The sequence below is a fragment of the Helianthus annuus genome, chromosome 12 (genome assembly GCF_002127325.2).
Source record: "Helianthus annuus cultivar XRQ/B chromosome 12, HanXRQr2.0-SUNRISE, whole genome shotgun sequence".
In the NCBI taxonomy this organism is placed as follows: Eukaryota; Viridiplantae; Streptophyta; class Magnoliopsida; order Asterales; family Asteraceae; genus Helianthus; species Helianthus annuus.
In genome coordinates, this window is record NC_035444.2 from 160,756,698 (window position 1) to 160,828,786 (window position 72,089).

The 72,089-nt window shown below is 38.5% G+C and overlaps 2 protein-coding genes and 1 pseudogene across 9 annotated transcripts; 2 read left to right on the top strand and 1 right to left on the bottom strand.

Annotated features, from left to right (window-relative positions):
- The first annotated feature begins 22,965 nt into the window (after window positions 1-22,965).
- On the top strand, window positions 22,966-28,487 carry LOC110896198 (protein MEI2-like 4). Of its 8 annotated transcripts, none has more exons than XM_022143657.2 (15): window positions 22,966-23,332; window positions 23,408-23,639; window positions 23,717-23,824; window positions 23,896-23,941; window positions 24,173-24,517; window positions 24,614-24,996; window positions 25,077-25,235; window positions 25,648-25,764; window positions 25,847-25,995; window positions 26,065-26,150; window positions 26,236-26,553; window positions 26,650-27,289; window positions 27,384-27,468; window positions 27,554-27,622; window positions 27,695-28,487. In XM_022143657.2, the coding sequence occupies exons 3-15, from the start codon at window positions 23,774-23,776 to the stop codon at window positions 28,022-28,024; spliced, it is 2,778 nt and encodes a 925-aa protein (XP_021999349.1). In that variant the 5' UTR covers window positions 22,966-23,332; window positions 23,408-23,639; window positions 23,717-23,773; the 3' UTR covers window positions 28,025-28,487. The 8 variants fall into 8 exon arrangements, with proteins under 8 accessions (XP_021999349.1, XP_035836415.1, XP_035836414.1 ...); XM_035980522.1 differs by having other exon boundaries at window positions 23,408-23,513; XM_022143658.2 differs by having other exon boundaries at window positions 22,968-23,304.
- A 6,916-nt stretch (window positions 28,488-35,403) lies between these two features.
- LOC110893659 lies at window positions 35,404-36,505 on the bottom strand (annotated as a pseudogene).
- Window positions 36,506-39,403: 2,898 nt separating this feature from the next.
- On the top strand, window positions 39,404-41,743 carry LOC110893658 (protein indeterminate-domain 12). The gene is made up of 3 exons (XM_022140740.2): window positions 39,404-40,412; window positions 40,525-40,924; window positions 41,014-41,743. Exons 1-3 carry the CDS (start codon window positions 40,289-40,291, stop codon window positions 41,588-41,590), a joined length of 1,101 nt encoding a protein of 366 aa, XP_021996432.1. The 5' UTR covers window positions 39,404-40,288; the 3' UTR covers window positions 41,591-41,743.
- The last annotated feature ends 30,346 nt before the right edge of the window (window positions 41,744-72,089 follow it).

Below are 72,089 nucleotides of genomic sequence, written 5' to 3' on the forward strand. Positions count from 1 at the left end.
CCAGCCGATCGGCTGCCACTTTCCTCTTTTGGAAGCCTATAAATAGGGTTGTCATTGTCATACTTTCCATTTTTGGAAAGCTCTGACCGAACCAGCCATCTTCTTCACCTTTTCTCAGATTTCTCTCAATCCCGGTAAGTTTTCACTCTAACTCTTGTACGTTTTCGATCATTACTTGATTCTACACCTTTCTATCTTTCAAAACTTGGACTCTAACCGTGAAATCACTAAGATCTAGGTGTTCTTGGGTGATGTCATCATGGTGTTCTTGAAGAACATCATGTTTTGGCCTCATTCCACTATGATTAGCTTAGATCTAACAGATTTCCACATAAACAAGTTAAGATCTATCCAAGATCTAAACATCCGCATGATGTGAAGGATTGAAAGAAGGATTTCCAACTTTCTTTCAACTCTTTTACACTCAATGTTTTCAAACCAATAGAAACGGAGCTTGAACCGGCTAACCAATCATTCAAATGGTTTAGAAGGTTCAAGATTCTGGTTCTATGAACAAGGTTCACCGATTTCGGGTTAAACTCTAAACCGACCTTCCAAACCGTTCAACCGGCCGGACTTGGGTGATTCCTGTTCGAGCCAAGGGAACAGGTGGGAACGAAGGTTGTCATAGTTCAACACGTTGTCAAGACACCTTGAAAGAATGACAAATAAACAAACAGCCAAGTGTTAGACGAAAGGCCGACCAGGTCAGAAATGCTGGCCGAACGGCTAGGCTGTTCGAACAGCCCAGCCGATCGGACCTGCCAGCCGATCGACCGGGCCAGCCGATCGACCGGGCCAGCCGATCGGTTAGCACATGGTCCCACACTTCCAAACTTTCGAAGTATAGTATTGACGAAGTAATGTTCAATCGAATGGGTCACTCGATGGGAAAACATTACTGTTCAGATTATGAGACACTATGCTTCAACATTTAATCGTTTTCACAACTTGTTCGTAGTAGGGAATGCCAGCCGATCGAACAGACTATTCGATCGAGTGACATTCATGTTGAGGACTAACCCTGAAGCTCCTAGCCGATCGAGTGAGCTAGCCGATCGAGCGAACCGCTCGATCGACCGACTCGAAAGGTAGGAACACTTCAGTGTTCTCAAATACTGCAACAAAAACTTCCAAAGTTCAAATCCTCTAACACAAACACACCAGAGGAAGAAACAATCCACTCGAATGGTCCAGCCGATCGAGCCAACCGGCCGATCGAACAGGACTGTCCAATCGGATATACCAGCCGATCGAACAGGCCGTCCGATCGAACCTGTCGCTCGATCGACCAGCCTATTCGATCCATTCACACTTGTTTACTTTTCCGCGTTACTTATCGTTATGCTATCGAACTATTCAGGCTAATCTTACTCTCAGCGCTCCCTTCAATCCACAATCAATCACTGTGAGTATACTCGATCCCATTTTGCTTTTAGCACTTTTGGGTGTTACATACGTTACCTATCAAATCACAATCAAACGCAAACTATTTGAACGCTGACCATTTGCATGTGCTACTTGACTAAATGAATGCTGTTTATTATGTTTACACGTGGAATGCTATCTACCTGCCTTAGCAACATAGTACTATAGTTTGGACTCAGCACCCGTTCACACGGGGGTTGTTAAGGACAAATACTTGCATGGATTACGGTGGTAATCATGTATTGCGAACCGTCTCGGACGGTCAACCCGCAGTCGTTGGTATCGATGGTCCCATGTCGATAATTAACATGCATCGTTTTCCTCTGTGTACGTGTCTGGTTATGCGTAAACTATTCGAACTCTATATGCTATTACTAAACTTGTGTGCTCACCTTTACATTTTATGTATTGACTTTATTTTAAACGTATGTGACATGTGCTTAAGGTGTTAGCTTGCTAGGAAAGCGAGGCAATAATAAAGCTTTAGAGCCCATCTAGCAGTTGTAGGTCGTAGCCTACCTAGGGGTCTCTAGAAGCGAATAAACTCTAGCCATGGAGCCGTTGGAGTTGTTCGATCAAGCATCTATGGCATTTGTTGTCTGTAGATCTTGTCCGGATGAGTCTTAATGACTCTGGGTAGTACTTTAAAACATTTGGTCTGTAATAAATTGAATCTGAGTTGTCAAAACAGTACTGCTTGTTTAGTTGTATTCTATGATAACTTGTTTATTTATTTGGGATACGGTATGGGACGTATCACTTAACTGAATTTGTAATAATAGTTGTTGTGGAAACTTCTGGACAATCTGTTTCGCTCAGTGCCGCGCCCCGATGATTCCGCCATCGGTTGGGGTGTGACATCAAGATCCAGCGGTTTACAATGGGCTTACATCTTCTTCATCTCACAACGCTTCTAGCGACTCTGCTACTGCGTTTTTATCTTGTGAGAATGAGCAGGTCACAGTGAATGAGGATGGTGATGTTTGTTTTGTAGCTGCTTCAGGAGGATCAACAGGAGCCAAGAGAACATCAGCTTCCAAGCATAGTAGTAGTACAAAGTCAATGCCTATGAGTGTGAAGTCTGCTGAAGAGCATCTGGCTCTACTTACTTCGTTTGTTGCTTCTTATGAGAACTATATTCAGGGGAAGATATCTGATCCTGCTACCTTAGATGAAGATTATGATCAGATTGACCCTGATAATCTTGAAGAGATGGATTTGCAATGGCAAATGGCCATGATTTCTAGGCGAGTGAAGAGATTCATGAACAGAACAGGAAGGAAGTTTGTGGGGCGAAGTGTTGGTTTTGACAAGACCAAAGTGAGGTGCTTCAACTGTCAAAGTTATGGGCATTTTGCTAGGGAATGTAAAAAACAAAAGCAAGATAATTCGAGTTAGAGTTCAAACAACAGGAATGCATCAAACAACTCTAGCTCAAAGGCTTTGATCTCTACAGCACGAGAAGGCTCATATGATTGGAGTATTCATCTAGAAAATGATGAGAATGTCACTCAAGCATTCATGGCAGAGATTACTCCAGTCAATGATGGTGAAGCTAAAGTAGATGATGCTGAAGTGAAAGTGGATGCTGAAGTGAAAGTGGATGCTGAGGTGAAGGTAGAGAATAAAGCTGAAGAAAAGAAGGTTGATCAGACAACAGATGCTGAAGAAGAAAAGCAAAAGTCTGATATGAAAGGGAAGCTGAAGAAAAGGATGCAAAATACAAGAGAATGGAAGCTCAGCTTGCGGCTCTAATGGCCAACCTTCACAAACAAACAGGAGAGGTAAAGTCTAATTCTATGTGTTTGAAATGTTGTGAACTACAGGGTGAAGTTGACAGGTTGTCCACACAAAACAAAAGTTTGGTAAGTGAGATGTCTAACATTAAAGAATCAAACTTTTTTGCTAAAAGAAATGAAACGTCATACTTGAAGAAAATAAAAGGTTATGAAAGTGAAATTGAAGCTGTAACCTGCAAATTAAATGAAAAACTTCAAGTCATAGACTTAGCTCACGAAATGATGGCTGAGAAAACAAAAGAGATTTCTGATAAAAACAAAGAGTTGTCAGATGCTCAACTCAAAATTGTTGAACTTGAAAAGAAACTAGGTCAATTCAGGGACTCTACTTTTATTATGAAACACATGATGGGTGGGTTAAATAAAAGTAATGACAAGAGTAGTTTGGGATTCCAGGGCTTTAATGAAGTCCCACCTCCTCTTAGTCATGATTATTCATTCCTACCTGATGAAGATGAGCTAACAAAGTTTATGTCAACAGCACCAAGTAGTTCCACAGCAAGTCGAGGTGATGAGTCTGCGTGTGATGATGCTAAGAAGAATGATAACAACAAACCAGTTTTGAAAAAGAAAACTTCACATCCTAAGAATAAGAATCCAACTGTTTAAATTAATTTTGTTCAAGGAAGTGACATGAAAAACGAAACAACTGTTATTGAAAACGAATCTAATGTAGAGTTTGCTAAAAACAAGAACAAAGAAAATTCTGAAACTAAGCAAACTGAACCAAATTCTTCTAAGGCATCATCATCACAACCTGAATCTAGTTCAAAGGATTCAGATAAGAAGTCTTCGAAAAAGATGTCGTGCTTCAAATGTCACACCAAAGGACATGTAGCTAGCTGCTGTCCTAGCAAAAAGAGTGAAGCACAAGTGAGTGAAAGGAAGAGAGAAGTCACCAGAGAAGAGTGGTGATAAAAAGGAGAGAGAGTCAAACTCTCCAAAGAAACCAAAGAATGTTGCTGCTGGTGAAGATAAGGCTGAAAAAGGAACTCCACAAGTTCCTCGTTTTCAAAGAAATCAACCAAGATTTCAGCCTAGATCTCCACCAGGCAGAAATGCGAGACCTAGAAGCAGTTCACCAAGAATGTACAATAATAATTCAAATAATTTCAGAAGTCAAGGTCAATATCAAAATCGATACCAAAATAATGGTGGTCGAACTTTATATAACAATGGCTTTAGAAATTATAATAATCAAGCTTCTTGGAATCAAAATCAAAATTTTCAAAGGTCAAATAGTCCAAACACATATAGGAACCCTCAGGACCAAAGACCTAGTGGAAATCAAAATCAAATTCCATCAACGGGTCTAAGATCCAAGACTCTAGTTAGGAGTAATGGATATTGGATGGATGTTCCAGTAGTTGGTGAATTTGGACGACCCAAGACCATTAAGGCTTGGGTCCCCCAATCTAACTAATTTTTGGTTGGTGTGTGCAGGAGCTGCTAAGGAGGATTATCAACTTGTGGTATGTTGATAGTGGCTGCTCCAGGCACATGACGGGGGATGCAAGGTTGTTGACTGAATTTGAAGATTATGATGGAGGACATGTGAATTTTGCGGGTGCTAAAGGTGGTAGAATTACAGGACGAGGAAAAGTGACCAATGGGAAGATCACACTGGATAAAGTGAACTATGTGGAGCAGCTTAAACACAATCTGATGAGCTTGTCACAAGTCTGCGACAAGGGTCACTCGGTCCATTTTACCAAGAATGAAGCATTAGTGTTGAAACCAGGTTTGGAGATTCCGGACGATTGGATAGTGATGCGAGCGCCAAGGAGAAATGACACTTATGTCATGGACATGGGTGCTAAGGATCCAACTGCAGTGGTGGCGTGTTTACTATCAAAAGCATCTGAAGCTGAATCGATGTTGTGGCACAGACGCATGGCCCATATTCACTATCGAAAAATGAATTACCTTGTTAAACATGAGCTAGTGAAAGGGGTTCCAATGCAGAGGTTTCAAGTGGAAGACAAATGTCTTCCTTGTCAAAAGGGAAAACAACACAAGAAACCTCATAAGTCTAAAACAGTAAATTCCATGGATGCCCCTTATGAATTACTTCACATGGATTTATTCGGTCCAGTGAACGTCAGGAGCATAGGTGGAAAGTACTATTGTCTTGTTGTCACTGATGATTACTCACGTTATTCATGGGTTTTCTTTTTAGGTACAAAAGATGAGACAGCAGAGATGTTGATAGATCTTTTTACAAAATTGGAAAACGTCCATGATGCAAAGATCAAGAGGATAAGGAGTGAAAATGGCACGGAGTTCAAGAATCGTATTCTGGATCTCTATTGTCTTCGCAAGGGAATTGAACATCAATATTCTGCTCCTTATACGCCTCAACAAAATGGAGTCGCTGAGAGGAAAAACAGGACGTTGATTGAAGCCGCTAGGATGATGCTTTCAGATTCAAAGCTACCAGTTCTTTTCTGGGGAGAAGATGTGAATACAGCTTGCTACGTCCTAAACAAAGTTTTGACTGTTAAACGTTTTAACAAAACTTGTCATGAGTTGATGTTTAACAAGAAACCAAACTTAGAAGGCTTTGAACCATTTGGATTACCCTGCACCATTCTGCGTAATAAAGATAAACAAAAATTCGGTGAGGTGGCTGACGATGGCTACTTTCTAGGTTACGTGCCTGGCACACCGAATAAGAGGGTTTTTAATCTAAAAACTGGTAAAATTGAGGTTGTGTTTAATGTGGAAAATACTTCATACAAACCTCAACAATCAACGAGTGGACCTGCTATATTATATGATTATGAAAGTGTTTTTAAATCATTTAATATTCCTGAGTTTTCCAATGCAGATGAGTCTCAGCTGATTCAAATAGTGATAAATGGAGATGATGAAGGCGAGTTCATGCCTAGATCAAATGTTGATATGGCAGACGCTCCGGATACTTCCCAAGGTGATGCTGATACTAATTCAAGTGATAGTGAACCCGAACCCAATCAGGGGGAGGATTTCATTAATCCGTTTGCAAATCAGAACATTCAGGGGGAGGTTGGATCAAACCTGGGTGATAATCTTGAAGTTGATGCTGTTGCTACTACACGAGCAAATAGAGATCATCCAGTTGACATGATACTTGGAGATCCTACTGCAGGTGTTCAGACGAGAAGAAGCACAGCAGCGAATACAGGGTTATTTGTGTCAATTGAGAAGACTGAGATTATGAACGAGTGCTTGTATAGTTGCTTTATTTCCCAAGAGGAGCCGAAAAACATTCATATGGCTCTTAAAGACAATTCATGGGTTGAAGCTATGCAAGAGGAATTGGCCCAGTTTGCGAAGTTGAAGGTTTGGGAGTTGGTTGATCTTCCTAAAGGTGAAAGAGAGATTGGCACTAAATGGGTGTTTAGGTGCAAGAAGGATGAAAGAGGTATAGTTACGCGAAACAAGCCTCGATTGGTTGTCAAAGGTTTCAATCAGCAAGAAGGGATAGATTACAATGAAGTGTTTGCACCAGTGGCAAGGTTGGAGGCAATTCGTTTGTTTCTGGCTTTCGCAACTTTCAAGGGCTTCAATGTTTACCAACTAGACGTGAAGAGTGCGTTTTTTTACGAGAAAGTCCAAGAAGTGGTGTATGTCTCACAACCAGATGGGTTCGTTGATCCAGATTATCCAGATCGGGTGTACAAACTTGATAAGGCTTTGTATGGGTTACATCAAGCTCACAGGGCGTGGTACGAGACACTGTCTACACATCTGATAAAGAATGGTTTTGAAAGAGGTCAGATTGACAGTACACTGTTCATCAAGAGGAAGAAGGAAGATTTTCTGCTGGTACAGGTGTACGTGGATGACATCATCTTTGGGTCATCTGATGAAAGCATGTGTAAAGAGTTCGAGCAGGTGATGAAGAGCAAGTTTGAAATGAGTGCTATGGGTGAGCTGTCTTACTTTCTGGGATTACAAGTTGAACAGAAGGAGGATGGGATGTTTATTCATCAAACAAAGTATGTGTATGGCATTTTGAGTCGGTTCAAAATGAATGATTGCTCTACTTTCAACACACCCATATGTGAAAATCACAATCTTGGCCCAGATCACGAAAGCACTGAAGATGTTGATCCTACTCAATACAGGGCAATGATTGGTTCTCTAATGTACTTGACTGCTTCAAGACCCGACATCATGTTTGCCGTATGCTTGTGTGCCAGATATCAGGCTAATCCAAAAGAGTCACACATGAAAGCAGTGAAGCGGATTCTTCGTTACTTGAAGGGGAAACCTAAACTTGGGTTGTGGTATCCAGCTGATAGTGATTTGACGTTTGTTGCTTACACTGACTCAGACTTTGGAGGATGCAAGTCAAACAGAAAGTCTACAACAGGTGGTTGTCAGTTCTTAGGAGGCAGGATTGTGTCTTGGCAATGCAAGAAACAATCTTGTGTGTCTACCTCTACGTGTGAAGCTGAATATATTGCTGCGGGTAGCTGCTGCTCTCAGGTTCTCTGGATTCAACAGCAGATGCGCGATTACGGTTTGGATTTCACTCGTACTCCTATTATGATAGACAATAATGCCACAATTTCAATAACTAATAATCCCGTGAAACACAGTCGCACAAAACACATTGACATTCGTCATCACTTTATACGGGATTGTGCTGAAAAGAGGCTAATTGAATTACATCGAGTCGACACAGAAGATAACCTGGCAGATCTTTATACTAAAGCTTTTGACAGGGCTCGCTTTGAACATTTAGTTGAACTCAACGGGATGAGGAATCCTGAATAACTGGTTTTTCATAAGAATTTTGTAAATAGTTTACTGCTTTTCTTAAAAATCAAAAATACAAAAAAAAATTGAAAAAAAAACATAAAAAAACAATTAGAAAAAATCAAAAATGAGTTATCACTGTGTGAAAAAGGAGAAATGATAGTACATTAGCAAGTTAGATTGTCACACTGAAAATGAATTAAATGCTTAAGTGTGATAGCAGATTCATCATACGATGTACCAGTAGGCAAAAGCATGAAATAATCAACTTACCAATGTGATATAAACTTAAATGAACTGAATATGAGTGGGGAACACATTAGTGGTGTATGGTTTAATGACCTTAATTCTTGCGTTGATAGATTGCCAAAATCTGAAGTTTTGGGTCTTTATACTGTTATTTCATCTGGGGATATCTTGATTGTCCTTCTGTTCAGAACTAAAATTGTACATGACCCCAAGAAAGAAGTCACTTGGAATTAGCTCATTTCTATTTGAATGTCTGTATGTTGTCCCGATAGACACAATTTTGATCTGATTCTGAAATCTTCTCTGAAAAAAGTCGTGTATCTCCTCTGCTGCATCTAGATATATGCTGACCTGGAGGTGCTAGGCAACGACAGCTTCTGCTGCCTCCAGATACATGCTGACCTAGCTGTACGTTGTCGCGCTATAGATCTAATACACCCGAAAGAGGCCCTCAAGTGCCCAAAAGAAACCCAAGAAACCTATATCAAACTGAGAAAAACTCATTTGATCTGTATATTATACCATCTCTGCTAAAGATCTATTCTGTTCTTTTCTCAACCTATTCCCAGTTAAGATTTCAGAAATTTGGATTGGACTTGTGAAATATGTGGTAGGGAAGATACTTGCATGATAGAGTGTGTTGTTTATATTTCCAGGATTTGATTAGTATTTATTTGGGTGTTCATAGTTAAGCAATCAAAACATGATAAAACAGATTATATGCAGACCTAGACACAGACAGGATATCTTAAAGGATGACATCAGTATACTCACCTACTACGATGAATCTTTGTGCATACCTTGATCGCGGGGGTATATCCTAAAGTGGGACACACTAGTATATCAGTAATAATATTACCTTAACGTATCATACGGTAATGGTACTTGAAATGTTCATGCCTTTTGTTTAAGTGGACAAACATACTGGTAATCGTCTTGGACTGCTTTTCATGAAAAATTAAATATAGAATTATATAATAGTGTGAAAACAGTTTGATTGTGCTGATATGATCTTCTTACTAGTGATTCTCACAAAAATAGAGTGTTTATTGCTTTTGTTATTTACTTGCTTTCAGAAAAATATAAAAATCCAAAAATAGTGTCATTTTCTGTTTAAAATTCTTAACGTACGGAAAACTGTTATTCGTGGAGGAATTGTTACTGATAGGGGGAGACGGTGTTAGAAAGTGAGTTCAAAATTTTCAATCAGGCAGGTTCTTGTGTGTTGAACAAAAAGTTTTGCGTGTTGGTAATCAGTTGAAAAAGCTTAATCTGTGATACAGTTTAACTATCTCTTGAAAAATAATAATTTATTTAACTTTGTTGAAAAATTCTTATGGTTTCTCGAGATGTTTGTTTTATAGTATACAGATTGAAGCGGTTTGTTGCTAAGAGGTTGCTGAGAATATGAGAGTTTGATTGGATGCATGGTAGAACCTCCTTTCTATATTGCAGACAAAGTTGAAGAGTTTGAAGATTGTTATGCAAATGCTAAACTGGAGTTTACTCAAGTGCTAACGTGTTGAAGATTTGGTGATTGGATGCATCAGCTTAGGGGGAGTCTGTTGCTGACAGAAGCTATTGAAGCTGAAGCTATCCAAAGACCAAAGACAGTGCAAGACTACATGAAGATTGCAAGAAGACTGAAGACAAAGTTTTTATGAAGCTATTGTCAAGGGGGAGTTTGTTGGTGCATATTTGTGACAACAGCTTAGATTTGGTCTTTGGATATCTTGTAATTAGTTAAACGATAAACAGTTAGCGGGTTTAGCTTTGTATTAGTGAGATAATTTAGTTTGGGCTAAACTAAACGCAGTTTGGGTCAAAGGGGACGAAATGGGCTTGTCCATGTAGGAAACCCTAGTCCAAGTTGTAAACCTTGTGTTATATAAACAAGGTTAGGCTTTAGGGTTTAGGTTAATCAGCCAAAATAGTGTTTGTGAGAGAGGAATTTCGTGAGAGCATAGCTTGGACGAAATTAGGGTTGTTAGGGTTTGGATTGATTGTAATTCCTTGTGATTGATAATCAATAGAAACCCAGTTTGAAAAAGAATTGCTGATTTCTGTATAACAACCCTCGGTAAAACCGACACCCTCATAATAGTTCTGACACCCTAATATATCTTGAAATGTCTCAATATGTCTTTGTATGCACCCCATATATGAAAACCGAGCCCAAAATAGATTATAATATATAAAATAAATTAAAAACAATAAATAATAAGTTGAGGCGGGCCGCGTATGACCCCACCTCAACTTAACGCGGGCCGCATTAGAGTATAACCGGACTCCGCTGAAATCCTTAGTTCATGCGGGCCACGTATGAGTTCGTCTAAGTTCATGCGGGCCGCGAGCGTCCTAAAATCTAGTACGGCCCTGGGCCGCCACGTGGCCCAACACCCGGACAAGCTAGTGATGACCCAGCCAAGCTACGCGTTGACCCAGCGTTGACGCGGGCCGCGTAAGCTTGGCCTAAACTTAACGCGGGCCGCGTGAAGACGCGATTACAGCCCTATAAATAGAAGGCAACGGGCCTTCAGTCCGATCGTTCATTTCTTTCTTTCTTTCTAAATTTCTGTAGTGGCGTTATTATACCCGGGTGTTATACCCCCTAAAATAGCGAGGTTCTGCTACGATGTAAGTATTATAACCCCTGGAGACGTATTAGATACTCTGCCCGATTGATCTAGGGTTCCGTAACGGCTGTCGGGGTTCTACCCGACGTAGTCGTTGGAATGCCGTCTCGGGGAGGGTATTACTAATGTTAAAATGGGTTATTATACTAACACACGTGCATTTGTGTAATTTATAGATTATTCCCAGGAAATCCTTACGAAAAACCTAAAACAACAATGTGAGTTGATCCACTTTTTGTAAACCTTTTGTTAATTATTTTTACAAAACCTTACATACTTTTCCATGCGAATAACAGTTATTGAGTATTTGTAAGAATACAATTATCGTGGGTATGTTGGGGTTTTGTATACAAAATTTGTTACAACCTGGTTAAGGAGTAACATTTCCACAAGTCGGGTTCGACAGTACCAATGGGTGATAATTGATATAACTTGGAAACAAATGTAATTGCGGGATCGCCCTCAATACTGTTCACTGTGAAATGATATTATTTAAACCCGATTAAAATGGGATTCACTCACCAGTATTTCCCACTGACAAAATGTTTTTAAAACGCGTTTCAGGTAACAAAATGTGAAAGCCAAATAGAAGCCAGCTGGACAGCACTGAAGGCTTGGAAAAGTGGCAATAAAGTTACCTAAGAATAAAATGGATGTTTTTATTAAATAAATAGGATTTATTCCTATAAAATGTGTGTACTGAAAACTTGGGTTTTACCCATATGTTTAATATTAGCAAACATGGTGGTTACTCTGATTAAATATTTCCTAACTACGGTCCTAATGAAAATTTCCGCTGCCAAATTGGATAAATAAACGTGATACCACCGAAACTGGCTCACGGCCGCCCGTTCCCGGGAACTAGGATCGGGGGTTGTGATAGAAGGTGGTATCAGAGCTATGCCACTGATTCAGCCACAGAAGTGTTCCGCTGACATCAAAAATTCAAAGTGTTAGGAAATAAGTTATGGGAATACGTGCATAATTGTATTTTCTTGCTATGTGTTATCTGACTATTTGTTAGTTTACATTATGAGCGACCAAGGACCCTCTGACGCGTGTCGTCGATTGTCTGGTTCGCCTAGGAGCGAAGACACCTCCTCTTCTCAGCCTGCCCTCTCAGGGTACTCTGCTGACACGGAAGAAGGAATCTTTGTGTTTAAGGCTCAATCTGAAGAGCCAATTCCTCAGAAAAAGAGGGGATGGTTCAGTAGGGGAGCACACGAGCGTAGGAAACGAATGAAAAAGATGCAGGAACAGCGAGTGTTAGTCGCAGCAAAAAGAGAGACTGATGCCTATAATCAGGATATGCTCAATAGGGGTATAGCTAATATCCATATTTTAGCAACCACTGCTGCTGATCCAAACCTGGAACAAATGCTAGCACCCCAACCACAACCACAAAATCCTGACCAACCCATGGAAGTAGAAAATCAAATAGAAATGCCTGATTACAACCCGGAGGAGATACCTAGGATACCTGCACCAAATCCCCTAGACCCAAATAACTACGACCCCTGGTGGGACGATGTTAGGGACTACGTGCAACAAAACCCAATACAGGAAAATGTGCCAATGCCCAACTTAGGAGCTTATCCAGGGTTAGATCCTCAAGATCCCTACAACATTAGTGATGCATATGTTAGGGAAATTTTAGAGAATCCATACCCGTACCAGGCCCCTATGCCTCCATATCAGGAACCCGCACCCCAGATTCCAAACCCAGTCCTAGAACCTGCACCCCCAATGAGTGCAGAAAATGTCCAAGAACTTAGGACCTTCAGTGAGGAAATTTTAGAAAGCAGTGAGAGAATGCGACAGGTGGGAGAACGCCTCATATGGAAATACGACGAGCGTAATATGGATTTTTGGATGAATCCATATCAGTGAATGTGATGGCAGGAACGGTAGTAGTAATAATAATATGATATAATATAATAATATGTGTGTGTATGTGTTAGAAAAAAAACACTACGGATGCCTACTATTAGTATTGTAGCTTTACATTTCAGTCGGTATTGTAATTTAAATTTCAGTACTGGTGTGTAATGATGCATACTATATAAATAGAGTAAAAGTCGCAATGCTCGACGCTTTTGACCAAAAAGTGCTTGTCATGTGATTGGCTATATTCAAATATTATTTGTGATATTAATATTTGGTAAATGTTTAAAATTCAGATGGCCGATGAGGGAAATCAAGATAATCTGAATAACGATAACCAGAGTAACATTAACGTGGTTAATGAGAATCCGGACAACAATAACAATGGAAACCAAATGGATAATAGTGCCGTACAACACATAGTGGCACAAGGAATTATAGATGCAATGCCATTTATTATTCAAACGGTTCAAGAAGCGAATAATAAAAGTAAGCATAGCAGTAAGCGACCAAGTGAACCGGAACATAGCGTGAACAATGGACCCATACTTCAAGCGCCCATTCCCAAAAGAAGAAGAACCATGCCACATGGTTGTTCTTACAAGGAATTCTGGTCCTGCAAACCAATAGAATTCTCGGGCAATGAAGGACCCATTGCAGCCCTACGCTGGATAGAGAAAACTGAGGCTGTTCTGAAAATAAGCAAGTGTGCTGAAAAAGATAAGATAATGTTTGCTTCAAATCTGTTTAAAAACGCAGCCTTAGAATGGTGGAACACTATCCTCCAGTCAAGAGGAAGTGATAGAATTTATAGCATGGAATGGGAGGAATTCAAAAATATGGTAGACAGGAAATTCTGCCCTCCCAATGAAAAGGAACAAATAGCCAATAAGTTTCTGAATCTTAGAATGGTCGGGGTAGACAGTAAGGGTTACACTACCACATTCTTTGAATATGCTAGGATAGTACCAACCCTTGCATCACCTGAACCAGTGTTAATCTCCCGTTATATCTGGGGATTAATTGGAGAGATTAGACATGTAGTCAAGGCAGCTAGACCCCAAACCATAGAGGAAGCTGTAGAACTAGCCAATACCTTGACTGATGAACTAGTGAGAACTAGAGAAGAAGACCAGAGGAGAAACCTAACCCAAAGGCTTACTCAAGAATTCTGTTCTGGGAATTCCAACCGTAGAAATGTAGGTTCTACCTCAGCACCATACTGCAAAGCCTGCAAAAAGAAGCATTCTGGAAGATGCTCTACTTACTGCAATTACTGTAAGGCACCAGGACACAAGGAAGAAAATTGCAGGAGAAAAACCAGTAATGGAATGTGCTACAACAGTGGAGAAAAAGGTCATATTAAGACAAACTGTCCAAAATTGGCTCCAGCTGCAAACAACAAGAATACTAAAAATGCTAGAGCATTCGTTCTAACTGCAGACGAAGCTAGGATGATTCCAGACGTCATTGCTGGTACGTTTTTAGTTAATGATATTTTTGCTAAAGTATTATTTGACTCTGGTGCAAACCAAAGTTTTATTAATACTTCATTTTGCAAACTCTTAAATCAATCATTAACTAAACTACCACAAGAATGTCTAGTAGAGACTGCAAATGGAGAAACCGTTAAGATTTCTGAAATCTTGCAAGGAGCAAGAATAGAAATTTTTAATCAAAGATTTATTGCAAACCTTTACCCAATGAATCTGGTAGGATTTGATGTCGTGTTAGGAATGGATTGGTTAATAGCCAATAAAGCCAATATCTTATGTGATCAAAAGTCAATTCAGGTAAAATCACCAAGAGGTGAAAAGATCACAATTAAAGGAGATAAACCATCTAGATCCATTAAATTCATCTCTGTGATGAAAACTGCGAGTTATATAAGGAAAGGATCTATAGTGTATTTGATTTCTATAATCACTAACACTAAAGAAAAAGAATTAAAAGACATTCCAGTAGTGTCTCAGTTTTCAGATGTCTTTCCAGAAGAATTGCCAGGACTACCGCCAGACAGAGAAGTTGAATTCAGAATTCACCTGTTACCAGGAACAGCACCAATTGCCAAAGCACCTTACCGTTTGGCACCCGCCGAAATGCAAGAATTGAAGAAACAACTAGACGAATTGTTGAAGAAAGGATTCATACAGCCAAGTTCATTGCCATGGGGAGCGCCGATTTTATTTGTTAAAAAGAATGACGGATCAATGCGTATGTGCATTGACTACCATGAATTGAACAAAGTCACGATTAAGAATCGGTATCCATTACCGAGGATCGATGATTTGTTTGATCAACTTCAAGGAGCTCGATTTTTCTCTAAAATTGATTTAAGATCAGGATACCATCAATTAAAGGTACAGGAAGAGGATATTCCTAAAACCGCATTCAGAACAAGGTATGGTCATTATGAATTTACTGTCATGCCATTTGGTTTAACCAATGCCCCAGCCGCATTTATGGACATGATGAACCAAATATGTAAGCCATATTTGGATAAATTCATAATTGTCTTCATAGATGATATTCTAATTTACTCTAAAAGTAAAGAGGAGCATGCAAAGCACTTGCACTTACTTTTAAGTTTATTGAGAAAGGAAAAGCTTTATGCTAAATTTTCAAAGTGCAAGTTTTGGTTAGAACATGTACAATTTCTCGGACATTTAGTTAACCATGAAGGAATTCATGTAGATCCAACAAAGATCGAGGCAATTACCAAATGGAAAACCCCTGAGTCACCAACCGAGGTTAGAAGTTTCTTAGGATTGGCCGGTTATTATAGAAGATTTATTCGAGATTTTTCTAGAATAGCCATTCCTTTAACTAAGTTAACCTGTAAATCTGTTAAATTTGAATGGGGACCAAAACAAGAAGAAGCTTTTAGAATCCTTAAGCAAAGATTAACCCATACACCCATACTAGCGTTACCAGAAGGAACTGAAAACTTTGTAGTCTTTTGTGATGCTTCGAAGTTAGGTTATGGATGTGTATTAATGCAACGTCAAAAGGTTATAGCTTATGCCTCTAGACAGCTTAAGAGTCATGAAGAAAATTATTCAACCCATGATTTGGAATTAGGAGCTATAATTTTTGCCCTTAAGATTTGGAGACATTATCTTTATGGTAGTAAGTTTACCGTTTTTACAGATCATAAGAGTTTAAGGTATGTCTTCGGGCAAAAAGAGTTGAATATGAGACAGAGACGCTGGATGGAATTACTTAGTGATTATGATTGTGATATCCAGTATCATGCAGGAAAAGCAAATGTAGTGGCAGATGCTTTAAGTCGAAAGTATCATGAAAAGCCAAAAAGGGTACGTTCTCTTAAATTAAATCTTCAAGTAGATTTAAACGATCAGATTAGGAAAGTTCAAGAATCAGTAATCAAGGAAGATACTGAAAAATTAAAAGGAATGATTAAGGAATTAGAACAAGGAACAAATGGAATTTGGAGGTTCCATAAAAAGAGAATGTGGATACCTAAATTAGGAAATTTACGTCACCGTATATTAGAAGAAGCCCATAAATCTAAATATACGATGCATCCAGGAAGTGATAAAATGTACCAGGATTTAAGGAAAAATTTCTGGTGGATAAGAATGAAAAAGGACATAGCAGCTTATATTTCTAAATGTTTAACTTGCTCACAAGTAAAAGCTGAACATCAGAAACCCTCAGGTTTATTGTAAAAGCTGAACATCAGAAACCCTCAGGTTTATTGCAACAATTAGAAATGCCAGTCTGGAAATGGGAATTGATAACAATGGATTTTGTTACCAAATTACCCAAAACAAGAAAAGGTAATGATACAATCTGGGTGATTGTAGATAGGCTAACCAAGTTAGCTCATTTCCTACCAATGAAGGAAACCTTTAGTATGGAACAATTAGCCAAATTGTATGTAAATGAAATCGTTTCTTTACATGGCATTCCTTTATCAATTGTTTCTGATAGAGATAGCCGTTTTACTTCTCATTTTTGGTCAAGTTTCCAAAAAGCAATGGGAACCAGATTAAATCTAAGCACAACTTATCATCCTCAAACGGATGGACAAAGCGAAAGGACAATCCAGACAATGGAAGACATGCTTAGAGCTTGTGTAATTGATTTCGGAGGTAATTGGGACGAACACTTACCTTTAATAGAATTTTCTTATAATAACAGTTATCACACAAGTATCAATGTTGCACCATTCGAAGCACTTTATGGACGAAAGTGCAGAACCCTAGTCTGTTGGGCAGAAATTGGGGAAAAACAACTATCTGGACCCGAGATAGTACAAGAAACAACTGATAAAATCATTCAAGTCAAGGAACGACTGAAAGCAGCGCGCGATCGACAAAAGAGCTACGCTGATAACAGACGCAAACCATTGGAATTTCAAGTAGGAGATAAAGTATTATTAAAAGTCTCTCCTTGGAAAGGAGTGGTAAGATTCATCAAAAGAGGAAAGTTAAGTCCCAGGTATATTGGACCTTTCAAGATTCTTAAAAGAGTAGGACCTGTAGCCTATCAGCTACAACTGCCAGAGGAAATGACAGGAATACATGATGTATTTCATGTATCTAATCTCAAAAAGTGTCTAGCCGATGAATCACTCGTGATACCTCTTAAAGATATATAGGTAAATGAACAACTCAAATTTGTAGAAAAACCTCTACAGATTGAAGATAGGAAAATTAAAAATCTCAAGCATAAGAGATTAGTTCTGGTCAAAGTAAAGTGGGACTCCAAAAGAGGACCTGAATACACATAGGAGCTTGAATCAGAAATGCAAAAGAAATATCCACACTTGTTCCAGTACATCTCGAGGACGAGCTCTAAAAACAAGGTGAGGAGGATATAACAACCCTCGGTAAAACCGACACCCTCATAATAGTTCTGACACCCTAATATATCTTGAAATGTCTCAATATGTCTTTGTATGCACCCCGTATATGAAACCGAGCCCAAAATAGATTATAATATATAAAATAAATTAAAAACAATAAATAATAAGTTGAGGCGGGCCGCGTATGACCCCACCTCAACTTAACGCGGGCCGCATTAGAGTATAACCGGACTCCGCTGAAATCCTTAGTTCATGCGGGCCGCGTATGAGTTCGTCTAAGTTCATGCGGGCCGCGAGCGTCCTAAAATCTGGCACGGCCCTGGGCCGCCACGTGGCCCAACACCCGGACAAGCTAGTGATGACCCAGCCAAGCTACGCGTTGACCCAGCGTTGACGCGGGCCACGTAAGCTTGGCCTAAACTTAACGCGGGCCGCGTGAAGACGCGATTACAGCCCTATAAATAGAAGGCAACGGGCCTTCAGTCCGATCGTTCATTTCTTTCTTTCTTTCTAAATTTCTGTAGTGGCGTTATTATACCCGGGTGTTATACCCCCTAAAATAGCGAGGTTCTGCTACGATGTAAGTATTATAACCCCTGGAAACGTATTAGATACTCTGCCCGATTGATCTAGGGTTCCGTAACGGCTGTCGGGGTTCTGCCTGACGTAGTCGTTGGAATGCCGTCTCGGGGAGGGTATTACTAATGTTAAAATGGGTTATTATACTAACACACATGCATTTGTGTAATTTATAGATTATTCCCAGGAAATCCTTACGAAAAACCTAAAACAGCAATGTGAGTTGATCCACTTTTTATAAACCTTTTGTTAATTATTTTTACTAAACCTTACATACTTTTCCATGCGAATAACAGTTATTGAGTATTTGTAAGAATACAATTATCGTGGGTATGTTGGGGTTTTGTATACAAAATTTGTTACAACCTGGTTAAGGAGTAACATTTCCACAAGTCGGGTTCCACAGTACCAATGGGTGATAATTGATATAACTTGGAAACAAATGTAATTGCGGGATCGCCCTCAATACTGTTCACTGTGAAATGATTTTATTTAAACCTGATTAAAATGGGATTCACTCACCAGTATTTCCCACTGACAAAATGTTTTTAAAACGCGTTTCAGGTAACAAAATGTGAAAGCCAAATAGAAGCCAGCTGGACAGCACTGAAGGCTTGGAAAAGTGGCAATAAAGTTACCTAAGAATAAAATGGATGTTTTTATTAAATAAATAGGATTTATTCCTACAAAATGTGTGTACTGAAAACTTGGGTTTTACCCATATGTTTAATATTAGCAAACATGGTGGTTTACTCTGATTAAATATTTCCTAACTACGGTCCTGATGAAAATTTCCGCTGCCAAATTGGATAAATAAACGTGATACCACCGAAACTGGCTCACGGCCGCCCGTTCCCGGGAACTAGGATCGGGGGTTGTGACATTCTGTTTCTACTTATTCTGCTATATTCCGATCAAGAGGATTCCACACTCTTGATCGGATTGACAATTCTGTGAAGATCCATACGACTCAAGGGGACCTACAGACTCGTTCCTTCGTCGAAAGCCAGTTTGAAAACTGATTTCCACCAAAGAGATGGATCGATTAACGGGTCAAACATGAATCCTCATCAAGAACAACATGTTTGTTCGAATGGGCAGGGCCCATTCGGCCGAATGAACTGGACTTGGTATTTTTCCGTTGTTTGACACGTCGTCGCACCATCTCCGTTAACTAAAACCGTTGTTTAAAGAAAAGTTTTACAAAACTTCAACTACAGATCATTCGCCCGAATGGCCATCCGTCCGGATGACCATCCGTCCGAATGACCTGACCCACACATTTCCCATTGTTTAAATGCTTTTAACTAAACTTCAAATTTTTCGCAAACAACCGCAGCCTATTCGAATGGCCATCCGTCTGAATGGCCACCCACCCGGATGACCATCCGTCCGGATGAGACCCATCTATCCGGATGAGACCCATCCGTTCGGATAGACTGTTGAACACTTATCTCGTCCGACATTCTGTTTACGACCATTCAGCCCTGAGGAAGACTTATACTTCTGTTTCCGTGCACAGGCTGACCCGACACGCTCCCTTCAATCCAGTCCAGCTTGTGTTTACTTGCTAAACACACACTATGAGTATACTCGAACCCATTTTCGTTTAATGCACTTTTGGATGTTACATACGTTCTATATCAAAACACAACACACAACGCATACTCTTTAAACGCTAACCACTCCCGCATGTTATACGTGATTTGTTGAATGCTTGTTACTATGCTTATACAGTGTTACACTAGACGGCCTCTACCAACGATAGTACTATAGTTTGGACTTAGCACCTGTGTGACAGGGGTTGCTAGGGATCACATTACTTTACTTCACATGTTCGCTTCGGTGAACATGTGTCGCACATACTCTACAACACAGTCTCGTGGTTAGGTTGTATCATTGTTGGTAGTTACATGCTTCGCCCGTTACGTGTTACATGATGGTTATTCGTAAACGCTTTTTATACTATTATTATGGAAACTTGTGTACTCACCTTTACTTTATGTATTGACTTTTATTTTAACGTATGTGACAGGTTGATGGAATGTTATGCTGAAATCAAGATAGGCAGTCTAGAAACTCATCTAACAGAAATCTAGGTTGTCGGACTTGTTTTGTTTAAGAGATGTGAATCTGTGATAATTGTTTGTGGAATGTTTGTTTATTGGTATGGGACAATGAACCTTTTAAATATTGCCATTTAATAGTTGTTAGGGATTCTCTTGAGCAATTTAGTTCGCCTAGTGCCGCGCCCCGATGTTTCCGCCATCGGTTGGGGTGTGACACCCAGGAACCCGTTCGGTTTGTAATTTATAGTGTAAAGCCATATAGAAAATAGCGAAGGAACCCTTTAGTATTTTTTAGAGGAACCCTTAACAAAACATGTATAGTGGTTTACTGGTAAAGCGTGTTGTTGTTAAGGTTGAAGTCCCGAGTTCGATTCCCTTAAGCGCGTGCAGTCATCCCCTTCGGCCCTTCATCTCCCTACCAGCCCCTTCCTCTCCCTTATTCCCCAGGTAAAGAGGAGAAACAGTCAATTTGTTTAATTGATTAAATCATTTAGTAATTTTGTTTAATTTATTAAATCATTTAGGTTGAAAGTGATGATCATGGGGTATAGATCAGGTTGGGCTAACCAATACACTTTCTCTTCAAACTTTTAAGTTTTGTATAGATATTCCAAATATATTTTATTTTTTTCAAAGATATTTTACAAAGTTGTATTAGATCGATGATAGTTTAATTTTTGAATAAAATTATTTTAAAGATCTTATGTATAAACAATGAAAGGTGATTTATATACAACACAACTTATTATGCACACAGGAAAAGGTTCGATTTGTTGCTTTTACCCTCTCATTGCCACTTCAATAAATGACTAGTAGTAGAGCAAATTATGTTGGTATACATATCACTAGCTATTAACAATATACATTGAGCGACTTTCGACTAATTTGACTCATTCTCTTTTAAGTTGATTATCTAACTTGTTAGAGAGAAACCATAACCTGAATCAATCAGACCTTCAAATTGGCCACCATGGTTTCTCAACAAGGAGAGCTTGCAATTAGGTTAGTCCCAAAATTAAAAGTTACTACTTAATCAAATGCATAAGACAGTCACTAGGGGCTAAATTATGTGAATTAATTGAATATATAAGTTGTTATTTGATTGAATGCATAACACTAAGTTGTTACTTAATTGTAATAAAGGACTAAATGCCATAGATGAACTTACCCGACCCGAACCATCGAATCGACCTGAATTTTTTTATATTCGGACATATGAAATTGGAACATTTAAAAAAGTGAACCCCTTGGAAAATAATCCTGGATCCGCCACTGGTCATTTTGTATGTGTTAATAACACAACTAGTAATAAAATACAAGCAAAAGACATGTGTTTATTTTGTGAGATATGTATTATTTATAAAAATGAAAAATTTGATGAAAATATTGATAATGAAACTTTGAAAAATCGTATTAAACATTTTAGAATTGATTACTCGTTATACATTGTAGATGAAACTAGTATAAGGTATGGTGTTATGATGCATAAAAGGGTTGCTAATATGCAAATAGTTTTTAAATATTTCTAAATAAAAAAGGTTACTTTAATTGAGATTAATTGTTAAAATTATATATATATATATATATATATATATATATATATTAAAAATAGAAGACAATAAATAGTGTTTTAAACATTATAATAATGTGTATAATTTTTTTAATACTTTTATTATCTTCTTTACTTTTTAAGTTGGATAAGTTTGTGGTAGCCGGTACGGGTATCGAAAATACCGATACGGTTATCGGTGCATGAAGGTAAAAACCAACATCAACTTGGTACAGAAAACGACAAAAGTCGGTATCGAATTGATTTTGAAAATCTTTTAGTTAATACTTTTATTATCTTCTTTACTTTTTAAATTGGATAAGCTTGTGGTAACCGGTACGGGTATCGAAAATACCGGTACGGTTATCGGTGCCTGAAGGTAAAAACCGACACCAACTTGGTACAGAAAACGCCAAAAGTCGGTATCGAATTGATTTTGAAAATCTTTTAGTTCGGGAAATTCGGTACTGCTACCCGGTACCATTTGCTTATCTCTGATCACGGGTACTGTACGAACAACAACGATGTCGTGCAACTTTTTTTGTTGATTTTCTTCAACTTTTAATGATTTCTTTTTTTAGTTTCAAGGGTAGGGATGAGCTCGGTGCAAACCAATATCAAATCAGTACTTGTACCAAAAATACCAGTTACGGTACCGGTATATGAAGGTAAAAATAGGTAGCGAACCGATACCAGGAACGCCAAAAGTCGTACCGAATTAGTACTTAAGATTTTTCGGTTCGAGAAATTCGGTACCGGTACCCAGTATCATTTGCTCATCTCTAACCACAGGTTTCATACGAACAAACATCATTACCATACAACTTTTTTTGTTGATTTTCTTTTGGTTATCTATTAGTGTTTTTTATGTATATTTTTTTATTCTTGTTAGTGGTTTCGTGTGCAACCCGCTTGCAGTGATTTCAAAACACATGTAAACACAGACTAAAAAACAAAATAAGTTCGCCGCAAGACGGTGATGATAAAAACTAGTTTGTTTTATAAAACATTTGAGTGAAGGAATTTAGTGTGTAAAGCCTAGGTTTGAGTTGCATTAATTGGAAAGCACTTTGATTGTCAGTTGTTGTTGGGTGGATGGAGGATGTAGTTGGGATTGGGGGGAGGGGTTGAAGTTGTAAATTATAAGAGATAGATAGATAGATGTCCCAACCCAACAAACCGGCGTGGGTAACGGCGTTGAATGTAAATAACGGCAACCTGCCCAAACCCAACCCAACCCAACCCGATCTATCTCCTGTTTTCTCTCTCTCTCTCTCTCTCTTCACACAGATGGCATGATCACCACCAGCTCCTTAATCTTCTTCTTCTCTTCGTCAATTTAGTCTTCTACTTCTTCCTGTTTGCTATTCGATTTCAATTTCAGTCTTCTGTTTTCTGAATTGCTTAATTTTATTTATTTATTTATTTTTTTAAGAAGAAAGGAAGTACTTCTTTCTTTCGGCAAATTATTCTTCTCTCTCTCTCTCACTCCGGGGGGTGGGGAGCGGGGAATCTCGGCGTTAGGTTGGTACGTTTTCAGGCAGGGGAGGTTTCTTGTGAGTAAGAATTGTAAAAAAAAAGTAATAATAAATATTGATTGAGCTAATTCATGTGGTTAACGTGCAATGTAGGAAAAAAAAGTAGAGAGAGAAAGACAGAAGAGAAGAAGGAGGTTCTTGCACGGCACAGAAACCCAGATCCCTTCTCCAAATCTCCTTTCTCCCCTTGCCTTATGCCGTAATCTATTCTCTCTTCCTTCCTTCCTCACCATCTTGTTTGTTTGTTCAACTATATATGCAATTCACCTCCAGATCGGCTCTTCTGACCTGACCCCTGACTTTTCTCCTCCATTCCATTCTACCTGTTAGATCTACTTCCTTTTATGTCTTATCACACCTCAATTTAGTTATCTCTCTCTCAATTTTATGTTTTTCTTTCAGAATTCCCCAAAACTTCTAGTCAAACCAGCCTAGCCTAGGGTTGGTTAAGCAAGCAGCATGCCATCTGAACTCATGGACTCACCGCCTTCTGAACTTCCTCCTAATGAGGTACGTAGCAGCCAGCTACCTTTCAATTTCATATATGCTTCCCTAATTCTCTGATTTACTTCATTTTCCAGAGACAGGTTGGCTTCTGGAAGACAGATGCTGACAACAACAACTATGGTAGTATGCTTTTACCAATTATTTACCTTGCGTTTTTCTGCAATTGCCATCTTTTTTCATAAATCAACCCAAGACAGACATCTCTCTTTTCCAGTCATTAGGATCTGTATGTATGTATGTATGTATGTTTGTCTCATGCCAAATAAAGGTTTTGTATCCATGACAACTAAATACAGCCTATGGCAACTTGTATATGATTTATCATTAATTGAGTTTATGATCTATGTTCAGGTGTAAAAGATGGTCAAGTATATGTAGTTGGTGGCACCTCACTTGCGTCATTGCCCCTGGAGAAACACAAGATGTCATCTGATTCTCATAAATTGAACCACTTTGATGCCCCTAATCTTTACTTGAACCAAGACCATCTTAGCTCAGAGAATAACTCTGTGGGATCCATTGGCCATCCTCTGCAGAGACCTCTTGATAATAATAATAATAATAAGGGAAATAGACCAATTTTTGGTACGGATCATAAATCTTATCTTACAGCAGGGAACAAGTATAATGTCATGGGTGATCACTATGAGAATGGCCTCTTTTCAAGTTCATTATCTGATCTTTTCAGTAGAAAATGCAAGTTCTATTCCTCCATCTTTCTTTCCAGAGGTGCATAATTGTCACTTTGTTCAATTTACTGTTTCTGATCTTGTCTGAATTACGATTGTGCAGTGAGATTATCAGCAAACAACAACAGTATGTATGGTCATTCTGTTGGTGCCTCCCAGTATGCAGAAGAGGAACCCTTTGAATCCCTTGAAGAGATTGAGGCCCAAACTATTGGGAATCTTCTTCCTGATGATGATGATTTGCTGTCCGGAGTGACAGATGGGCTTGACTGTAATAAGGTACAACCAGGCAGTGGTGATGATGTGGAAGAATTGGACTTTTTTAGCAGTGTGGGGGGGATGGAATTGGGAGAAGATGGCGCAGGACAAAGAAATTATGAAATTTCTGCGGAACAACACCCCCATGGACAACACCCATCAAGAACACTTTTTGTGAGAAATATAAATAGCAATGTGGAAGATTCCGAATTAAGAATCCTGTTTGAGGTATGCTTCTCTTTCTTTCTTTTGCTTTCGTATTTTTAGTAACCAAATGTGTGTAATGGAAACAATAAATGACGATGCAGCAATACGGGGAAATCCACACTCTTTACACAGCCTGCAAGCATCGTGGGTTTGTGATGATATCATACTATGATATAAGAGCAGCCAGACGTGCCATGCAAGCTCTTCAGAACAAACCATTGAGGCGTAGAAAGCTTGATATTCATTATTCAATTCCAAAGGTTGTTTTTTCATTCATTTTCCAATCTTTTTTTACATGTATGATTTATTGCATAATGAGTGCCAGGGTGTGGATGTTTGATAACTATTATTGACCATGAAATCTTCTTAGGACATGTAAAAATGCCTGTGATTCATCTATAATCCTAATTAAGCCATTATATGTCGTCTGTGTGTCAACACTCCCAAAATGTTGAAATTAGCGGGACTGATCCTGACATTCCCAACCAATTCAATTTTAATGAAGTTGACAAGTACACTAGAACAGAGGATTTTGTCATCAATGAGTAAACTTAATATACCAAAATGTTATTATCTTGTTAGACACTGTTTTCCTTTCCCCTTTTTCTGTTAAAATGCTATTTGCAGGGCTGCTCACTCTAATTAATCATAATAATATTTAATGTTTTTTAGGATAACCATTCAGACAAAGATATTAATCAAGGCACTGTTGTGATTTATAACCTTGATTCTACTATTTCAAATGATGAACTTCGCCATGTTTTTGGCGTGTATGGTGAGGTTAAGGAGGTAAGATTGATTCTACATTTTGATGTTTTGACCTTGACTTGAGTATGTTATTTAGTTGGGTAATCATGGTTCTGGAATGCAGATTCGTGAAACTCCACAAGGAAGTCGTCATAAGTCCATAGAATTCTATGATATAAGAGCTGCAGAAACTGCTTTGCGTGAATTAAACAAGAATGACATGGCAGGGAAACAGATGAAGCTTGAACCCGGACATCCTGGTGCATCTAAACGGTAGTAACTTATAAAAAAATGTTTCATATCTTGGAATCCATTAGGTTCTTATAGTGTTTGCTTGAACAGTCCATTTCCAGAGCTGGATCTTGATGAAACCAGTGCCTTGTTGCAAATGTGTAGCCCACCTACTGATTTCACTAGAGACATTTCTGGTATGACTCCTACTGGTCAATATCAGAAATTCTAATATGAATGAATTAATAATTAATATAGCCGGGTGATGTGAATTATTTCCAGGAGCAGTTCCAAATATCCGTGGTGGCATGGAACATGGGAGTCTATTGAGTGTGGCTGGCAGTCAATTATTAGACACGGGCATCCCAGCTAGCGTATCAAAAAGTTTTTCGTCCATAATTGGGGTGGAATCAGGTGGTGGCATGCCATCCAGTTTGCATAACCAACTGAAATATGATTTCAGGAGCTCGCCAAATTACCACCCTCATTCACTTCCAGATGGCTTAACCAACAGCAGCACCATGGCTGCTGGTAGAATGTCTGAAAGGGTGGGAAATATGCAGTTCAACAGACGCTCACTTGAACTTAGTAATGACAATGGTAAGGGATGTTTTAACTTTTAACCATCATGTACTTCATTATCTTAAAAAATAGAGGTTTGATGATTGACTAACCGGCTATGTATCCATTTATCAGTGTTTGGTCCCTCTAGTTGCTCCCCTGCTGGCAATCATCATTATATGTGGAATCATCCTTCTCATCAGCCTCAGCCTCAGCCTCATAACATGATGTGGCCACCCAATTCACCATCACTGATGAATGGAGTGGGGGGAAATGCTGCTCCTAGAGCACCGTCTCATATGGCAAACACTTTTCTGCACATTAACAACCACCATGTGGGGTCTGCACCATCTGTGAATCCTTCTATCTGGGATAGACGACACTCTTATGCAGCAGGGGAATCCCCTGCTGACACAGCATCAGTTTTCCATCCAGGTTCTCTCGGGAATATGAGGGGGGTCCCTCTGGATTTCGTTTCTCATAATATGTTTCCTCCTCGTATGGGTGGAAACTCAATGGAGTTACCGATTCCATCAAAAAGTATTGGGCTGGTTTCCCATCATCAGAATAGTGTAATGTTTCCTAGTAGAGGAGGGCAACTGATTCCTATGATGACTTCATTTGATTCTCCAAGTGACCGCACTAGAAACAACCGTAGAAATGAGGGTAGCTCAAATCAAGCTGACAACAAGAAACAATTTGAACTTGATCTGGACCGTATCATGCGAGGCGATGACAGAAGAACTACTCTAATGATCAAGAACATCCCTAACAAGTATGTATAAGCTAGATATGTTTTGATTTTTATATCTAAACACCATACTCTAGTGAAATCTGATCATTGATCGAGTTAAGAATTTGAACCGCAGGTACACTTCTAAGATGCTGTTGGCTGCAATTGATGAACGTCATCGTGGAACATATGATTTTATCTACTTACCCATAGATTTCAAGGCTAGTGAATTTCCTGTGTTTGATATTATGTGTATGCAAATGGAAGGAACTATGATTTTAAGAGTGGTATATTTTTTGTTGGCAGAACAAATGCAACGTGGGTTACGCGTTCATCAACATGACTGAGCCTTCTCTTATTATTCCATTCTATCAGGTTTGTATATCTTTTATTATTTATTCTCTTTCAAGGTAGTTTGGGTTTTAGATATTAACAAGTATGAAACAGGCATTTAACGGGAAGAAGTGGGAGAAGTTCAACAGTGAAAAAGTAGCATCCATTGCATATGCTCGCATACAGGGAAAAGCTGCACTGATTGCCCACTTTCAGAATTCAAGTTTGATGAATGAAGATAAGCGTTGTCGTCCCATCCTTTTCCACACCGACGGTCCAAATGCAGGTGATCAGGTACCTTTTCCTATGGGTGTTAATGTTCGATCAAGAGTGAACAAAAACCGGACCAACACAAATGAGGAAGGCTCGCAAGATGCGGCGAATGGTGAGGCATCTTCAAACGGTGGGGACTCATCATCAGGTTCCACAAAGGATTTTGAATGAGGGCCCCACCCCCACCCCACTCCTTTTTGTTCGTGCTAACCTTACCACCGTTCTAGATACCAGGTAATCCCACCTCAAATTTTCTAATGTACATTGAGGGATGGGTGAGGTTAAAACAAAAAAATGACTTTTAAGACTTTGTGTACGTACTACTATGTGCTCCTGAGGAGGAATGCTTCTAGTGGACATGGGGAAGTTTCAAAACAACGTGGAGCTTCTAAATTTTGATGAATTAAGAGGATACTACTACTGATTTAAATAGCAGTTGTTGTTGTTGATGTGCTTGTGATTTCTGCTGCCTGCTTTTTCTCCATTTTGTATGTGGAAATCCTTTTCCTTTAGTTTTTGAACAATTTGTAGTAGCGTGCTTGATTTTCTTTGCTCTTTAGAAGATGAAGAGATACATACGATCATGTAATCAATGTAGGTTTTCATTCATATCACATGCATTACGTTCTGACAACCAAAACTTGACATTACAAGAAAAAGAAAACAACCACTCAAGTATCTTTATGTTTTTTTTTTTCTTTCAACATAACTTATTTACACACTTTCCAAACTAGTTTGAAAACCATAAATTAACCAAATTATTCATTATATCTCTTTATACAAAAAGCAACATGCACCCCTTTGTTTAACACACATACCCCTTTGTTTAACACACACACCCCTTTGATTAACACATACCCCTTTGTTTAACACACACCCCTTTGATCAACACATACCCCTTTGTTTAACACACATACTCCTTTGATTAACACATACCCTTTTGTTTAACACATATACTCCTTTATTTAAGACACATGCCCCTTCCTTTTAATTGATCTTTTGTTTAACACACCCCTTCCTTCTGGTTGATATGACCAAGCTTTCGTCCCACAGAGAAAAAACTTCATTCTAAACCATTACAATGTTTCACAAAGTGGTATACAACCTTTCGGTATCTTATACACATACATATATATATATATATATATATATATAATATAATATAATATAAGACATGTATCTCTTTAAATTATCTTATTATTAGAACTCTCACTTTCTGATATTATAACTGAAAGCATCGATGAACAAATCGGAAGTTCCCACGAAAATGGTAATTGCCTCCAAGAAGCCCTCATGTTTACAAACCTTCTGTTTGTTTGCATTTGTTTTCATTCACAACTTGATAATTGCATCTTCTCTCTCTAATATCTATCCATAACATCATTAATCCCCTGTTTTGCGATTCATTTTCTAACACAAATTCCGTAAAACAACGATACATATATGTTTATTCATACTCGAACACCATCATCAATATATTCTAAATAACCCATAACCTTTTCTTAGCCAAATCGGAGACAACCGATTCCCTCAGATACGCACCGATTCCGTGGAAGATTTCTATATTTAAAGTATGAAAAGTGAATTGCCGAAAAAAACCTACTAGCGTTTAAAATTTGAATCCCTCGGATACGCACGGATAAAATACAAGAAAATTGTTGTTCAAAATAAAAACCCAAATTACTAAGTCTTTGTTTTTGTTTTTGTTTGGAAGTCAACGAAAGAAATCAAAATACATAAAAATCTCATTCATGTTTTGGGTTCCTATCATAAATAGTAATATAAAACTTATGTTTCAAAATTGTACAATGATTCAAAAGAATCATGAACAACAGATCTGATCCTCAAATTTTGAATAAAACCAGATTTTTTTTTCAAACGTATTCGATTTTAAAGAAAACTGAATTTACATACAGATTTGATTAAAGAACCAGACTTAACAATTCATTCAAGATCAAAAGGAAACTTAGGGTAAGATTATTTGGGAGGTTGAGTCTAGAAAACTCAAAATTTATGGAAAATCATTCATCACCTTTTTAAGGAATAAGAGGGTTTTAAGTAACAAGAGGGTAAGGTCAAAATTGATTTTGACTTTACATATTTTGGAAGAAATTGATTTTAGGAACCATTAAATAAGTTTTGATTATTACTATTAAAAAATCCAGAATTTAGTATCTTTTATTTATTTGGAAATTCTATAGATATCCAGAAATTATAATTATTTTGATATATGTATTTATTCTTGATCATATATGTTTATCTTTTTTTTGGTATTTTGTGTTAAGTTGATCATTTATGTTGGCGTTGGTTGTACAAAAATAATTATTTACCGTCATCTAACTTAATTCTGGCTTTTAAAATCATGTTATCTTATGTGTATGTTTATTATTTATGGGTGTATTTGTTCATTCGAAGGACAGTCATGTTTATGTGCTAGATCTTATGGAAGTACCACTCAATTGCTGATTTATTTTATTGCCATTCGTTAATTTTTTTTTTTTTTTGTGTTTACGTAGACATTGCATTGGTCTGTATTTACTTTTTTCATTGATTGGATAGAGTTTTCAGTTTTTCTAATTTAGATAATGTGCAACTTAATTTATGTTAATGATTATATTTCAAGACATTAAATTATTGTGGGTTTATCATCCTTTAATAACTTTGGGGTATTGCGATAAACTATTAATTTTTTGTTTTGTTTAAAGACATGTTGTTTCTCTTACATAAAAAATAATATTCTTAAACTTTCTTCAAGAGATTCAAGCGTTCATTACTAATCCAACATTCAGCCGCAACGCGCGGGTTAACGTCAACTCGTTTACGCATACAAATGTAATTCAGCTTCAAAACGTGTGTACGTCTTTCGTCCCGAGTAATCTACCACAGTACCACTAATCTGTGGGTTTACCTATGGCATAACGACATTAAAGATTAATTATATTGTAATACCATGTATATATTATCTACGGATTTAAATTAGAAGATTAATTCCTGGTCTTCAATTTCAACATCATGGTTTGAATCGAATCACGGGTATCGGTTGCTTTTCTATTTTGTTGTAGATTCTTTGATGTTCAGTTGCAGAAAAAAATGATTTTAGAGGTTCATATTTTATCCGCTAATGGTGTATTCTGCTGTATATGTACGTGTGGTTTTGTACTTAAGGATTTAGGGATATATTTTATTATTCATTTTGGATGCGTGAATTGTTACTAGAGCTCACTGAGCAGCAGCAACCATCTTTTCCTGTTCCCTATAACCTTTACCACTTTCATCACGGTTCATTTCGGTTTCCTTGTATCCAGGGCCGGCCCTGAGAATTTAGGTGCCCTGTCCGAGCTTGAAAAAATGTGCCCTTTAGTCCTAACCAATAGACAAATTTTCTAACAAATTAACGCATAAATAATCGACAATTAATGGCAAATAACACCTAAATAATTGATAATTAACGCCGAATAACACCTATGTCCTATCTAATTGACGTCGAAACAAGTTAATTAGGACAAAATAATATGGGTTAGGTAAAACCAATTCAATAAAATCTAAATAGGCCCTAATATAAAGTTTTTGATATATTTATTGAGCTAAAAAATAAAGGAAAAGAAATAGCAAAAGTTAGCTAAATTAAGTATACTAAGAAATACATATATAAATAATAAATAGATAATTAGTAAAATTATAGCTAGCTTTAGTTTGCCATTTATTACTGTTATTATAATTTTTGAATTTTTAAGTTGATAGAGAAAAAAACAAAAAAAAGAAAAGAAAAGGTTTAAGATGACTAGAAAGGAATGCACAACTTTTGAGGGGAAGGTAAGTCAAACTATAGGTTAGCCTAAAAAACAATACACACTCTTTTCTCTTCCCTCTCAACTATCTGCCGCTGCAACTATTTAATAGGCCGGAAAAAAAATTCCGGTGACAAGTTTTTATAATTCTTCTTTTTTAACTATTCTTCACTTCAATTACTCCTTGATTAGTAAGTTTCTAGCAAAAGTTTTTCCTATTATCTGTTTCAAATTTGAAGGCACCAAATTATGAACGTGCCCCTCGGGATCACGGGCCCTGGCCGGTGGTCCTCCCCGCACACCCTCAGGGCCGCCCCTGCTTGTATCTGTCTTCCCTTTTGCATGCTGATTTGTAAGAGAGGTGGGGTCTTCGCTTCCTTGTGGGGTTTGTGACCACAAGGTGCTCGATGAAAATGTTCGGAGTAAGTTTTCAATGAGCTCGGGTTTAAAAAACCTTTGAACCGTCGGGTGTTAGCTCTAGTTCCGTTTTTCCTTCTTGTTTTGGGGCGGAGACGTTGCCTAAGTGTCTTGGCTAAAGTTGTTTTCATTTCGGTTTTTTAGGCCATGTCGAATGGTTTTTGGCCTTGCCCCTTCAAGGGGTTCCATTGTTGCCCCGAAGGGGTTGCTGGGTCTAAGGGGATCCTAAGGCTTATGACTCATATTAAACGTCACCATTTTGGTTCGGATGATAGAAGAGATTCTTTGAGGCGTGCCATTGCTGAAGACCTCATTCTTTTTACCTCTGTTTGTGAAGTCCTTAGGTTGTCTGAACAATGGTTGTGTTGTGAGTGCATGTGCCTTCATTCTTTCCAGCGAGTGTGTCACCATAAAGATCGGGTTGTTTGGTTTGTGCCAACGTAAGTGAGTGAAGTGGGTTTTATTATGGGGGTCCCTAGACCATGTGTCGCAACGGAGGCTTCCCCGTATGAAGAGGTATGTGTTGATGTTGCTCTCTTTAACCGAGTTTTCTCTCTTCCTATTAAAACTGTTAAGAGCATCCCCTTTAGTTGTCGCATGGCGTTTGCCCAAGCCTTAACCACAACTCTGGATAATGTGGTGGCTATGCTTGATTCAATTGATGCATGGATTCGACTTCTACTAATAACTCGGTGTACCTTGCGTGTATTTACGCCGGTCAGCCACTAGGATAAAAGGTCGGGCAACAGGAAAAATGGTCAATGTCTCAGTATACAGCGAGTGTTGGCCCAATGGGATGACCGTCAGGGGTTTGGCATTCTCATTCAGTCTTTGTTTGCTCAACCAGTGAAGGAGGGTCCGGAGGATTTTAAGAAAATGTCTGACAAAAAAAGCGAGAATGCGAGTTCTAATGTCAAGCAGTGTTTACGTAAGGTTGCCGGTGGTCATTTTACCGCTCCGGTTAAGGTCCTTTGTTCTTCTAGGGTTTCACCACTTGATAAGAAAACTATGAAGGCTCTCGTGGATAAACACTCGTGCATGCCCCCTACTATGCCCGCTTTCTTACCGTCAGAGCCTCACCTTGTAGCGGAGACCGACAATGTTATAGGGTGTATCAAATCCTTCCCTAAAGGGACGTCATGCGGGAGAGATGGTTTGAGGGCTCAACACCTTTTGGACGCCCTTTGTGGGGAAGGGTCCGTGATTGCGGTTAGTCTGCTCAGGGCGATTTCAGCTATGATTAACTTATGTTTGCGGGGGAGATGTCCGAGGAGTTTGGCGAAGTTTGTTGCATCTGCTCCCCTTACGCCCCTTCTCAAGCCCGATAATAGGATTAGGCCTATTGTAGTGGGTTCGATCTGGAGGAGAGTGATCTTCAAGGTAGCGATAAAGGGGGTGGGGAAGGATATGGCCAAATATCTTGGCGACTTTCAGTTTGGGGTCGGGGTTCCAAACAGGGCTGAGGCGGTTCTCCATAGTGCGAACATGTTCTTAAATGCGTACCACCGAGACGGGTCGTTGGCTGTGCTTACCGTCGATTTCTCGAATGCCTTTAACCTTGTGGATAGAACTTCTCTTTTAAATGAGGTAAGGAAAATGTGTCTATCCATCTCTGCTTGGGTTGATTTTTTATACGGGCAATCAGCTAGGCTTTATGTGGGGAGTGATAATATTTGGTCTTCCACGGGGTTCAGCAGGGGGATCCCTTAGGGCCTCTCCTTTTTGCCCTTTTTTACACCCTTTCTATTTCGAATCAGAGATCGTTGTAAGCTTCTTTTTCACGCCTGGAACTTGGATGATGGGACCCTTATTGGAGATGCTACTCAAGTTGCCAAGGCTTTAAACATCATTAGAGTGGAGGGCCCCTTCTTGGGCCTCCTTCTCAACATAAAAAAAAAAAATTGAAGTTTTTTGGCCTCCATGTGAGGGTTAAGACTTAAGAGGGTTTATTTTCGTGGGAGATTAGTAGGCCGGTGCATGGTGTGAAACTCTTGGGTGGTGCTGTCAGTAGAGATGAGGCGTTTATTAGTGGTTTGGCCCTCAAAAGAGCCAAATGTGCGGTTGAGCTGATGGGATGCCTCAAACGTCTTCGGGACCCTCAGAGTGAAGTCATCCTGCTTCATTCGTGCATGGGGGTTGCTAAACTGCTATTTGGGCTCAGGACGTGTCAGCCTTCCTATGTCAGGGTAGTCGCCTCTGTTTTTGACAAGGGGCTTCGGAATGCGATTGAGGACATTGTTGTTTGTGGGTGTGCCTTTTTCGGGGACCTTCAATAGAGGTTAGCTTCCCTCCCGACCCGTTTTGGGGGTCTTGGGATTTGCTCAGCTGAGGATACCTCTTCCTACGCTTTTGTGGCTTCAAGGGCCCAATCTTGGGTTCTTCAAGACCACATTCTTCGTGAATGTGGTGGTGGGTTGTTTGAATCTGATTACAGGGGTGCGTCGGACACTCTACGTAATTCTCTTCCCGATCTTGATGTTGGCGGTTTCTACATTAAAGACACCGCACCCCTTAAAGCCCAGAAAATTATGGCGAATGCCTTATATGGTGAAATTGTCAAGACAGTTGAAGAGTAGCTTTGCGCTGTAAATCTGCCGTTGAACTTACCTTTGAATTGACAAAAATGCCCTCATGTGCAAAGCACATGACCAAATTTAACTAAAAAAACTAACTGAGTTAGGCCTAAAGGACAAAACGTGTATGATATGAAAACATAAAGGACAAAACTCGTCAATTTTGAACATAATGGATAACGCCTGAAAATGGGTATAAAGATAAATGACAATCCTTGAAATTCACTCCAAAATTTATATTAGAATATTGAGAGAAAATAATTAATAATAAATGTATATATAACTTTATTAGTGCAATATTATCAAAAGTTTCGTTTATTAAATAAATATAAAATTTATATTTTAAAAATAATATATAACAATTATTAGATTTAGTAGTTATTATTAATATGTATAAAATTAATCATAATAATATTAATTAATCATAGCTCATGAATAGAGAAAAATGTAATTTGCGTTCCTGTGGTATGTCCCAAACATCAATCTGAGCCCCTAAATTAAATTTTTGGTATTTTGAGCCCCTGACTTTATAAATTCACAACAGTATGAGTCCTTCTGTCACACTGCCGTTTGTTTGACTGTTTGACCCAGGGGTAAGACCGTCTTTTGGCATATATTCATAACACTTTGCGTCCCTGTGGTATGAGTGAAACATCAACCTGAGCCCCTAAATTCTTTTCTTGCTTTTTTGTTAAGAAATCATTGATTTAATAATTCAAATTAACTCTTTTTAAATAAATGCAATCTAATAATTAAATGGTTTCATTTTGGATCACATAAATGGAATATATAATTGCTTAGAATCCAGACAACATAGTACTTTCACTACACTAAATTGCCATTTAACATATACAATGATCATGAAAAGCAGATCTACAAACTTTAAAAAAGAAATGCATCACACATAGGTAAGAAATATAATAAGGTACCTCATAATTCAAACAACTAACACCTTCACATTGAAATGCTCGTATGAGTCTTTGATTATGAGGCACATATTAACAGATTTCAAGTGTCATTACCAGAATAAGATATTAAGTAAATGATTGTTGATGCCATTATTCCCAATAACCCACCAGCAATAACCTGCAAATAAACAATGATCACTACATTATTCAAGAATTTTTGTAATGTGCTCAACCGCTCCTTCCTCCAATCAGTTTGTAAATCAAAGAGCAATCAGAAAAAAATATTAATTCAATAAAAGTTTAATCATTGAATGAAACAAACAAGAGCTTGTATTCACTCTGTACCTTTTTAACTGTATTCAACCCATATGACATGTTCCCCTTGTAGCTAGGTTTCTTTTGTAAGATTCATTTGTGATGTTTAACATAAATAACCACTCAAATCGACACAATAATGAAAACAGACCTGAGGAGGGGTGTGGCCGAGAAGTTCACGTAATGGACTGCTTTCAGCTAAGGGATGTTCAGCAGGAAGTCCATACACAATTTAATTCAGAACCTGCAAAATTTTACAAATTTTAGACATAACAATGACATATTTACCCATGTCTATAACCATTTATCAACATGTTTCAATCTATGCTAGTAAAATGTAAGAAATTTATTAATTTCAGTACACACTAACATAAACGAACCTCTGCTTGGCGCCCAGCTTGCAATCGTACACCGGTTGCATCATACATCACCTGCCAAAAATTTCACTTTTAGGTAGTTGCAGTGTTGCACTTTAACCAATGGCAAATGATAAAGGGAAAATACTCATACGATAGTAGCTAAAATGAGGGCAGTTGCAAAGGTTGAGCCCCCAATGCCATCTTGTAAACCAACAGCAACGACAAGAGCAGTGACTGTTGCGGAATGTGATGATGGCATGCCACCAGACCCAATAAGTTTGTTTTGGTGAAATTAGGGCTAATGACAGGGGTGAATGTGTTTGGAAGATGTTTTGATATGGATTTTGGATTGTGGGGAGGGGGCGATTTGGGTTTTAAGTTTTTTAGGTATTTGTTGGAAGATGAAGATGATGAAGATGAAGATCTGGGGTTTGGGATTTGAGAGAAGATTTTAATGATTTTATTGAGAATATATGCCAAAAGACGGTCTTACCCCTGGGTCAAACAGTCAAACAAACGGCAGTGTGACAGAAGGACTCAAAGTGTTATGAATTTATAAGTTCAGGGGCTCAAAAAACCAAAAAAATAATTTAGGGGCTCAGGTTGATGTTTAGGACATACCACAGGGACGCAAATTGCATTTTTCTCTCATGAATATGTATAATATGTATAATATAATGTATAATAACTAGGTGGATTTGCCTGCGCGATGCGGCATGAATTCGGTTTAGCTTGTTACCGTACGTATCTTTATAGTACCGACGCTCAGTTTAAAGTCATGATATGTCCAAAAGAGTGTGGTTTACATTGAAAATCATAAAGAAACGAATACCGGTGTGGGTTCCAATAATAACTATAGCAGTACTAATGCCTGTATTGGTTGGCTGGCTAGATTTAAAAAAAAAAAAGAAAGTCACGTATTCTACTTTATAAAAACTATATTGAACGCGAGATATCGGATGAAAATCAAATAAAATAAAACTAAATGGGTTAAAAGCGTATATTTTTGTAAGTATATATCGATACCGATTCTGAGAATACCAATACGGGTATCGACGTGGCTTGGTTGGTGTCGTTTTCGTTCGCCATGGTACCGCTATGACACCGACACTTGATATAGACTATATTTCGAATACAACCGCGTTTTTAATAAAATTTATACAAGAACGTTGAAAAAAAGGATATAGCCTAGAAAGTAGCTTTTCTTCTTTTTTAGAATTATGCTCAAACAATATTTGCTTGAACACTCAACTTTAATTTATTTAACATTCTTTTAAACAAAAGAATGAAAGTAATTGAAGAAAAATCAAATATTAAAACTTTAAACGGACTAAAAACGTATAATATATATATAGTATAGGGGTATAATATATAGTTATTATTTACTACAGAGTTAAATGCCATTTTAGTCCCCGTGGTTTGGGTCATTTTGCCAGTTTAGTTGAAAGATTTTATTTTTCGTCTATGGGTCCAAAATGATTTTACTGTTGCCATTTTAGTCCACTGGGTTAACTTCATCCATTTTTTTTTTGTTAATGAGAAAGGGCAATTCGATCATTTTATATGTAATTCTATTAACTAGAAGGACAATTCGGCCATATAAAATGACCGAATTGCCATTCTCGTTAACAAAAATAATGGATGAAGTTAACCCAATGGACTAAAATGTCAACGGTGAAACCTTTTTGGACCCACAGACAAAAAATGGAACCTTTGGACTATACTGACAAAATGACCTAAACCACAGGGACTAAAATGACATTTAACTCTTTATTATAACATAATAATAAATTAATAACATATGTTCATTGTTCATGACTTCCAATTAATATAGATATAGATAAATATAAATATAATTGAAGAAAAATCAAATTATTAAAAATTTAAATGGGCTAAAAATGTATAATATATATAGTATAGGGCTATAATATATATAGTTATTAATTATTATGATATACTAATAAATGTAATAATATAAATTAATAAAATATGTTTAGTGTTCATGATCACTTCCAGTTAATAATATATATATATATATATAAAATTATTAATTATTATAATATACTAATAAAATGTAATAATTATAATAAATTAGTAAAATATGTTTACTGTTCATGATAACTTCATCCATTTTTTTGTTAATGAGAAAGGGCAATTCGGTCATTTTATATGTAATTCTGTTAACTAGAAGGACAATTCAGCCATATAAAATGACCGAATTGCCCTACTCGTTAACAAAAATAACGGATGAAGTTAACCCAATTGACTAAAATGGCAACGGTGAAACCTTTTTGAACCCACAGACAAAAAATGAAACCTTTGGACTATAATAACAAAATGACCCAAAACCACAGGGACTAAAATGACATTTAACTCTTTATTATAACATAATAATAATAATAATAATAAATTAATAACATATGTTCATTGATCATGACTTCCAATTAGTATAGATATAGACAAATATAAATATAATTGAAGAAAAATCAAATTATTAAAAATTTAAATGGGCTAAAAACGTATAATATATATAGTATAGGGCTATAATATACTCCTTCCGTCCCATTAAAAGTGTCCTATTTTGAATTTTCAAAGTCTTTATTTATAAACTTTGACCTTAAATAATTTTGTTTGTGTTAGATAATACTTGATGAAAGTTATATGATTTGAGTGTGTTTTTCAAGTGTTTTTATCGGGTTAATTTTCATCAAGTTTATATAACCCAAAAGATATATAATTAAAGTCAAAGTTTATAAATAAATACTTTGAAAATTCAAAATATGACACTTTTAATGGGACGGAGGAAGTATATAGTTATTAATTATCATGATATACTAATAAATGTAATAATATAAATTAATAAAATATGTTTAGTGTTCATGATCACTTCCAATTAATATAAATATAATATATATATATATATAAATAAAATTATTAATTATTATAATATACTAATAAAATGTAATAATAATAATGATTTAGATTAACTTCATTTTAATACAAAATCACATCTTTTTAGCTCATGTTTTTTGAAACCATTAAAATTCAACTATGAACTAGTCATGTGTAGAATTTTATAAAAAAAATAACCCTAAAATTACTCAAAAATGTAGAGATATTGACATAAAAATATGTATATTTTAAAGCATATCAATATATCTTTTACAAAAATATTTAAATAAAATATTGATGATCAAATTCCTTAAGATACTAATTAAAGTAATGTTAAATTCATTATTTTTTACACAACTTAATATATAAATAAATAAATAAGTACAAAATAATTATTACCTAATCACAAACTAAGCCCTGAATCATACAACTCCCATTACGCCCATTTTAGGTATTTCTGAGTGAGAAAAAAGTGTGCCTACGTATGAGCTACGTGACAACACTTTTTTCTCAACAATGCCCCCAACCAAGCCCAAAAACACATAACCTTTCGTATTTTAGGTTCCAATACAACACAAAGCTAATGTATCTTCATTCAGCATTTGAGAAGCTTATTACAAAACTGATGCATTGTATTCTCGAGTTAAGAAAATGATGAGATACGGCAAAAACAAGGGAGAAGAGTAAAAGATGAGGACATTGATATGACATTTTACTATTTATTTAACATTTTACTTGGTAGACCAGTAAGCTTGCTATGAAGTGTTGTGCAATCTTCTATTCAAGGTCCATAGATTCGAAGCATCAAGTATTAATATAAACAAACAAAGAAAAGAGTGCAAACGGAACGACAAGTAATCAGGCATACACTGACAAAAGATATGCATTTTTAATTAAACGATAATCGTGATTGGAAGAAGGCCAAGTTGTCTTTTCACACAGATCTCTCGTTTGGAGTCTGATTGCTTGTCACTTCATCGTTTGTCTTCACCCATGGGAGATTGATCAACCGGTAGACAAGAACATAAACCCAAAGCTTCTACTAGTCAGCTGGTATTGTAATTTAAGTATATGATTAAGGACGGTATGCTTAATTTTGTCTGCTACTGTGCTCGGGACCCCATATAAATATATATATTAGTGGTTCCCTTCTTCCCAACAGTAGTATATCTTCCTAGCTAGCATGTCCAACGATTTCGAAGAAGATGACGAGCAGTTCCACCACCATCCTAGACTCAACCAATCACATGATGCCCCTACAACAACCTTGAAACTAAAGAAGAAACGCAATCTCCCTGGGAATCCAGGCATGCATGTTAATTACACAACCTAGCTAGCTAGCTAGCTAGTTTAATTAAATTGATTAATAATTATTTGTAGTGGTTTGATATATAGTAAACAATTACATGTTCATTTCAGACCCTGATGCGGAAGTTGTGGCCTTGTCTCCAAGGACTCTAATGGCTACAAATCGGTATATATGTGAAGTGTGTCACAAAGGATTCCAGAGGGATCAGAACCTTCAACTCCACAGGAGGGGCCACAATTTGCCATGGAAGCTAAAGCAAAGGCCAGTCAACATTCAAGTGAAAAAGAGGGTGTATATTTGTCCAGAGCCAAACTGCGTGCACCATGAACCTACTCGGGCTCTAGGTGACTTGACTGGCATAAAGAAGCATTTCTGTAGGAAGCATGGAGAGAAGAAATGGAAGTGTGACAAGTGCTCCAAGCGTTATGCTGTACAGTCTGACTGGAAAGCTCATGCCAAGATTTGCGGCACACGTGAATATCATTGTGATTGTGGAACCATCTTTTCAAGGTCTTCTTCACTTTACTTTACTTTACTTACTGATTGTATTAATTGTCTCTAATTTACACCATTTTACTACTATACCTTCACGCATGCAGGAAGGACAGCTTCGTGACCCACAGAGCCTTTTGTGATGCACTAACTGAGGAAGCTGGAGGACCAAATATCATGATGAGAGACACCAACCATGATAAATCATTACAGTCTACGGATTTTGATCCCATGTTTAATCTGCGGCCATGCTTCGGGGAACCCAATAACTCTCCCATGGCTGCTGCTTATACCTCAGCCACTGCCTTGCTACAGAAAGCAGCAGAGATGGGTGCAAAGGTAAGTGACAGCACCGTCACCCCAATTCTCTTGAGGGGATTCACTGGCTACTCCACCACCCCCATGGATACCACTGCCGGTGGCTTACATGCTAGTATAAGCCCAGAAATGTTTGCTGGTTATGGTATCAGTACTACTACTGATAAAAGTGGGTTATACGATTCTTCTCTTCTCATGCATTCATCAAAAGGCAACCTCTTTGAAAGGCAAGAATTCATGGGAGGCAGTGAGAAAATTATGACAGTTGATTTCTTGGGAGGTGGTCTTTGTGGGAAGAGAGACTATAACGGGAACTTGGTGGGAATGCCTTATTCAAATAGTCTACACCAGCAACAATTAGACTAGTGAACTGATCAATCATTGACCTGGCTTTTGCTAATTCAGATACACTTGATTACCTCATCAACTTTTATTTATTTGCTACTTTTAAGTGGTGAACACCATTGATGGTTTTGTTTGAGGTCCTAAAGATAATAAAATTTCAAGTTTTTCAAGTTTCAAGTATTTCCCCTTCCCCTAATAGTCATGACCACCAACACTAGCATCTATCGAGTTAAGATTAAAGATTGGTATCAATTATATTGATTGTAATTGTAATTGTGTGAATGATACAATGTAGGACAAGATATATATAGATATTCTAGACCTAATCTAATTAAGGTAATACAATTAGCCAGCTGTATTAATATTCAGTCTAATATTCCCCCGCAAGCTAAGGCCGGGGACCTACTCTTAGCTTGGACTTCAGAAAGAGAAAGCGATCTGATGGCAGCGGCTTTGTGAAGGCGTCAGCGATTTGATCATTTGTAGAGATATGTTGAACACACAGTTTTCCTTGAGCAACCTTTTCACGAACGAAGTGAAAGTCAACTTCAACGTGCTTTGTTCTAGCATGAAAGACAGGATTAGCGGATAAGTATGTTGCCCCCAAATTGTCACACCATAAGTTTGGAACAGAATGCATGGGAACTCGAAGTTCTGCCAGTAATGTTTCAAGCCACGTTAATTCTGCCACCGTATCAGCCATAGCTTTGTACTCCGATTCTGTAGATGACCTCGAGACAGTCTTTTGTTTTCTTGCAGACCAGGAGATGAGATTTGATCCAAGATAGATAGCATAGCCCCCTGTGGAACGACGGTCATCAGGGCAACCTGCCCAATCAGTATCTGAGTAGGCACTTAAGGTATTGAAATGAACATCCGTGTAGGCATGCAAAATAGAGGTTGCAGATCGGGTAATGACAAGACCCTGATCGGTAGTTCCATGAAGATATCTCAAAATACGTTTAACTGCGGACCAATGATTTCCAGTGGGAGCGTGCATAAATTGGCAGACCTTGTTAACTGCAAAAGTAATATCAGGACGTGACAAAGTAACATACTGTAGTGCCCCCACCATTTGTCTGTATCTAACCGGATCATCAAAAGGAGAGCTGTCACCAAGATAGAGAGGAGCAGTAGTGGTGCATGGCGAAGGAACTGGTTTCGCCTTGGAAAGAGATGCCCTGACCAATAGATCATTAATGTATTTTCTCTGAGATAGGATAATATCAGAACCTCGACGAGCCACTTCAATGCCTAAAAAGTAGGATAAGGGCCCCATATCTTGTATTGCAAATGTATGGCTCAGACTGTTGACCACTTTATTGATGGCGGCATTGTTATTCCCTGTCAAGATAATATCATCAACATATACCAACATATACATGAGAGTCCCGTGAGAGGAATAAATAAACAGAGAGGGGTCCGTCTTAGACCCTTTGAAGCCAAGAGATAGCAATGCGGAAGATAGCCGCTCAAACCAAGCACGGGGTGCTTGTTTCAGACCATACAAAGCCTTATGAAGGAGGCACACGTGGGCTGGTCTAAGTGGGTCAACGAACCCTTGGGGTTGTTTTAAATAGACCTTTTCTTTCAAGACTCCATGTAAAAAGGCGTTTTGCACGTCTAGTTGTCGGAGCGGCCATTGTTTGGTAACCGCTAGAGAAAGGACAACTCGAATGGTGGTAGATTTGACCACGGGACTAAAGGTTTCTGTGTAGTCAATACCAGGTTGCTGATTGAAGCCCTTAGCCACCAGGCGCGCTTTGTAGCGCGTAATTGTTCCATGTTGATCACGCTTGACTTTGTAAACCCATTTGCAGTCAACAATATTAGCATTAGGTGGAGCTGGTACCAGTGTCCAAGTGCCATTCCGTATAAGGGCCGAATATTCATCTGCCATAGCCTTACGCCAATGAGAATCTGTGTTGGCAGTGGCGAAGGTGGTGGGTTCGGTGGTGGAGGGAGATGGAGTGGTATGAAAGGATGAGGGATTGTATGGCTTGGATTGTTTAGGGTTTTGTCGTAAGTTAGATGGACGAGAGCGGTGGGTGGGTTGAGATGGTTCAGTAGTGGTGTTATGTCACACCCCCAATTTCCACGTGTCACCGGTGGGCCCGGTGGAGGGTATGGTGACGTAGTTGGCATCATCATAGACAAACAACACAATATAATAATGCACAGCGGAAGCAGAAATAGATTCATTTCAACTTTAAATAAAATGTAATATTAAATATCACGAGTAGTTGAAACGGATCCACAGGCGGATCAAATAAAATAAGATAATTGTTCAACAGTTTTATTGTCGTCCGAGCTTGCGAGACTATTGTGGACGCTCTAGGAGACAGCCAGCCTAGTACGTGTAGTACCTGCACTTAACCTTTTGGGAAAAATACGTCAGTTTACACTGGTAAATACAATTAACTGACTCATTTTGAAAATGATTGAAAATTGATTTAAATGCACATGGCATAAAAATATTTTTATAACTTGGGCTAATTATGCAATATAATCTTGTGAACGAATTACATGTTACTCGTGCGTTCAGTAGCCCGGGATCTTGTCCGGGTTAAAGATTAATAGACAGACCACATTAAAGAGTTATACACGACGGGTGTACGCCTACACCCCGTGCTCTGGTCATGGCCATCTCGTAAGATAATGCCAAGGATATCCGGGACATGGTCATTAACCCCCCAAAGGCTTAAAGTAAAACAAGACTGTTTAAACGAGCCGATCAAAATTATTCAATTGAACACCCAAGGGTGCAAGATTTTGTACGCTCGATCAAGCGGTATTCTATATACCGTAACCCAAGCCCGTATAGGGAAAATAAGTTAAAAGTATTTACCTGAGCTAAATATAAATTCAATCTCAGCCGTATACCACCAAGCAAGTACAGATAGCTTTTACTGGGTCTCCTATTCTGGAACAAAGGTTTATAATAACCTATTAGATTCCTAACGGGTCTTTATTTAAGCCTAAGCCTAGACCGGTTAGTTTTAAGGACGATACGGTTCAAGCGCACGATTAAGCGAAGACCGGATAGAATGTGATTTAGACCCGACAAGTTTGAATACTTGTATAATATGGGTATGCTAAACACATTCTGGATTTTGAGACAAAAATGATAACGTTTGACCCGTTTCGGTCAATTTATGCAAACTAGTTACATAAACCGAACCGATCGCGAAAAGAGCGTTACGGGTAACCATAAGAGTCATATGCAAGTTCCCTGGGATAATATGTTTTAAATATGTTATAATATCAGCAAGTTATGTTCTATTATGCCCCGAATGAATTTAAACTCCATTTACGCCTCATAAGGGCATTTTGGTCATTTAAAAGATTATAAAAGAGTTAAATTGGAAATCTGAGTTACAGGTCTGATTTATACAGTAAACATACTTACTTTGACATATTATAACAGTAGGGTATGACCCATATACAAAACTTATCATTTAAAATCAAACTATGCACCGTAGGGGTATTTTAGTAATTTCACAAGGGCTCAAAATGTCAAAACTGGAAACCTGCGTTCAAAATCTTATACTTACTGTTATTTTACAAAAATATGCTAAATACTTCAGTAGGTATAATCCTTATATGTTTAATATGGGTATAACGCATACTATGCGTTAAAAACGCTTAAAAGTGCGATTTAGAGCCGTTTCCGGGTTTTTAAAAGAAAGCTGAGATTTTTATATTTCCAGAATGCTCAAAATAATTTATTTAACAAATAAAATCAGTAGAAAAAGGTTTGGGGTCAAAAGGATGCATAAAACTCATTTTATGGCTTAAAAGGTCAAAACCGGCATTAACCGAATCAACTTAGCGACCTATGATACGATCAGCCAAAAATTAAGTAAAATTCATCAAAAATCCCAAAATATTATATAACATCAGTGGGTAAAAAGTTTTATATCAAAAAGTGGCCTTAAATAGGTTATACACTAAATGCGCCGTTGATTTAACATAAAGCTATAGTTTTACGATATCGGCCATAACTCAAAATCCGGACCTCCAACTGATATGAAATTTTCGGTGCAAGTTTATAAATCAGTAATAAAGATTTCTACTCTTTCACTTTTCCAAAAATCACGTTTTATATCAAAAGGGCAAAATAGTCAACTTTAAGCATAAATCGGAAACATGCATATGAATCGGTTAAACATAGACTCAAGTTGTAAAAATTCCAGAGAGTTAAACATAAATATAAATGGTTCAAAATAAGCTCTAATGCAGATCTCAAACATGCATGCACGGATCCGAATCGAGAGTCAAAGAAAAAGTCGTTTTGTAAGACTTTCGGTTCCAATCCGAGTTTATACCAAAGATTGTCGAGCTAATCATGATAAAACATATTCTTACATTTATTATAAAGTTATTTTGATGATCAAACTGATTGCATGTCATCTACATTACCATATATGCTATATTTCGCAAAAACAATTTCTGTTGACTTTTTAAGAACAACTTTGACTCGACAAATAGCATGCTTAGAGTGGGAATCAGAGAATACCCTTTTGAGGGTTTGTTTCCCACATAAATACCAACTTATAGGTACTTTCAATTTGAGAAATGACTGAGCCTTTTTCGTTTAATCGAAAAGTCAAACTATAACTATGACGGATTGACTTTTGGCTAATAATCTATGATAGAACGAATTAGAGGAAGTTATGGATGCTTACAAGAGTCCTAATGAAGCTTAGGAATCACTATGAGGCTGCCTTGTCGATCAGAATGCCCCTGGAGATGCCTTGTGAGTTCTTGCAAGTTGTGGTGTTCTTGTTCTCTAACTCAAGTCCTCAAGAATGATGAATTGATCTGATTATATGGGTGTTTCAGATGTTTGGAGAGGCTCCCAGGTGTCCTTACATGCATGGCATTCGATTGGTGCAAATGGGAGGTGTTGAAAGCTGTCAAGCACTCACAAAACTGACCCAAAAACAACAATTCACGATTTTCTGTTACTGGCAGGGGCACGCGGCCCGCTTAAGGCAGCCCAGGCGGGCCGCCTGAGGTCTGCAGCTCCCAAACTTTTGTCCAATGTTGCAGTTTTGGTCCCTGTTCTTCGTAAACGAGATTTCGGCCAATTATCTTGACCCGTAAACCCTCAAACTTGATTTTTAGGAACCTTGGGACATTTACCAACATGGTAATGTCCTCGGTTAACTTTGCGCTCACCCGAAAAGTCCTGAAATTCGACGTTGACGCTTTTAACCCCTCAAGTACGGTTTTGGCGATAACTTTCTCATACGATAACGAAACTTCATGAAATTTTTACCACATATTCTAGTGAGTATATTTTATCATTACAAAGCTTCGGGGCTGCTAAAAGATCACTCAGAGGTATAAATTCAACATGTTGACACTTTTAGTCCCTGTAGTTTGTAATTCCTCACTTTCGTGCGTTTTCCGCTTCGTATGATCCATGATCTGTCCGTTTAGGGTTATAAACACCATGTAGGGTTATTATAGAGTCTACTTATCCATTGTTGACACTTTGGACCCTTACGTTCCATGGTTTTCACTGTTTGTCAACTTTAGTCCCTTTAAAGTATGTTTTCGCATATGCAAAGCCTATGACACGTGTCAATGCTTTATTGGACGTAAATTTTCGAGGTGTTACATCCTCACCCCCTTAAAAGAAATCTCGACCTCGAGATTTACTGGAACAATTGAGGATATTTTTCCTTCATCGTGGATTCCACTTCCCACGTATATTTGGGACCTCTACGGGCATCCCATTTGACCTTAACAATAGGTATGTACTTTCTTCGGAGCTTCTTAACCTGCCGATCCTCAATCGACAATGGTTTTTCCACGAACTTCAAACTCTCATCAATGTGTATGTCTGTATGCGGTATAACCAGTGATTCGTCAGCGAAACACTTCTTCAGATTACAGATGTGGAACACATTGTGTATAGCGCTGAGTTCTTCAGGCAAGTTTAACTTATAAGCAACTGACCCGACACGTTCGACAATCTCGAAGGGTCCTATGTATCTCGGGCTTAGCTTGCCTTTCTTACCAAATCGCATCACCCCCTTCCAGGGCGATACCTTAAATAACACTTTATCACCTACTTCGAAGTGAAAATCTTTGCGCCTTGGATCCGCATTCGATACGGGTTTATCATTATATCACAAGTCTTCCAACCGTTATGTGATAGTGCTTCTTGACTTATTGGCGAAACATATCCCTTAATCCTTAGGGTGTAATACACTGCGAGCTCCACCAAGCTCCTTATATAGGTTTTAGCTCATAAGTTATATGATCTATGATACATTCGATTCCTTCGAATGATTTTATATATTCAGAGCTTACCTAGTCTTGGTAATTAACAAATTGGCACACCCTTCCAGAGTGATATCTTTGTTGAACCTTATTCCTTATCAAGGACTTAGGAGGGTTGCTATTTTCATTAATCTTTGATTTTTTCTGCCAAGACTGGCAATCTTACAGATGATCAAGGATTTGTAGGATCCTATTCGTTGTTTCCAAGGCAATTATCAGACCTGATGATTGGACGTACCAATCTTCTATTTAACAATAGGTAATCAACATTTCATCTAAGCAAGGTCTCCAAAGGAGCAGCCTTGATACTTATACATCAACTATTATAGAAAAGCTTATCTTAATGTGAAATGGTTATTCCAACCATTACTTAAAACTAATCTTAAGGGATAGTTAATCCTCACAGTTAGTCGAACAAATCAACGATCCTGGGCGCCTGATGGAAATTCTTAATTGTTGCCTAATTAGGGTTGCGATAATCAATGCATAAGCAAAATGAACCGCCTTTCTTAATTAACTATATCGGATCCTCATATTATTGAGTTAGGCTATATGAATCCTCTATTTTAAAACTTACTTAATCGGGGTTTCGATTCTTCCAATGATGGTACTAGCTACCTTGAAGGTTTCATAATAGAATAACCCTAAATGGGATAAAATCTTAACTCTACTTGCCTCTCAAGAGGTGAATAGGGTAATCACGATACAATGAGGTTACAGAGATTTTCCAAATCTCAGACTCTAGTTCATCTGTCGTATTCTGTGTCAGATAAGTGACACATTTATGTCACAAGTCCATGAATTCCTCAATCTGGAACATTTACTTTGGCAAATTCCATTCTGGATATCATCCTTGAATACCATTAGTTGACTTTAGTACCATATGACCATCGGAATATCTTTGTGGTCCCATGCATTAAACCTCCATACTGATCAGGCATGGAGGTAATCTATGGAACATATTAAGATACATCAATCCTCATATGGCGCTTTTATCATACCGTCTGGTTTTCGCAATCGATCGAGTTCAAGGGGATGTCAACTATATATGCTGACGTACTGCTTCTAGAGAGAGGATACTTCTAGAATTCCATAATTAGAGATTTCTAACAGGAACAGAATAATTGGTTCTCATAACTTCGCCTGTAAGTTTTTCCTTATACTTAATATCTGGGGTTCTTACGGTAAAATTTTTAAAAGTTTGCTAGGCTTAGAATCTTATGAGAGACTTAGCAGTTCCTGAATTCAAACGTAACCCTTAACCAAAAGAGTCACAATAAGGGTTTATCTAGAGTCATTATTAATGTGAACTGCCTCTAATTATTCATCAGGAAGGTTAAACGCCTCCATTCTTAATCCTTTTAAACTTAGCTATAGGATCTTTGACAATTTGTAGGGCAGTCTAAGCTTGACTGGTTATTTCTTAATTTATATAATCATAAGTAGCGGAGGTGGATCCATAATGGATTCATAGTAAGCAGGCTTTGAACCTTAATGTGCCCTCTTATCGCCGGTGCTAACCACAAATAACTATTGCATTAAGCTTAGGCTTTGGGTAATTGGAATAGGATACTATCTCAGCCAATGAATTAAAATCTACGACATACTGTCGACAGTCTAAACTTTTGTGGTGAGAGTCAAAAAAATTCTTATTCCATCTTTTTCCATTTCGATGCGATTAATAGATATTTCTAATAAGGTCCTTAACACTTGGTCCATCCCATAGTGTATAAGAGAATCTTTCTTGCGGACTTCATTAATGTCCTTATTAATTAAGGATATTACCATCGAATGGCCGTGGTGCATACCTCACAGTGTTCTTTTCAACGTAACCACTGATACACCTAATGGTTTCTACTTCATCAATTAATTTCCTGCAATTGATGGCCCCTTTTTACTCATTGAAGTCTCTGGACTTCCCCGAGACGAAGTACTTTTTAAGTACATCCAAAAAGAATGGGCTCCTTGCCATTTATGGTTTTGCTGGGTTTATTCTTCGCATTTGAAGTGCGAATAAAGTTCTTCTCATGAGCAGCGACATGTGTTTTAGAGCAAACAGCAAACAACATTCAGCTTCTCGATCCTTTTCATGGCTCTTCTCCCAGCCTTTCTAATGGCTGCGTTAATTACCGATTTGGAGATTAACTCCATTAATATTGAGGTTTACTTTTGATGCACCGTTAACATTTGTCGCATCTCTAGCATTGCGACTGTTGTTTGTCTTATATGAGTTTTCCATACTCGAATCCTTTGGTATTAAATACCAAATGTAACAATTTGTGTGCATTTCAACAGCTAGTCATCGCTCTGATGACTTATCATACATTAATCATGGTATTATTAAACCATATAAGCATTCCTAAGGAGTGTTATTTGAGTGTACATCAATCATATTCGGCCTAAGACACAAAAGGATCATTAATGGCCTTTAGGGTTTTGACCGAGTCCGCTACCCTTTTAACAGGGGATCAAAATGTCCCAGCTGTCTTTGGCATATAGTTGATTTTAGATAGCTCGAAGGCTTGCCATAATGGCTTTCTAAAATATGAAACATTAGTCCGTCAGGGAGGACATAAATAATCATATGGCACGAAGGCCTTGTTGTATACGACGTTATAAGATATGGCAACAAATGCCTGTCATAGAGGACATTAATTTATAATCCGCAATCTTATTAGATTAGGGGTTTTAAGATTTGAATCTAGTTCTTCACCATTGGACAGGGAGTCATAGGCTACCCTTTTCATCGTCTTGAAAGGCGATTTATTTTTATTTGGCACATAGGCAAATCCTAGGTCATCATTAATGGATGTTTACATATATACATATATGTATATATAATTATCATCATTGAGTATATCAGTCATGATCTTATCGATCTCATAGACTTTAAGGCTTGGGCATTGCCCATCACCTTCGACGATGTACCACAATGGTCATATCTGACAATGTCTCTAATGGACAATATAACATATAACCCGTGGGTGATATAGATCTTATCGGTGATTCAGGATAACACCACGAAGGGTAGTACAATAAACACACTTATATATAGGAAGTACCAGCATCGTATCCACCATGTGTTTATTGTATTACTCTAGTTTTGTTATCTAATTCACCGTCAAGATGCATACAATCATAACCCTTGAGTCGGAAAGTACTTCTTGAAATCTCCTTTGAAGATAGGAAGGCCCAAGATTGTACTTCAAATATTCTATAAAATAATAGGATCATCGTATCAGATGATATTAGTCATGATCGCACTGATCATATAGACTGTTAGGGTTGGGTATAATCCACTACTTTGAACAGGGGGTCATAAAGTCCACCATCAGCTTTGTCCTATCTTCAAATAGAACAAAGCATAGCCCATAGGCTTTTCATCACTAGGGATGTTAATATTATGGTGACCATACTGATGATACTGGTCAGGATCGCGTTGATCATACAGACTATGGGATTTGAGCATAGCTCACCCCCTTGGGCAAAGAATTATAAAAATTACAATTGTCTTGTCACTATTGGACAATATATTATATCCCGTAGGCAAAGTATCACTAAGGGATGTTAAATAACATGATCATCATATTAGATGATATTAGTCATGATCGCATTGATCTTATAGACTATTATGTTTGGACCTAGTCCAATATTTTTAGACAGGGAGTCGTAGACCACCACCGTCGTGTTGTCTTATTGGACAACAGGTTTAGCCCGCAGGCACTTTATCACTAACGAATGTTTATAATACGCTCATCTTATTGGATGACTTAAGCCATGATTTCTAATTACTAGGCCAGACAAGAGAATTGGAAGAGTCCAATTTAAGGATGACTGTTGTGATTTTTCGAATCACATTTGTCAAGAGTGCTAACACGTTCTTAGGTGTTAACAAGGATCTGAATCCCTTGAGTAGGTTTCACCATCTTGGCCGTGTAGGCTAGGTCTCACCTTTAAGATTCTTTTTAAACCGCATACTGGCAGAGAAGGAAAGATATTAAATTTATTCAGGATTTTTTTTTTCATAATCCTAATTTAAAAGTTAATACTAGCACAAATGGCCTAGTCGCGCAGACAAGTTTAATTTATAAGCCATGATCTCAAAGAATCGCGGTAGTAAGGTTTGAATCAAAGTTCATTACCTTTTCCTAACAGGGAGCTATAGACTACCACTGTCTTTAGTCTCAGAGGACATCAACTATAGCCCGCAGGCACTTCCCTTCTAAGGAATGTTTATTACGGAATTGCCCCTTAGGGAAATTTATTAACCATGGTAAGCAGAGACCATAACTGGTTAATTTATTAATCATATTTATTTAGGATTTCTATTATAATTTATCCTAATTACAAAACATTAACAGTTTTATTTGATAGCACAAAAGGCCAAGTCACAAGGACAAATTTTTACATCATAAGTCATGATTTCAGAGAATCAAGGTCTTTAAATATATTAGCACAACAGGCTTAGTCACACGGACATATATAAGTTATATACTATGATTTCAGAGAATCAAAGCATTTGAGGTTTGAACCTAGTTCATCACCTTTTTCTGACAGGGAGTCATCGCTACCACTGTCTTTTGGCTCATATGGAAATAAGCAGGGCCCTTAAGCACTATATTACCACGTATGGTAAAAATATGATCATCTTAATTGATGACCTAAACCCATGATTCAGAGGTCATAAGATTGGGTTAGGAATCTTCAGAAAGATCCTTTTATATAAAAGTGACGTGTGTGATTTTAATGTATCATGTCTGCCAAGAATGTTAACATGTTTTCAGACGTTAACAGGGATTCTGAATCTTTTAATCAGGCCTTACCATCTTGGCCGGGTCTAAAAAGACACCTGGCTAGGTTTCGCTCTTAAGACTCTTAGTTAATGATTTGAATCTTTTTAACAGGTCTTACCATCTTGGCCGGGTCTAAAAAGACACTGGGCTAGGTTTCACTCTCAAGATTCTTTTTAATATTTATCGCAGAGCAGTTTCTGAATTGAGGTGTTAAATACGGATCTGAATCTAATTATGGAACTACCATCTTGGCCCGATCTTAAAATGACACGTGGCTAGGTCTTGTCCTTTTTAGATTTTGCCATTTTATTATAATGGTAGATCTTGCAAAGGAAATGTTATTTTCCGTTTATTTAATGTTTCTTATTTAGAATGAAAGTCTAAACTTAATCATTCCATTATATAAAAGTAAAAAGTATAAAGTTTCCCTAAGCGGGACTTGAAAGGGATAATGTTGTCCTCGTAGGGACTGCAGGATAATTATGTCCTTATAAGGACTAATAAGGAGACGATCTTCAGTAAAAGGAGTCTCTTCTTCATTCTGAATGCTTTCTCCTTGGATGTTCATTTCATTTTAGCCGTGGTACGAAGCTCAGCATCTCGGGGCTCCGGGTGTGGAGAACTCCTATTACGGCTCCTTCGTTTGGCGACGTATCCAATATATAAAATAATTGGAAGCAATAAATTCCAGACTAGAATCGGGAGTATTCCTATGTTAAGTCTAGACTCAAGTATGTGCAATTGTGTCACTGAGATTAAACACATTAGGATAGTGTTTAATTCACTCAATGTTGGCTCTGATACCAACCTGTCACACCCCCAATTTCCACGTGTCACCGGTGGGCCCGGTGGAGGGTATGGTGACGTAGTTGGCATCATCATAGACAAACAACACAATATAATAATGCACAGCGGAAGCAGAAATAGATTCATTTCAACTTTAAATAAAATGTAATATTAAATATCACGAGTAGTTGAAACGGATCCACAGGCGGATCAAATAAAATAAGATAATTGTTCAACAGTTTTATTGTCGTCCGAGCTTGCGAGACTATTGTGGACGCTCTAGGAGACAGCCAGCCTAGTACGTGTAGTACCTGCACTTAACCTTTTGGGAAAAATACGTCAGTTTACACTGGTAAATACAATTAACTGACTCATTTTGAAAATGATTGAAAATTGATTTAAATGCACATGGCATAAAAATATTTTTATAACTTGGGCTAATTATGCAATATAATCTTGTGAACGAATTACATGTTACTCGTGCGTTCAGTAGCCCGGGATCTTGTCCGGGTTAAAGATTAATAGACACACCACATTAAAGAGTTATACACGACGGGTGTACGCCTACACCCCGTGCTCTGGTCGTGGCCATCTCGTAAGATAATGCCAAGGATATCCGGGACATGGTCATTAACCCCCCAAAGGCTTAACGTAAAACAAGACTGTTTAAACGAGCCGATCAAAATTATTCAATTGAACACCCAAGGGTGCAAGATTTTGTACGCTCGATCAAGCGGTATTCTATATACCGTAACCCAAGCCCGTATAGGGAAAATAAGTTAAAAGTATTTACCTGAGCTAAATATAAATTCAATCTCAGCCGTATACCACCAAGCAAGTACAGATAGCTTTTACTGGGTCTCCTATTCTGGAACAAAGGTTTATAATAACCTATTAGATTCCTAACGGGTCTTTATTTAAGCCTAAGCCTAGACCGGTTAGTTTTAAGGACGATACGGTTCAAGCGCACGATTAAGCGAAGACCGGATAGAATGTGATTTAGACCCGACAAGTTTGAATACTTGTATAATATGGGTATGCTAAACACATTCTGGATTTTGAGACAAAAATGATAACGTTTGACCCGTTTCAGTCAATTTATGCAAACTAGTTACATAAACCGAACCGATCGCGAAAAGAGCGTTACAGGTAACCATAAGAGTCATATGAAAGTTCCCTGGGATAATATGTTTTAAATATGTTATAATATTAGCAAGTTATGTTCTATTATGCCCCGAATGAATTTAAACTCCATTTACGCCTCATAAGGGCATTTTGGTCATTTAAAAGATTATAAAAGAGTTAAATTGGAAATCTGAGTTACAGGTCTGATTTATACAGTAAACATACTTACTTTGACATATTATAACAGTAGGGTATGACCCATATACAAAACTTATCATTTAAAATCAAACTATGCACCGTAGGGGTATTTTAGTAATTTCACAAGGGCTCAAAATGTCAAAACTGGAAACCTGCGTTCAAAATCTTATACTTACTGTTATTTTACAAAAATATGCTAAATACTTCAGTAGGTATAATCCTTATATGTTTAATATGGGTATAACGCATACTATGCGTTAAAAACGCTTAAAAGTGCGATTTAGAGCTGTTTCCGGGTTTTTAAAAGAAAGCTGAGATTTTTATATTTCCAGAATGCTCAAAATAATTTATTTAACAAATAAAATCAGTAGAAAAAGGTTTGGGGTCAAAAGGATGCATAAAACTCATTTTATGGCTTAAAAGGTCAAAACCGGCATTAACCGAATCAACTTAGCGACCTATGATACGATCAGCCAAAAATTAAGTAAAAGTCATCAAAAATCCCAAAATATTATATAACATCAGTGGGTAAAAAGTTTTATATCAAAAAGTGGCCTTAAATAGGTTATACACTAAATGCGCCGTTTATTTAACATAAAGCTATAGTTTTACGATATCGGCCATAACTCAAAATCCGGACCTCCAACTGATATGAAATTTTCGGTGCAAGTTTATAAATCAGTAATAAAGATTTCTACTCTTTCACTTTTCCAAAAATCACGTTTTATATCAAAAGGGCAAAATAGTCAACTTTAAGCATAAATCGGAAACATGCATATGAATCGGTTAAACATAGACTCAAGTTGTAAAAATTCCAGAGAGTTAAACATAAATATAAATGGTTCAAAATAAGCTCTAATGCAGATCTCAAACATGCATGCACGGATCCGAATCGAGAGTCAAAGAAAAAGTCGTTTTGTAAGACTTTCGGTTCCAATCCGAGTTTATACCAAAGATTGTCGAGCTAATCATGATAAAACATATTCTTACATTTATTATAAAGTTATTTTGATGATCAAACTGATTGCATGTCATCTACATTACCATATATGCTATATTTCGCAAAAACAATTTCTGTTGACTTTTTAAGAACAACTTTGACTCGACAAATAGCATGCTTAGAGTGGGAATCAGAGAATACCCTTTTGAGGGTTTGTTTCCCACATAAATACCAACTTATAGGTACTTTCAATTTGAGAAATGACTGAGCCTTTTTCGTTTAATCGAAAAGTCAAACTATAACTATGACGGATTGACTTTTGGCTAATAATCTATGATAGAACGAATTAGAGGAAGTTATGGATGCTTACAAGAGTCCTAATGAAGCTTAGGAATCACTATGAGGCTGCCTTGTCGATCAGAATGCTCCTGGAGATGCCTTGTGAGTTCTTGCAAGTTGTGGTGTTCTTGTTCTCTAACTCAAGTCCTCAAGAATGATGAATTGATCTGATTATATGGGTGTTTCAGATGTTTGGAGAGGCTCCCAGGTGTCCTTACATGCATGGCATTTGATTGGTGCAAATGGGAGGTGCTGAAAGCTGTCAAGCACTCACAAAACTGACCCAAAAACAACAATTCGCGATTTTCTGTTACTGGCAGGGGCACGCGGCCCGCATAAGGCAGCCCAGGCGGGCCGCCTGAGGTCTGCAGCTCCCAAACTTTTGTCCAATGTTGCGGTTTTGGTCCCTGTTCTTCGTAAACGAGATTTCGGCCAATTATCTTGACCCGTAAACCCTCAAACTTGATTTTTAGGAACCTTGGGATATTTACCAACATGGTAATGTCCTCGGTTAACTTTGCGCTCACCCGAAAAGTCCTGAAATTCGACGTTGACGCTTTTAACCCCTCAAGTACGGTTTTGGCGATAACTTTCTCATACGATAACGAAACTTCATGAAATTTTTACCACATATTCTAGTGAGTATATTTTATCATTACAAAGCTTCGGGGCTGCTAAAAGATCACTCAGAGGTATAAATTCAACATGTTGACACTTTTAGTCCCTGTAGTTTGTAATTCCTCACTTTCGTGCGTTTTCCGCTTCGTATGATCCATGATCTGTCCGTTTAGGGTTATAAACACCATGTAGGGTTATTATAGAGTCTATTTATCCATTGTTGACACTTTGGACCCTTACGTTCCATGGTTTTCACTGTTTGTCAACTTTAGTCCCTTTAAAGTATGTTTTCGCATATGCAAAGCCTATGACACGTGTCAATGCATTATTGGACGTAAATTTTCGAGGTGTTACATGTTAGTTGGTGGTATAGGGAGAGGAGTGGGAGTGGGATCAGATGGTAAGGAGGATGTCGGTTGAGGATCGACATTCTGGTGTGTTTGGGAGTATTTTTCAAAGGCAGAGATGGTGGGACGGGTGTTAGTTTGGCGAGAGTAGGTTTGAGGTGGAGGGGTGGGAGGTGTAAGGTGATTGTCGACAGGAGGGGATGGAGGTGGCTGGGTAGGGAAATCAGGTGTAGGAGTAGGAGTAGGAGGTGTAGGGTATGAGGATATGTACGGGCTAGAATCGGGTTGTGAAGAAGGTGAAGGAATAGAGGGTTGAGCTTTGAAAGGAAAAGAGGTTTCATTGAACCAAACATGACGGGCAATGTAGATGCGTTCGGAAACAGGATCAAAGCATCGGTACCCGTAATGAGATGTGCTGTATCCAAGAAAGATACAGGGGATGGACCGAAAATCCATCTTGTGTGGATTGTAAGGACGCAAATAGGAATAACATTGGCAGCCAAAGACACGAAGAAAGGAAAAGATTGGTTTTCATATAAAAAGGTGTTCAAATGGTGAGACGATATAATTGGAACGTGACGGCATACGGTTTATGAGGTAGACAGCAGTTTCGAATGCAAAATGCCAAAACCGTTGTGGTGTATCCGACTGTGCCATGAGAGTGAGACCGGTTTCAACAACATGACGGTGTCGTCGTTCAACGACACCGTTTTGTTCACTTGTGTGAGGGCAAGATAGGCGATGTATGATGCCTATGGAGGAGAAAAAGGTAGAGAGGTTCCTGAACTCCCCTCCCCAATCGGTTTGGACAATTTTTAGTTTGGTTGAAAACTGTCTTTCAGCCATAGTGACAAATTGTTTAAAGGTTTCAAAGACATCAGATTTACGTTTTAATGGAAACAGCCACATAAATTTAGAGAAATGGTCAACACATAATAAGAAATAGTTATGACCATCGAAAGACGGGACAGGTGCGGGTCCCCAAACATCACAAAACACTAAATCAAAAACATGTGAACTTTTGTTTTCAGAAGATGACAAATGTAATTTTGTAGATTTTCCAATGGAACAAGAGTCACAATGCAAAACAAAATCTTTATTGGAAACTGGTAAACAATATTTAGAAAACATATAATGAAAAAGCTGGGAGTGTGGATGTCCCAATCTTTGATGCCATGTAGAAGCCGGTGCACGGGTTGTTGAAAAAGCGACTTTTGGGATTGGTTGATTTTTGGGAAGATGAATTGTATTGTCACACCCCTAATTTCCACGTGTCACCGGTGGGCCCGGTGGGGGATTACGTGACGTAGTTGATATCATCATATGTCAAACAACACAAATTATAATGCACAGCGGAAGCAAATGAAAATAGATTTATTTCAACTATTAATTGTAATATCAAGTATCACAACCAGTCAAAATAGATCCACAGGCGGATCGAAGAAAAAGAAAGAAATTGTTCAACAGATATATGCATCCCAAAAGCTTGCGAGACTCTACGATGCTAAGGAGAAACCAGCCTATTGCGTATAGCACCTGCACTTAATCTTTTTGGGGAAAATACGTCAGTTTGCACTGGTAAATACAATTTAACTGACTCATTTTGAAAACATTTGAAAAATTGGTTTTAAATGCACAAGGCACAAAACATTTTTATAACTTGGGAATAATTAAACAGAGTTAAACTTGTAAAAGATTTACATGTTTGTTAACCGTTCAGTCGCCCGAGTCGTATCGGGTTTAAGGTTAAATGACACACCACATGGTATAAGTCCGCGGCGGGAAGCCAACGTTAATACCTTAAAATAATGGACATAATACCGGGTGTACGCCTACACCCGGGTGTCAAGATCGTGGCCAAAAATGATGCCAAGGATATCCGGGACATGGTCATTAAGCTCCCAAAGGCATAAAAACAAACAACACCAAGTTTTTAAACGGGTCCCATTGATAATACCCAACTACTAATGAGATGGGGTCAATCGCCCGACCAAGCGGTATTTTATATACCGTACCCCCAAGCCCGTATAAGGGAAAATAAGTTAAAAGTATTTACCTGAGCAAGTATAACCACAAATTCAAAAATGCACGTGTCTTTTACTGGGCTCCTATTCTGGAACGAAGGTTATAATAACCTATTAGAATCCTAACGGGTCTTTTAACATAGCCTAAGCTTAGACCGGTTAGTTTCGAAAAATAAATATGGTTTAATCGCGAGGAATGCGAAAACCGGGAAGGAATGTGATTTAGACCCTACGAGCTTGGATACTTGTATAATATGGGTAAACTAAACACATTCTGAATTTTGAGACTTAGATGATATGGTTTGACCCGTTTCGGCTAATATGCGTGAACTAGTCACATAAGCCGATCCGAACGCGAAAGTGCGTAACGAGTAACCATATAAGTCATATGCAAGTTTCCTGAGATTATATGCACCAAATATATTGTAATATCAGTAAGGTATGTCCAAATATGCCCCAAATGTTTTTATTCGCCAATTACGCCTCATAAGGGCATTTTGGTAATTTTACATAGGCTAAAAGGGTAAAAACGGAAAATCTGAGTTCCCAACTTTAGTCTACTGTTATAATATATATTTTTATAAAATATATCAGTAGGCATTAAACCTTTTATATATAAACTCGTTTTGACATATACTATGTCGTAAAAATGCCTAAAAAGGCGATTTGGAGTCATTTCCGGGTTCTAAAAATAAACTGATATTCTTATATTTCCAGAAGGCTCAAAATATCATATTTAATATAACAAATCAGTAGAAAAAGGTTTGGGGTCAAAAGGTTATGTAAAACTCATTTTATGACCGTAAAGGGTAAAACCGGCATAAGCCGAAATAAGCTTAGAACCTCTAGTTATGCTCAGCCTAAAAATGAATAAAAATTTTTAAAATTCCCAAAATATTATTATATAACAGTGGGTATAAAGTTTTGGTATAAAATTTGGGTTTAGATAGGTTATGTGCTAAATACGCTAATTATTTATTAAGAAAGCTTCTAATTACGCTAACGGGCATAACTCTTAATCTAGACCTCAAACCGATGTCAAATTTTGGGGACAACTTTATATTTCAGTAACTAAGGTGTCTACCCTTTTTCATTTTCAAAAATTAAAATTTTTGGACATTCGGGCATAATGGTCAACATACGGGCATTTAACGGAAACATGCATATGAACAAGATATCTAATGAACCACATTGTATGATCACAGGAGGATATACTAACATGTTAATAGGTTCAAAAGAAGCTCTAAGGTATTTTTAATCTTAACTAAAACGGGTCAGAACTGAAAGTCAAAGCGAAAGTCAAACTATGCGACTTTCGGTTCCGAACCGGGTCTAAACAGAAAATTGTCGAGTTGAACATGTTGGAACATGTTCTTATACTTATTACCAAGTTATATTAATGTTCAAACAGGTTACATACAACCTACATTGCTAATTATGCGTTAATTCGAAATTAAGCATTCTGTTGACTTTTTATAATTAGCTTTGACTCGACAATTAGCATGCTTAGAGTGGGAATCTGGAAACACCCTTTTAAGGGTCTGTTACCCACTTAATTACCTTCCTAAAGGTATCTTTAATTCGTGATTAGACAAAGCACATTATGCTTAATCACGAAGTCAAACCTTAATTACGACGGTTTGACTTTTACTTAATTAACTAAGCTAGAAAGGATTAAAGATGGTTAAGGACACTTACAAGAGTCCTAAGATGGATTAGAGAGCCTAAGAAAAGGTGTTGGTGACCAGAGGAGCTCCAGAAAGTCTTTAGCCAAATGTTCCAAATGAGCAAGTTTCAAAGAACACACTTGAACTCTTTATATAGTGAACTAGATGCCTTAGGATCTTGCCAAGCAACTCTAGGATAGTTACAAGATCATCCCAGATGTCCCTAAGGGTTTATATACTGCCTAGGAAGCCCATAGAATCGGAAATTTACGTTTTAAGTCGGTTAAATGCATTGGACAGGCAGCTGTCCAAAACTCACTGCCAGCGACGGTCTTACGGACCGTAAGCTTGAGGCCTTACGGTCCGTAAGGACCTCTTGCGGACCGTATGCTACATGATTTGCGGTCCGTAACAGACTTTACTGAAACGTGGTTCAGGTGCCCACCTTACGGACCGTAAGCCTAGGGCTTTGCGGTCCGTAACCGATCCATGCGGAACATTCCCAGGTACCCTGCTTACGGACCGTAAGCCAAGGGCCTTGCGGTCCGTAAGCGATGGCCAGAAGACAAAAGTTTTGCAACTTTTAAGTCTTGACCATGCAACCACAATACCCGAAACATGCTGTCTCTTTTCAGATGTGGGGCCTTCAAGACCAGCCATTGCATGCCTTACTTCTTCTTACATGTTCCCCATTCATATCAACCTATTAAGGGACTTGTATGTTGACGGAGATTCAAAGAAATGAGTCTTGGAATTTTATAGAAATTGGCCAAGCTTATAACAATTCTTATTCATAAGAATTTTATTAAAATTATGAGTAGTAACAACCTATAATTCCATAGCCCTTAACAAAGATGGAACTTTATTTATTCAAGAGCAACTGGTTATCGAATGAGATGATCATCAATTGATTTAAGGATCTTGGGATTTATAAAATTTGGGTCGCTCAGAGGTGATTTAATAACGTGTCACCCTTGGGTCGTTCAGAGGTATTTTAAATAACATGACGCCCCTTTTTATTAGAAATCCTACCACATATCTCTTTATTAAATCCGGTTTTTCTGACATGTCTGTCACGGAGGACACGTGTCTTTATTCAATTGGACAGGAATTTTAGAGGTGTTACATCCTCACCCCCTTAAAAGAAATCTCGACCTCGAGATTTACTGAAACAATTGAGGGTAGTTCTCCTTCATCGTGGATTCTAACTCCCACGTATAATCAGGACCTCTGCGGCCCTCCCATCTAACCTTGACAATGGGTACGTGCTTCCTTCGAAGCTTCTTTACCTGCCGTTCCTCAATCGACACAGGTTTTTCTATAAACTTCAAGCTTTCATCAATATGCACATCTGTATGTGGTATGACTAGCGATTCATCAGCCAGACACTTCTTCAAATTGCAGATGTGGAACACATTGTGAATACCACTAAGCTCTTCTGGTAAGTTCAACTTATAAGCCACTGATCCTACACATTCGATGATTTCGAATGGTCCAATGTATCTTGGGCTCAACTTACCTTTCTTGCCAAATCTCATTACCCCTTTCCAAGGTGATACCTTGAGTAAAACCTTATCGCGAACCTCAAACTTGAGGGACTTTCGCTTACCATCGGCATAGCTTCTTTGCCTATCACGGGCAGCTTTTAGGTGCTCAGTGATTTGGGTAACTTTGTCGGTCGTCTCCAGGACTAATTCGGGTCCTGATACTTGAACGTCTCCTACCTCTGCCCAACAAATGGGTGTTCTGCACTTCGTACCGTATAGTGCCTCAAAAGGCGCAGCCTTAATGCTGGTGTGGTAGCTATTATTGTACGAGAACTCGATCAGAGGCAGGTGTCTATCCCAACTTCCTCCTAGGTCTATCACACATGCACGAAGCATGTCCTCCAGGGTTTGAATAGTACGCTCGCTTTGTCCATCCATCTAAGGATGATAGGCTGTACTAAAATTCAGTTGCGTACCCAGAGACCTTTGGAAACTTTTCCAGAAGTGTGATGTATATCTGGTATCCCTATCAGAGATGATGGATACTGGTACGCCATGCAGGGATACTATCTTATCCATATATAGTTGGGCTAGCATGTCAGAACTGAAAGTTTCTCTAATGGGTAGGAAATGAGCTGATTTAGTCAGTCGATCAACTATCACCCAAATAGTGTCATTTCCCTTCGGCGTTCTAGGTAACTTGGTAATGAAATCCATTGTTACCATTTCCCATTTCCAAGTGGGAATCTCCGGCTGTTGCAGCAAACCTGACGGTTTCTGATGCTCAGCTTTAACTTGAGCGCACGTCAGACATTTAGCCACATGGGTGGCTATAGACTTTTTCAAGCCTATCCACCAGTAATTTGCCTTTACATCCTGATACATCTTGTCCGCTCCAGGATGGACGGAATATTTGGAACTGTGGGCTTCCTTTAGGATGACGTCACGAAGACCTCCAAAAATAGGAACCCATATTCTTCCATTCAACCTCAGGATTCCGTCTTTGCCATAGGATAACTGTTCTTCAGTCACTCCTAGCTTCTCATTAGGGTAGTTAGCTTCTAGCACTGCTTCCTTCTGTGCAGCTAACAACCTTTCATGCAGACTATTCCTGACCTCAATGCTTTTGGCATTGATTCTGATTGGCTTTATCCTTTCCTTCCTGCTTAGGGCATCTGCGACTACATTGGCCTTGCCGGGATGGTATCTTATTTCAGAATCATAGTCATTTAGAGTTTCCATCCAACGTCGCTGCCTCATGTTCAATTCCTTCTGGTTGAACAGGTGCTGAAGGCTTTTGTGATCATAATAGATCACACATTTGGTGCCATACAAATAGTGCCTCCACAATTTTAGTGCAAATACAACGGCACCCAATTCCAAATCATGAGTGGTGTAATTCTTCTCGTGCACTTTCAATTGTCGCGAAGCGTAGGCAATGACCTTGCCTTTCTGCATCAACACACCACCCATCCCGGTGTGTGATGCATCACAATATACTACAAATTCATCAATCCCATCAGGTAACGTTAACACGGGAGCGTTACTTAATTTTTGCTTCAAAGTATCGAATGACTCTTGCTGCTTAGGTCCCCAATTGAACTTGCTATTCTTGCGAGTCAGCAAAGTTAGGGGTGCTGCAATTCTTGAGAAATTTTCGATGAATCTCCTGTAGTATCCAGCTAAACCTAGGAAACTGCGGATTTCCGTAGGTGTCTTTGGCTCCTGCCAATTCATGACAGCTTCAACTTTTGCGGATCCACTTGAATACCATGCTCGCTAACCACATGTCCAAGAAATTGGACTTCTCTCAACCAAAACTCACATTTGGAAAACTTTGCATACAGCTTTTCTTGATGAAGCAGCTTTAGAATACTGCGGAGGTGCTTCTCGTGATCAGCTTTACTCTTGGAATAAATGAGAATGTCGTCAATGAAGACGATGACGAATTTATCCAAGTAAGGTTTGCAAACGCGATTCATGAGATCCATGAATGCGGCAGGTGCGTTTGTGAGCCCGAAAGGCATCACTAGGAACTCGTAGTGGCCATAACGAGTCCTAAACGCAGTCTTGTGCACGTCTTCTTCCTTAACCTTCAACTGATGATATCCCGATCTCAGGTCGATCTTGGAGAAGTAGCTTGCCCCTTGAAGTTGATCGAATAGATCGTCGATCCTGGGTAGAGGATACCTATTCTTGATGGTAACTTTGTTGAGCTCTCGGTAATCGATACATAGACGCATCGAACCATCTTTCTTCTTGACGAATAAAATCGGTGCTCCCCAAGGAGACGAGCTAGGTCTAATGAAACCTTTGGCTAGCAAATCATCTAGCTGCGTTCTCAATTCCTTCATCTCCGTTGGTGCTAGCCTATAAGGCGCTCTAGCAATAGGTGCAGCTCCAGGAACGATATCAATTTTGAATTCCACTTGCCTGTCTGGTGGCAAACCAGGCAGTTCTTCTGGAAACACTTCAGGGTATTCGGATATAACGGGGATATCTTCAATCTTGGGATTTTGCTCATCAATGGTTACTTGTGCCATATAGATGACACAACCATTCTTCAAACATTCGGACGCCTTGAGCATAGACATCTGCTTAGGCAATCCATGACGCGTATCTCCTTGAATGGTGAGAGACTCACCAGATGGAGTCTTGATTATTACTTGCCTTCTACTGCATACGATCTGGGCTTGGTTATGCGATAACCAATCCATACCCAATACTACATCGAAACCGGCTAATTTGAAGGGTAACAGGGATAGAGGAAAAGAGTGGTTCCTAATGGATATAACACATCCATCTAACACAGTCGAGACTGTTTCTAAGGTACCATCTGCTAACTCTACCTCATACTTTGCACTAAGGGCTTTAACAGGCAATCCTAACAGCTCACAGAATTTACTATCCACAAAAGACTTATCTGCGCCAGAATCAAATAATACTCTTGCGAAAACGTCATTAATGAGAAACGTACCAGTTATGACGTTATCGTTCTCGATGGCCTCCTGAACATTCATTTGAAAGACCCTGGCATTGGTCTTCTTTCCTTCTTCCGCCTTCTTGGCATTCTTTGGGCAGTTGGTCTTTATGTGCCCTTTCTCATTGCAACTGAAACAAGTTGCATCTTTCAACTTCTTGCATTCAAGAGTACGGTGTTCAGAAGACTTGCATATCCCACACATCTTGGGCTGGGATTTCTGCTCGAACCTGCACCTTCCAAAATGGTGCTTTTGACAGGTCTTGCACTTGGGCTTATCGCCCGACCGATGCTCGTTCCTTCTGGCCTCAGAGCCCTTCTTACCGTCATGGTTTCCCTTATGTTTCTTGTTTGATCGACGTGAATTATCATCTTCACGTTTTCTCTTGTCAGATTCCGAACTTCTTAGAGCTCTCTGTCTCGCTGCATCCTGAGTGAGAGACAGAGATAGGTCGGTGACAGATCGGAATGTAACAGGTCGCGAGGCCTTCACACTGGCCTTGATCTCTGGGGCCAAACCCCCAATAAAATGCGCGATCCTTTTTGGTTCAGGGGTTACCAGATAAGGTACCAATCTGGATAAGGTGTTGAAACTGGTGAGGTATGCTTGGCAATCAAGGTTCTTCATAACCAAGGATAGGAAATCGGATTCAATACGCTCAACCTCATGCTGAGGGCAATAGTTTTCCTTGATAAGAGCAACAAATTGCTCTCATGACATACTGTACAAGGTAGCTTTTCCAGATGCCTGGATCAATGCTCCCCACCAGGCTAGAGCCTCACCTTTGAAAGACTGGGATGCAAACTTAACCATATCCCTCTCAGCACATCCACTGATGTCTACCACCGTCTCAATCTCATCAAGCCATGTCATACAGTCAACTGCCCCTTTCTCCCCTGTAAACTCTCGAGGTTTACATGACACAAAATACTTATACGTGCAACCCTTAGCACGTGGGGCTTCATCAACCACAAGCTTCTTGGGGTGAACACTGTTTTCATTTGAGGAATGACGATCCTCATCTTTCTTAGGTTTGGGAGGAGTAGGTGGCGGCTTGTTGCGAATCTCAGAATGATTCTTTGGTTTCGCATGTGGTGCAGACAGATTTCTACTGTGGGTTTCACTGTACTCACTGTACTGTCGCGCTAAGGCTTTCTCAACCGCTTCATTCACAATCGCTTTCAACTCGGCACTAGTCACTAGGAACTTTGCATCATCACGGTTCTCAACCGGATGGCTATTGGCTTCCTCTGATCTGGTCATGTAGCTTCAACGCTACATATAATTAATAGACAAGATTTTCACTTAAAGACTCCTTATAGTATTTTATGTTTTATTAACCAAGGTTTTAGATTGCCATTTTAGGTTAATTTATTAAAACATTAGGATGTTGTTATTATCCTATAATACTCTTATTATTAGCACACCAGGCCTAGTCACAAGGACAATTAGGATATTTAATAACCAAGATTTTACAGTATCTAGGTGTTTTAGTTCGAATCATAGTTCTCTATCATTAATTAACAGGGAGTCATAAGCTACCACTGTCCTTAGTCACAGAGGACATTTAATTATTGCCCACAGGCACTTCACTTTCAAAGAAGTGGTTAAATAATTTTAAGGGAATTTAAAATTAACCCAAATATACATGGCCTGTGTGACTTTACTGATTCACAGTTTGCCAAGAGCATTAACATACTAGATGTTAATGATTGGAATCTATTATGTGGGTTATACCATCTTGGCCAGGTTTAAATAACACAAAGGCTAGGTTTTACCTCTAAGATTCTTTTTGTAATTAACGCAGAATAATCCTAAATTGAGATGTTAATTATGGATCTTAACCTAATTATGGAACTACCATCTTGGCCTTGTTTTATAAAGCTAGGTCTTGGTTCATTTTAGATTTTACCAATTAATTATAATGGCAGATCCTTTTAAATATTTCATTTATTTTTTCATATTTTATGCATGCAATTAATAAAATGAAAACTTAATTAAATCATCTCACGATATTGTCTTAAACCAGTACAATAATTGCCCAAACGGGACTTCTATTAAAAATAAATAAAAATGCCCACGCAGGGGCGGGAAAACAAGAACAAACCCACGCAGGGGTTAACTAACCAAACTTGCTCACGCAGGAGCGGAATACAAACCACAAGCTCACGCAGGAGCTGAATACTGGAATAACAAGTCCACGCAGGGACTAAATGACAACATAAATAAAATAATCAGGGTTTTCAATGACCCCTCCTCTTCGACTTCCCCTTAAGCAAGTCTGACAGCCCTTTGAAGAAACCTTGCCGCTCTCTGCGGTCTTCACGAACTTCTTGTTCAACTTGGTTTAGCCTCTCAAGGACTTCCTGCTGAATCTGGGGCTGTGGCGGCTGATACACCGGTGGAGGAGGTGGCTGATGCTGGTACCCATAAGTCGGGTAACCAGTAGTCCATGGCCCTCCATATGGTCCTTCAGGATGAAGGGCATTGTAGTCCCGAGCTACTTGATACGGATCTACCTCCGCATAACCGTAGTTGTAGTTGTAGTGGGTGTGCGCCGGATGGTCGAATGGGTTGTATGCTGCTGACCCAGCATACGCAGGAATCGGGTTATCGAAACCCAAAGGTGGTACCACAGGTACTGAGTTAACATCTGGTATAGGGCTTGACGGACCACCATCATATGGGTCCTCTTCCTCCTGAAGTGGCGGATAATGGCTGCCACTTGATGGCTGGGGAGTACTGATTCGAACTCCACCTCGCACAGACATCCGTGCGTTCGACCTTCTTCGCCTCGGTGGCTCCGGAGGCGGCTGCTGTTCCACTGGCGGTGGCGGCGGCGGCGTGACTGCCACAAACTGTTGACCCACCAAAGGATCCTGTTGCTGCTGATGATGCGAGTGTTCAGACGGGGTGAAATACCAGTCAATGTTTCGGAATCTCTCCTCGTAGCTGTCCGGACCGCGATAAGGCGATCCGTGAAAAGATGATCCGTCAGAGATCTCTATCGGGTGGTTGGGTGTCCCCGTAGCAGTCTCCATAGGGTCAGTATCCTCGTCCATATCGTTATCCCCGGAGAAGTGGTCTTCCGGTCCAAGTGGGTTAAAACCCACGGGTTCTGGCAGAAGGTTAGCCGGGTTAAATCGGCTTTGAAAAACAGGGGTCGGGTCGCCAAAAGAATGGTGAGAATTGGATCTCTGAAGAGGTATGAAAGCTGGCGGCTGGTTGTTGGGCTCGTTTTCAGAATGGGGCCCAAATGAGTGTTGGTACGAAGGAGAGGAGCTAAGGGATACTGATCGCCTTCCGGGTTCGAGATAGAGCCTCCATGGCTCTTGCGGGCTGGTACTCATGGTGATGGAAGGAGTACGTCGATGCGACGGCCCGGCCTCGTGATCATGTCCTGACACGGGTCCTTTGCCTCTACCGCGAAGGAATCTGGGTGGCATGATGACCTGCATACGATAATCAGACAACAACAACAACATAATAAAGGACTGAAAAATAAAACAAACAGAGTTTGTCCTATGTTCGATGTCTAGACTCGGAACTCGAAGAATGTGCAATTTGTGCACTGAGATTAAACACAAGAGGCAAGTGTTTAATTCACTCAGTGTTGGCTCTGATACCAACCTGTCACACCCCTAATTTCCACGTGTCACCGGTGGGCCCGGTGGGGGATTACGTGACGTAGTTGATATCATCATATGTCAAACAACACAAATTATAATGCACAGCGGAAGCAAATGAAAATAGATTTATTTCAACTATTAATTGTAATATCAAGTATCACAACCAGTCAAAATAGATCCACAGGCGGATCGAAGAAAAAGAAAGAAATTGTTCAACAGATATATGCATCCCAAAAGCTTGCGAGACTCTACGATGCTAAGGAGAAACCAGCCTATTGCGTATAGCACCTACACTTAATCTTTTTGGGGAAAATACGTCAGTTTGCACTGGTAAATACAATTTAACTGACTCATTTTGAAAACATTTGAAAAATTGGTTTTAAATGCACAAGGCACAAAACATTTTTATAACTTGGGAATAATTAAACAGAGTTAAACTTGTAAAAGATTTACATGTTTGTTAACCGTTCAGTCGCCCGAGTCGTATCGGGTTTAAGGTTAAATGACACACCACATGGTATAAGTCCGCGGCGGGAAGCCAACGTTAATACCTTAAAATAATGGACATAATACCGGGTGTACGCCTACACCCGGGTGTCAAGATCGTGGCCAAAAATGATGCCAAGGATATCCGGGACATGGTCATTAAGCTCCCAAAGGCACAAAAACAAACAACACCAAGTTTTTAAACGGGTCCCATTGATAATACCCAACTACTAATGAGATGGGGTCAATCGCCCGACCAAGCGGTATTTTATATACCGTACCCCCAAGCCCGTATAAGGGAAAATAAGTTAAAAGTATTTACCTGAGCAAGTATAACCACAAATTCAAAAATGCACGTGTCTTTTACTGGGCTCCTATTCTGGAACGAAGGTTATAATAACCTATTAGAATCCTAACGGGTCTTTTAACATAGCCTAAGCTTAGACCGGTTAGTTTCGAAGAATAAATATGGTTTAATCGCGAGGAATGCGAAAACCGGGAAGGAATGTGATTTAGACCCTACGAGCTTGGATACTTGTATAATATGGGTAAACTAAACACATTCTGAATTTTGAGACTTAGATGATATGGTTTGACCCGTTTCGGCTAATATGCGTGAACTAGTCACATAAGCCGATCCGAACGCGAAAGTGCGTAACGAGTAACCATATAAGTCATATGCAAGTTTCCTGAGATTATATGCACCAAATATATTGTAATATCAGTAAGGTATGTCCAAATATGCCCCAAATGTTTTTATTCGCCAATTACGCCTCATAAGGGCATTTTGGTAATTTTACATAGGCTAAAAGGGTAAAAACGGAAAATCTGAGTTCCTAACTTTAGTCTACTGTTATAATATATATTTTTATAAAATATATCAGTAGGCATTAAACCTTTTATATATAAACTCGTTTTGACATATACTATGTCGTAAAAATGCCTAAAAAGGCGATTTGGAGTCATTTCCGGGTTCTAAAAGGAAAGCTGATATTCTTATATTTCCAGAAGGCTCAAAATATCATATTTAATATAACAAATCAGTAGAAAAAGGTTTGGGGTCAAAAGGTTATGTAAAACTCATTTTATGACCGTAAAGGGTAAAACCGGCATAAGCCGAAATAAGCTTAGAACCTCTAGTTATGCTCAGCCTAAAAATGAATAAAAATTTTTAAAATTCCCAAAATATTATTATATAACAGTGGGTATAAAGTTTTGGTATAAAATTTGGGTTTAGATAGGTTATGTGCTAAATACGCTAATTATTTATTAAGAAAGCTTCTAATTACGCTAACGGGCATAACTCTTAATCTAGACCTCAAACCGATGTCAAATTTTGGGGACAACTTTATATTTCAGTAACTAAGGTGTCTACCCTTTTTCATTTTCAAAAATTAAAATTTTTGGACATTCGGGCATAATGGTCAACATACGGGCATTTAACGGAAACATGCATATGAACAAGATATCTAATGAACCACATTGTATGATCACAGGAGGATATACTAACATGTCAATAGGTTCAAAAGAAGCTCTAAGGTATTTTTAATCTTAACTAAAACGGGTCAGAACTGAAAGTCAAAGCAAAAGTCAAACTATGCGACTTTCGGTTCCGAACCGGGTCTAAACAGAAAATTGTCGAGTTGAACATGTTGGAACATGTTCTTATACTTATTACCAAGTTATATTAATGTTCAAACATGTTACATACAACCTACATTGCTAATCATGCGTTAATTCGAAATTAAGCATTCTGTTGACTTTTTATAATTAGCTTTGACTCGACAATTAGCATGCTTAGAGTGGGAATCTGGAAACACCCTTTTAAGGGTCTGTTACCCACTTAATTACCTTCCTAAAGGTATCTTTAATTCGTGATTAGACAAAGCACATTATGCTTAATCACGAAGTCAAACCTTAATTACGACGGTTTGACTTTTACTTAATTAACTAAGCTAGAAAGGATTAAAGATGGTTAAGGACACTTACAAGAGTCCTAAGATGGATTAGAGAGCCTAAGAAAAGGTGTTGGTGACCAGAGGAGCTCCAGAAAGTCTTTAGCCAAATGTTCCAAATGAGCAAGTTTCAAAGAACACACTTGAACTCTTTATATAGTGAACTAGATGCCTTAGGATCTTGCCAAGCAACTCTAGGATAGTTACAAGATCATCCCTGTGACACCCCAGGAAAACCGGGAAAACCATGCAACTTAACTAGCTTCCTCAGTGAGTGCCATCAAATTTCGGGACGAAATTTCTTTCAACTTGGGGATGATGTGACAACTCGAAATCTAGAACCTTTCGTTGTGTCTTGATGTAACTTGCTTGTACGTTATGTGACTAGTTAAAATGATAACGTGAACCTTTTTATGTGATAAGTGCTTTGTTATGTGTGTATTGTATATATATGTGTACGTGTTTTATGTGAACCGAGAACCCGACACGAAACAACAAAGAACCCGACTCGAGACCATGAGGTCTCGAGTGAACTTGGGCCGAGAACTTTTGGCCGGTTGGGCCTTTGGGCCGTGAACCCCCACTCGAAACCCATAAGGGTGCAACACTTGGAACTTGGCTATAAATACACCACCCCTAGTTACTTGTTACCACTTTGTTGAACATTACAACACACACTCTCCTACTTCTCTCTCTCACCTAAACCCTAGAACACAAACACACTCCATCATTCTTGGATCTTTGGACTTGGATCGGCTCACACACACACCCGGTTGGAAGCTTTTCACACACCCTCGAAACCCATAACCGGTTAGTGTTCTTAATGCTTTGTTGAATGTTAGTGTGTT

What these genes read in the sequence shown, in the direction of transcription:
- LOC110896198 (XM_035980521.1), top strand. Translation starts at nt 23,774, where the DNA reads ATGCCATCTGAACTCATGGACTCACCGCCTTCTGAACTTCCTCCTAAT. An exon ending in CTGAACTTCCTCCTAATGAG is followed by an intron (nt 23,825 to 23,895) that starts GTACGTAGCAGC and finishes TTCATTTTCCAG; the next exon opens with AGACAGGTTGGCTTCTGGAA. An exon ending in ATCAAGAACATCCCTAACAA is followed by an intron (nt 27,290 to 27,383) that starts GTATGTATAAGC and finishes TTTGAACCGCAG; the next exon opens with GTACACTTCTAAGATGCTGT.
- LOC110893658 (XM_022140740.2), top strand. Translation starts at nt 40,289, where the DNA reads ATGTCCAACGATTTCGAAGAAGATGACGAGCAGTTCCACCACCATCCT. An exon ending in CAATCTCCCTGGGAATCCAG is followed by an intron (nt 40,413 to 40,524) that starts GCATGCATGTTA and finishes TGTTCATTTCAG; the next exon opens with ACCCTGATGCGGAAGTTGTG. An exon ending in TGTGGAACCATCTTTTCAAG is followed by an intron (nt 40,925 to 41,013) that starts GTCTTCTTCACT and finishes TCACGCATGCAG; the next exon opens with GAAGGACAGCTTCGTGACCC.